The sequence below is a fragment of the Sus scrofa genome, chromosome 8 (assembly GCF_000003025.6).
Source record: "Sus scrofa isolate TJ Tabasco breed Duroc chromosome 8, Sscrofa11.1, whole genome shotgun sequence".
NCBI classification, from domain to species: Eukaryota; Metazoa; Chordata; class Mammalia; order Artiodactyla; family Suidae; genus Sus; species Sus scrofa.
In genome coordinates this window covers 131,966,297-132,027,145 of record NC_010450.4, presented here as the reverse complement: position 1 = coordinate 132,027,145, position 60,849 = coordinate 131,966,297, and the positions used below count along the sequence as shown (strand labels likewise).

Genomic DNA, 60,849 nt, shown 5'->3' with positions numbered 1-60,849 from the left:
ACCCATATAAAATTTTAAGTCGATCTCTTAAGTTCAAATGGATTGTAACAACCCTGTTACTCCCCCACCCATTTAATGTTATACATCATACTTTACATCATTTTGTTTTACATATACCTTAACCGATTACTGTGGATATAGATGATTTTACTACTTTTGTCTTTTAATCTTTCTACTACTTTCCTACTTTTGGAGACTTTATCCTTTTTACATTTAAAGAAATTACTGATAAATATGTATGTGTTGCCATTTTAATTGTTTTGGTGTAGGTTTGTGGGGTTTTTTTGTGATTGTTCCCTTTTTTCTCTTCCCTTGTGATTTAATGACTATCTTTAGTGTTATATATGGATTCCCTTCTCTCTTTTTTTGTGGGTTATCTAGTATAGATTTTTGGTTTGTGGCTATTACAGGTTTATATATAGAAGTCTCTATTTATATATGTGATTATTTTGCTTATCTCTTAAGCTCAATACATTTTAACATCCTTTCATTTTCATTCCCCACGACCATGTTTACTGTTTGTGACATTATATTTTATATCCTTTTGTTTTGTCTATCCCTTATTGGGGATATAGATGATTTTAAGTACTTTTGTCTTTAACCTTCTCACTAGCTTTATAAGTGTTTGATCAGTAGAAAGGCAGTAACCTTTACTGTATGTTTGTGTTTACCAAGGAGATTTTTCCCTTTGTAATTTTTATGTTTCTAATGTGCCCTTTTCTTTTCCACTTAAATACATCTCTTTAACATTTCTCATATAGCTGGTTTAGTGGTGCTGAACTCTCCTAGTTATTTCTTCTCTATAAAACTCTTTCCTTTAAATCTGAATGCTGGCCTTGCTGGGTAGAGTAGTGGTTGTAGATTTTTTTAATCACTTTGAATATATTGTGCCACTTCCTTCTGGCCCGCAGTGTCTACTAATAAAGTCAGGTGATAGTCTTATGGAAATTTCCTTGGATATAACCAGGTGCTTTTGCCTTGCTGCTGGGTTTTGTCTGTTGTTGTTGTTTTCACAACACTCACAGCATGCAGAAGTTCTGGGGCCAGGAATCAAACCCACACCACAGCAGTGACAATGCCAGGTCCTTAACCCACTGCACCACCAGAGAACTCTACCTTGCTGCTTTTAAGCTTCTCTATCTTTAATTTTTGCCATTTTAATTACAGTGTGTCTTAATGTGGACTTCTTTAGGTTGATATTATTTGGGAGTCTGTGATTGACGGGCCTGGATGTCTTTTTTTCCTCCCCCCACGTTAGAGAAGTTTTCAGTTATTATGTCTTCAAATATATTCTCTGCCCCTTTCTCTCCTCCCCTCCTGCAGCCCCTATAAAGTGAATACTATGCTTGGTGTTGTCCTGGAGGTCTCTTTTGTTTTCCTGCTCAGCTTGAGTGATTTCCACTGCTGTCTCCCGGTTCACTGAACCATTCTTCCATATCATCTAAACTACTGATTGCTTCTTATATATACTTTTTGTTTCTATTATTGTACTCTTCAGCTCTGTTTCAGTTCTCTTTATATTTTCTAACTCTTGGTTAAGCTTCTCCCTGTGTTCATCTGTTTTTCTCCCGAGTTTGTTGAGCATCGTTATGATCATGACATTAAACTCTATTTGGTAAATTGCTTATTGCCACTTAGTTCTCCTGGGATCTTGTCTTGTTCCTTGTTTGCAACATATTCCTCTGTCTCTTCATTTTGCCTAATTCTGTGTTTATTGCTATGTATTAGGTAGGTTGGTTATGTTTCCCAATCTTAGAGAAGTGCCCTTATGTAGGAGACATACTATGGAGCTGAGCAGCACACTGCCCTCTAGTCACCAGAACTACATGTGCAATGGGTTCCTCCTGTTGGCTACAGGGCCCTTTTATGGCAGAACTGAATACAGTGGGCATGCTGGTGTTGGGGGCTGGCTCTCACCTTCTTGCCTGCCAGGCCCCGCCTAGCGTGGTGGCTGCTGGCCCACTGGTGGGCAATGTTGAGTCTCATTGTGGTTGGCTTCATAGTCTAGGGGGTCCCAAAGCCAGTGTCAACCCACTGGTAGACTGGACCAGGTCCCAGGGCAGCTGGCTGCAGAGCCCAGTGAGTCCCTGGACTGGTGCCAACTCGCCAATGGGTGGCATATTATCTTATCCTTCCTTAAGAGAGGAAACTGAAGTCCAAAGGGACTGCCACTTGTTCAGGTTTGTCCAAGTATCAACACTGGGATTCAGTTCTAGGACTGCCCAACTTCAACCCAAAAGTCCTGAAGCATCCTAGCTCTTTACGTGGACTACAGCAAGTCGACCTGGCAAAGCCCATGTTCTCTCGAGTACACTCTGCCGCCTCAACTGTCCAACTGGCTCGTTTCTAGACACAGAGCTGGGCTCATTCTGCTTAATTTTACTTCTCTGGCCCCGCTTCTGAGCCACGTATAGGCTTCTGCTTTTATGAACACGTGATTATTTAGATCGGTTAGAATATCATTTATTCAGCTAGAGCTTTTGTTTAGTGACATTCTTTTTAAAGATAAGGTGCGGCCTGCTGGACAGCTTGATTATCTCTGGCTCTTCTCAGCAGCGTGTTCACAGACTCTCTGGAGACGCAGTCCTCTGATGTGGTCCCTTTGAAACCCTCACACTGATTTTCGTGGTTTCTGTCCTAAAGGATAGTTTGTGGTAGTCCTGTCTCCAGACCTGTCCTGACTGTGCTAAATACTGACCATGCAGTTACTGCTTTCAGAACAGACCACTGAAGTTACCGTGTTGTGATAGCTGCCTATGCCGAGGAACAATTTAGAAATTCTGGTTTGTGGATCCCTGGAAATTCACGGTGATGCTCACTGTGGAACAGAGGCACTCTGAACACACATGCAGCGCTACCATGTTCACTGTCGCAGAGAATTAACAATCTTGTCACGTGTTTCTATACGTCTCTTCCACATAAATACACTTGTGACAACTATGTCAGCTCAACCACAGAGTATCCTTAACTGTGAAAATACAATAATGACCACTGTCATTATATTGTATATATAACCAACGCTTCCTTACACATTTCAGAACCTACAAATAATAGAAAAAGCAAAACCAAACAGAGTCCAACACAAACACAGTATAGGAGGATGCGGAGCCTGATGACACGGACTGATCCCCGAGCCCGGATACCATGCTGTCCCCTCCGGCATCTATCATGGTCCTGCCTCCCAACTCTGTACAGATGGTTTATGGAGGAGGTAGGCCCAGAAATGCTGTAATAAACATTCATCTCCAAAAGAAAACACATTATAAAGGAAGTTCTGTGATAAAGGTAGCATTTTGTATCCGTAGAGAAAAGATGAAGGATTCAATATACGATGTTAGACGATTAATTAGATTCTTACCACACCCTAGAGAAAAATAACTTCAGAGTGGAATAAACATGTACCTAGTTAGTCCAGAAAAGTAACAGAAAAACAGATGGGGAATATTTTTAATAACGTATGAACAGAGGAGGATGGGGTTTAGCTACAGCCAGACAGTATCCACTGCAGCTAGTAAGTATGTTACAGACCCCGAGAGAGCTCCCTGAGAAAGGGCCAAATACGTTGTCGAAAAGAGATCCCTTTACACTTGACCATCTACACAAAAAGATAAACAGTCTAACATTTGACAGATATTAAGGTCAAAAACATTTCTAAAAAGACTAATACAGCAGAACATGTAAAAAATATAAAACTTCTCTACAGCAAAAGACATACAAAAACAGAAGACAAGAGTAGGTCATATATTGACAAAACATCAGGCAAAGGGTCACTGTCTGTACACTGTTAAAATGCATCAATCAAAAAAGGAAAAACAGGAGTTCCCGTCGTGGCGCAGTGGTTAACGAATCTGACTAGGAACCATGAGGTTGAGGGTTCGATCCCTGGCCTTGCTCAGTGGGTTAAGGATCCGGCGTTGCCAGGAGCTGTGGTATAGGTCGCAGACGCGGCTTGGATCCCGAGTTGCTGTGGCTCTGGCGTAGGCTGGTGGCTACAGCTCCGATTGGACCCCCTAGCCTGGGAACCTCCATATGCCGCGGGAACAGCCCTAGAAAAGGCAAAAAGACAAAAAAAAGGAAAAATGACAATACAGAAGCTGGCAAAGGACATAAAAAAGCAAACGGTCATGAAAAAATACTCATAATTTTAACAGTGCAGTTTTAAATGAGCTATCTTCACAAAGCAGAATGCTCCTTCTTAAGACGGGTGGGACTGGGAAACCAGACGCGGGCAAGCACCGCGAGGCATCGCTGCCAGAGGGCTCTGTGCCCAACATTCTAATGTGCAGTCAGCCTGGCGGTTCAAGTCTAGAAAGTGATCCGACAAAAAGATCTGCATGAAGACACCGGGGTTGGTGGCAGCGCTGTGATACCAACAAGTCGAAAGCTAGCTAGGGGTCCCTGAAGAAGGAACAGGTTTAAACCGCCGTCCTTCCAAGCACCGGAATCCTTCCATGAAGCCGCTGTTGCACGGAATGAGGTAGGTCAACAGGGACTGACTCGTAAAGATGCTCCGTCGCAGGTCACTAAGTGATTTACGAAACAGTATATGCGGAACCAGCTCAGTGTTTTTAAAGTGACGTAACAGAAGAACAGACACACGCCTGTCTCCAGGGCCAGGAAGCTCAAGTGTTCTTTAAATTCCCTCTAGGCTTACGTTACATCTACAATTCAAACTTTTTTTTCAAGCCGTTAAAAAGTTAACCATCATCTGAGAAAAGACCCTGTTTTTTTTGAGCTGTATGCTTCCTCCCCGATGCCCCAAAGGACTTGCCCCAAGTCCAGAAGTCAAGTGGTCCCGACTCTGTCCCTGCCCTGCAGGATGAGGTGACATCTGTGCAGAGTGGCAAGTCAGGTGAGACGAAAAGTCACAATCTGAGGACAACCTCGCACACCAGCGGGGACGGCTCCTCACTGTGGGAGGAAACAAGCGCACAGAGCAGCCAGACAATACACCGTGAACCCGAGAGGAACAACCTGAAAGAGGCAGCACACACCCTCAGAACGGGATCCTGCACCAACTCACACCCACACGAAACATAAATATGTTAACATTTGACACGCAAACATTCCCGTGAGCCCTGCCAGCGAGCTTTGCCCATGGGCTCTGCGCTGTCTTTACTGGCCGCTGAGGAAGACAGGGGCCCCTCGAGCCAGCAGGTCCCCACTTGGCACGTGTGGTGTGGCCAGCTGGCTCTAGAGCCTAGTGGAGATCCATGGGCCTGCTGGCCCGGGAGTCAGAGCAGCCTCTTCATTCACCTCTAAGAAAGCACCGGTCTCGGCGGGGCAAGTGGACCTCTTCTCGTGGCAGGTGTCTGCACAACCTGGGCTCCTGCTGCTGTGTTTGTTCTTCAGGCTCCTCTTGTACATTTTATACGCTGGGTGTTAAAACATACCAGTATGAAACATCACTTTGGCAAAGACTATTATTTGGGGGTTTGCGATGGAAATCCCTATTTTTATTTTTTAAACTTTAAACTTTTTTTTTTTTTTTTTGGTCTTTTTGCCATTTCTTGGGCCGCTCCCGCGGCATATGGAGGTTCCCAGGCCAGGGGTCAAATCCGAGCTGTAGCTGCCAGCCTACGCCAGAGCCACAGCAACGCGGGATCCGAGCCACGTCTGCAACCTACACCACAGCTCACGGCAACGCCGGATCGTTAACCCACTGAGCAAGGGCAGGGATCAAACCTGCAACCTCATGGTTCCTAGTGGGATTTGTTAACCACTGTGCCACGACGGGAACTCCCCTATTTTTATTTTAAATGATGTTTATTTCTTCCATGATGGCTGGTGCACAGTGCTCTGTCAATTTTCTGCTGTACAGCAAGGTGATCCAGTCACACACACACACATATATTGTTTTTCTCACATTATCCTCCATCCTGCTCCATCATAACTGACTAGATATAGCTGCCAGCGCTATACAGCAGGATCTCATTTGAAATCTATATATTTTAAATCTACCGTCTGTGGACCTACATGACACTGACTCCAAAATGATGTATTTTTGGCTGCCAGGATAAATAAGCATATAGTCTACAATTTTAACATCTGTGTGTGTATTATATATCATATTACATATCATAGTTTAAAAATATTTAACAGCCATTCAGCATAATTCTTCGTCCCAGAAGTACTGTGAAATAACACTTGGAAGACTTCAAGCAAGGCTCTTAAAAAATATATGTAACAGGAGTTCCCTGTGGCATCGCAGGTTAAGGACCCGGTGTTGTCACTGCTATGGCTCAGGTTGCTGCCGTGGTGTAGGTTCACCTCCTAGCCTGGGACCTTCCATATGCTGAAAAAATAAGTAACAAGGAATTATCAGCCACATGATATATCCATGAGGATGTGGGTTCCATCGCTGGCCTCGTTCACAGCGATGGAAGGATCCAGCATTGCCGCAGGTGTGGCGTAGGTCACAGATGCGGTTTGGATCCTGAGTTGCTGTTGCTGTGGCACAGGCAGGCAGCTGCAGCTCCAGTTCGACTCCTAGCCTGAGATCTTCCATATGCTGCAGGTGCAGCTGTAAAAAGTCAATACATAAAATGTCATTTTTGAGATGAATAATTGTTTACAGAAAGTTCTGATAGTGCGTTGTTTTTTGTGACGCATATTTGTCTATAATTATAAGCGCACTTTCACATGGTTTTTTATATTTTCCTGTAAAACTTCCACTGTGGCAAAGGATCTTGTCTGTGGACTTTATTTTCCCCAGAAATGTCGGGTTAAAAATGTATCATAAGGGCAGCACATATAAACTCAGACTGAACAAGTGGTAAGTTGGGTCAACAATTTTCAGTCAGGTCTACGCAGTGGAGGCTTCACCTACCGGCAACAATGAGAAATCCATCCAGCAGCTGGAAGAGTCCGTAGGCCAAAGGGAAGCTGAGCACCTGGACCAGCTGCTCGGCAGTGAAAGATAACTGAAGCATGGTGATGCACATCTGAATGTTCTGAGCCCCGGTTTCGAGGGAAATCGTCCTGCACCTTCCAACGGGAAACATGTGCGTCTCAGCATAAGCACTCTTCCTAAACCTTCTCTCCCCCACCCTGGTAAGAGGGAGCCATGAGCTGAAGCCTCTAAAAATGTGTGCTTGTTCCATAATCACTGACGGGCTACTCCATAGGCGGTCACTGGAGCGATACCTCCAAACAGGGCTCCACGAACACTTCCCCGGGCATCTGGCTGAAAAGACAAGCTCTGCACATAGAAACCATGCAAGACAAGGCACGAGCAGTGGCAGGGAGAGGCTGTAGAAAGTCAGAAAACCATAAGTGGTTGGCGAAGGCTTCACTGAGGAAGAGTGGAATTAAAGGACGAAAGAGGGGAAGAGGCATTAATGGGGGGAAATGATTGACATCAAAGTTCCAGGGACAGGTTTGAACTTGTACACCCATGAGGAGGGGAGGGTGGAGGAGACGAGCCTGGCAGGGGGGTGAGGGTCCTGCAACAGTATGAACCCAACACCGCAACGCAAACACGAAGCCCCACGTGAAAACAAAACGTCGACAAGGGTTTCTTCGGTGAAAGGGTTAGTAATACGTTTTTATACTTTCCTCTTTGCTGTATTTTATCTGTTTTATAAGTTCCAGAGAGAGGAAGGGAAACCTTACTTGAAAAAGAAAGGCAAGGAGGAGAAAGGGGAACACAGGCCCTCAGAGGAGGCTGGGTCAGGCAGCTTCCTCTTCTCTAATTTACAAAGGGCGTCCAGGTTTTCACAGATGTTGGCAGAGAGGAGGAAAGGGGGTCTGATGAACCGGCTTTTCTATGCAAACTGGATTGGGGTCACAAGAGTGGGAAACGTGGTTACGGGTACGGGGCAAGTTCCGGGATCTTCCTTTACTTCTAATTACCGGATGCTTGGACTCCTTCTCCAGCCCACCCTCCCCTCCCTCAGAGCCCGTCAATAGCCTGACACGATTAATTAAGCTGCACGGCTGGACCTCACGCCTGGACCATCCCCAAGGCAAATGCAGTATCTCAGTCCCGATCTTTCTCAAGCCATCAGGTGTGAAATAAACGTGATGGCTGACTACACTTTGCTACAGAAATACCTTCTTTTCAGATCCAATCATATTTCAACTCCTCAACAGTCTGTATTCCTAGTAACCGTGGGCCCTCTATCCACAGGCTCTGCATCCACAGGTTCAACCAACCTTGGATCAAAATTCTTTGGGGGGAGAGTTCCCTTAATGGCTCAATGGGCTACGAACCCAACTAGGATCCATGAGGATGTGGGTTCGATCCCTGGCCTTGCTCAGTGGGTTAAAGATGCAGTGTTGCCGTGAGCTGTGGTGTAGGTCGCAGCTGAGATCTGGAGTGGCTGTGGCTGTGGTGTAGGCCAGTGGCTACAGCTCTGATTCAACCCCTAGCTTGGGAACCTCCATATGCTGCAGGTACAGCCCTAAAAAGCAAAAAAAAAAAATTATTTGGGAAAAGAAAAATTCCACAGGATTCCAAACAGCAAAACATGAATTTGCCATGCAGGCAATTCTTCGCATAACATTTGCATTGTATTAGGTATTCTGAGTAATCCAGAGATGATTAAAGTATATGGGGCATGTGCACAGGTTACGGGCAAATACTGCGCCTTTGTACATACCAACCGTACCCTGGATGTTGGTATCTGCGGGGCACCCTGGAACCATTCCCTGCAGACAGCACTGTACTGACCTCATACAGCCAGGTCCAACTCTTGACTCTACCACATCCTGGCTCTATGAACCTGGTCAGGTTACCCAGCTCCTCTGAAGGGTGGGCTCATCTGCAGAACGAGGTACCAAGAGTACCTACCCCTCAGACTTGTAGTAAGAAGTAAACGAGGTACATACACTTGACAGAGCCTCACCAAGCGCCTGGCACCATCCCAAATGCTCCCCAAGTGGACAACAGTGTAAAGCCAATGGAAAATTTCCCAAACAACCCCTTTGGACTTCAACTGCAGAGTTTATTTTTCCTCAATAGTTCTTTTCTGATTTTAAAAGTAGCACATACTTGGGAGTTCCCATCGTGGCCAGCAGAAACGAATCCGACTAGGAACCATGAGGTTGTGGGTTCAATCCCTGGCCTCGCTCAGTGTGTTAAGGATCTGGCATTGCCGTGAGCTGTGGTGTAGACCGGCAGCTGTAGCTCTGATTCAACCCCGAGCCTGGGAACCTCCACATGCTGCAAGGGGGGCCCTAAAAAGCAAAAGCAAAAAAAAAAGCAAAAAACAAAAACCATAGTACATTCTCACTGAAAAATTTAGAAAACCCAAGGAAATAATAAACTAAAATTACTCTGAACCCACTACTTAAAATTAAACACTATTAGCCTGTGATAGGTTTTCCATTATCTTCCTAAGCATAAAATTATTTTATTTTCTTCTACAAAACGGGAATCAAAATACATATGGTTTTCTGTTGTTTTTCAACTAAATTTCAGGTAGTTTCCAAAAGCATTGAAACTGACGGATCACATTCCATCACGTACACACGGCAGTGAGTCAAACTTCTCCCTTTTGTTAGACATCTGACTTGTTCCTATTTTTCATGTTCATAAATAACACTGCAACTAAATTCCTTGCACATCCATATTTCTGTGCTTATCTGATACTGCTAGCTTCAGGACAGATATCTAGAAGTAAAATCTCGGAGTTAACAGTATTAATACTGATAAAGCTGCTGACGTAACTAAATCGCTCTCCACAAAGTTTGTGCCACTTACGTCCCTCCAGCAGGCACAGCACTATCAAGTGCTACATTTTTAACATTGTGCAATATTTATGTATGTATCACGCGCCCCACCTTGTAAGGATAACATTTAAGATAAAATCTTACCTTATTCCTCAAGTTTGTCCTCTCTTCTCCTGCCCTTTCTAATGAGCACTTTTTTTCTTAATGGTTTTGCACCTGCAGCCTATGGACGATCCCAAGCCGGGGACTGAATCTGAGCCACAGTTGCAACCTGCACCACAGCTGCGTAGAGCTTTTAACCACAGATCCTTTAACGCATTGCACTGGGCTGGCCTCTAAAGCAACCAGAGCCGACGCAGCTGGATTCTTAACCCGCTGTGCCACGGCAGCAATTCCCACAATTAACACTTTTTAAAAATGGGCACAAACAATCGGCAAGTGCTTAAGTGTTAGGCCTTGCTTGTGCCCTATGGCGCGAGCTCTCTATTTACTGAAACCGTCTCGCCCATCCTTTGCGACCCTCAGAATAAGGAGAGGTGTGTCCAGATCACAAGCAGTGCTCACACCCCGACCCTGAGTTCACAGATTACGACCTGCCACCCACTTGGCCTTGGTTTTCATTCACCTACAGAATTACCAGGATCTTTTCAGGCTCTTTATGGCGAGGTGTCCTGTCCCACCCACGTCGCAAGCCAAAACCCTGCTTCCGGACACGGCCGGGCAGCAAAGCCTACCGATGGCAGTAGGTTTAATTTGCCCTCCTTACAAAAGCTGGTGGATCGTTAACTGTACCTCTGCCAAGACTGGTGGGCAAGAAGAGCCAGCAGAAAGCCCGTGACGTGGCCGAGCAAAGGAAAGATGAAGCTGATGGTCAGAAGAACGCCGTCTGAACTCCAAGATCCTTTGGCCAGCACCGCACCAGCAACCGCGACCACCAAGAGAAGGACCCCGCCAACGATGGCCCCAGCCTCAGGCAAACGAACAAAAGAGATGCGTGTCAACACCAGGGTCTTGTCTTCTTTCTTCTTTTCTTCTTAGGGCCGCACTTGCGGCACATGGAGGTTCCCAGACTAGGGGTCCAACTGGAGCCACACAGCAACGCGGGATCCCAGCTGCGTCTGCGACCTACACCACAGCTCCCAGCAACACCGGATCCTTAACCCACTGAGCAAGGCCAGGCATCGAACCTGCAACCTCATGGTTCCCAGTCAGATTCATTTCTGCTGCGCCATGATGGGAACTCCCACATCATGGTCTTTTTGCAAAATCCATCACTGCTCTAAAAGCCTTGGAAACAAGGAGTTTTAGAACAAAGAGGGGACTGAGTGACCCCTGAATCCGATCTCGTTTTGGAGTGAAGAAAACTGAGACCCAAAGCGGTCCGGTGACTCGGCTGAGCGAGAATGGGAGGAAGCGCAACAAGGCCAAGTCTTCTCATTCTAAGAGAAGTGTCTTCCCTTTCAAGCCAAGGGGTTTGCAGGAAGGAGTGGGTAGTGGAGCCTTTCATGAATAGGACAAATCTGTGAAACAAGTGAAGAGCCTGATGATAAGCATCCAATGCTATAATACAAACCTCCACACCCCACACAGGGGACCCCTTCCCTGAGATCTGCCTGACCAGCCGCCACTCTCCTCCCAACACCCTTTATTCTTTTGACTGTGCCTGAGGCATGTCAAAATTCCCAGGTCAAGGACAGAACCCACGACCCATGCCACAGCAGTGACAAAGATGAATCCCTAAGCCGCTGAGCCACCAGGGAACTCCCCACCACCCTGTCAACCACCCGAACAACTTCTTCGCCAAATGAAGTTTACCTGTGCTTATGAGACAACCTGAGCCAAGATTCATACAATATGAGACGCAACAATAGATACTCCTATCCTCTCCCAAATGACGCGCTCTCTCACTTTTGTTATTTAAATGAAAAAGCAACATGGAGTTCCCGTCGTGGCGCAGTGGTTAACGAATCCGACTAGGAACCATGAGGTTGCGGGTTCGGTCCCTGCCCTTGCTCAGTGGGTTAACGATCCGGCGTTGCCGTGAGCTGTGGTGTAGGTTGCAGACGCAGCTCGGATCCCGCATTGCTGTGGCTCTGGTGTAGGCCGGTGGCTACAGCTCCGATTCGACCCCTAGAATCGAACCTCCATATGCCGTGGGAGCGGCCCAAGAAATAGCAACAACAACAACAACAAAAAGACAAAAAAAAAAAAAAAAAAGCAACAAAAATTCTTTCCAATGGTCTGCCTTTTAAACCAGATAGAAAAGAAGCAAGATGCAGATGATCTGGGGAAAATCGGGATTGTGGCAAGCCCCCATTCACACCATGCAGACAGCAAACGAAGCGCCCAGTTACAGCACCGACTTTGACTTAAGATGATCCAGGGCATGGGGGAAGACGGCCTGAGGGAACCAAACCAAAATACAAACAACCCGATGGGCCACAGATGCGTGCTGGGGGTCGTTTTCACTGCACGGGAGAGACTGGGTGTCTGCCTAACAGGAAGACGCTGGGCACACAAAGGCCTTGGACTGTACACATCCTCCTCCTCCTTTCTACCAAGAAGGGAACTTCAAAGGTGAAAATCTACCAAGAGCAACTTGTTCAGAACATGAATCAGATCTAAAATGAATAGAGCATGAAGACAGCCCAAAGTAATGATTAAATTATGACCTACTCTGAACGAAGGTGCTCTAGAACACTTGTGCAAATTATTAAATATTTTGTGCCGGTGGAGTTCTCCTGTGGCCCAGTGAGTTAAGGATCCAGCGTTGTCTCTGCAGTGGCTCGGGTGGTTGCTGTGGCAAGGGTTCGATCCCTGGCCTGGGAACTTCCACATGCCATGGGCCTGGACCAAAGAAACAGCGAATCTAAGACAGAGTACTTGAAAAGTGAGAGGTTCCCATGGTCGTGCTCTCTCCTCTCGTTTTACAGACAAAACTCTAACCGCCCGCCCGCGACACTGGAACCTTCCTCCCACGGAGAAACAGCCACAGCGCCGCGTGCAGCCCAAAGGCACAGCACGAACCCTTCCTGCCGCGCTCGGCGCCCCTCGGCCGGCGGCTTCTCAGCCCCTCTTCCCTGGCGCTTCGTGTCGCTGGCACTGAGGGTCCTGTCCCGCCGCGGGGAAGCCGCGGCCACTCGCAGAGGCAAACGGAGGGGCCCGGCCCGTCAGGGGCGCCAAACATCCGCCGCTTAAACCGAACCAAACCATAAACCCAAAGGAAAAGGAACCGCGATCGGTTCGCGGCAGGAACAATCAGCTCCAAATGTTTCTTCAGAGATGCAAAGAGGAACGGCAGCTTTTTAAAAAGTCTTCATGAAAGCAGGACACAATGAGGCGTCATTGCTAAAGCAACACACAACGGGGAAAGGGGCCAGGACCGGAGGAAGGGGACACCACCGCCGAGAAGGCCTCCAGGCAAGCGAGACGATTTTAAAAGCCATTTAACAAGGGCACTTGCTGGTTTCTGCAGCAGACAAAAGACAACCCTGGAAAGTGCAGGGGAGCTGGGGGCTCCAGGTCCCATCCCTCGCGGGCCAGGCGCCGTCCCCTGCGCTGGGGGGCGTCATCGCCACACTTCCTTGCACTCGGGCCGCAGCACCTGCTCTCGGGTACAAAGAGCCCAGGGGTGTTTCTGGAAGAGCCCTTCATCCCGCTGTCCCCTGAAGCCGCTGCACCCCCAAACCCCGGCTCCGCCACAGGTGCCCCTCTCAGCCCTCACCTGAGAGCACCTGCGTGCCCTCGGAACGATGGGCCCTCGCCGGCCACACGCGGGCCTGAGCTTTCCCGTCACTGAAGCTCCAGTTCCACACCCTGCGGGCTGTCACAAGCCTCCGTGCACGGGCGTGACACAGCAGGGCTCAGTACTGGAGGACACAGGGAGGTGGATCCAAACACGCAGGACAGGTAAGGAAAACGGCTGGCAGGGCTGTATCCGAGCGGCCCGCGTGCTCTGGGCAGCATCCTGCGTCTGCCAAGTGTCTGGGCCTGAAACGCGCTCGCTGCCCCAGGGACCAGCTTACCTTGAGAATAATTTTGGACTGTTTGGGCCACTTGTAATTCACACAGATGCCGAAGGCCACCGGAATGGCCAGGCACATGAGGGTGATTCCTGAGGAGAAGAAAGATCTGTCAGACGGGTCCCCGCGGACCCCGACGGCCCGCCTCGCCACCCTTGATGTCCATTCCAATTAGATAAAAGCTGTCATTAAAGCCGCTTTTTATTTCTGCCTGCACCTCCGAATTTTTGTTTCAGATCTTTGGAAGACGGTCTTTGGAGGGTACAGATACTGAATGCCACCATACAGGGTCTGTCATTGCTCTCAGAATCCCTCTGACAACAGCAGGGAATTTGAGAGACAAGTAAAAACAAGGATTAGAAACAGGAGGAGCCTTGGACGTCTGCGACATGCTTTGGTGGCTGTGTGGGGTCAGCACTCGACGACTCTAGCTCTAATTTCTCTATTTGAAGCCAGCGGGTGATTTGCTTATTACAAGACCAAAACAGCATGTGTGACAGAAGCCAAAGCAAGGGCTCGTCTCTGCTGATGAAGCCAGGTAACCCAAAGGCAGGTAGAAAAATGCCTTTTAATTCACACAAGTGAATAAAGACCCTGAGGGCAGGCTCGACAGAGCAGAGATCCGCACACGGGCATTTTCCAGTTCCGCTTCCCCAGTCTGGCTGTTTGCAATACGGCTCCGAAGTTATGAATTGTTTGTAACGTTTTGGGCTTTAATTCTTTACAAGAGTCTTTTAGAATACATTATCAAAACAGAAGATAGTAGGAGTTCCTTTGTGGCTCAGTGGGTTAAGGATCCAGCACTGTCACTGCAGCAGTTCTGATCATTGCTACAGTGAGGGTTCAATTCCTGGCCCTGGAACTTCCACATGCCACAGAATGAAAAAAAAGAGAGAAGGAAAGAAAAAACAGGTAAATGAGTGATCAGAAAAAGTTACCTGTAAAGTCATGATTTCTAAATTAAGATTTCCCTCAAATTTTACAAGTTCAGTGGGCTTAAGCTATTCCCAGGAGGAGGCTGTTCACGGTTTTGAACTGCGGGCCAGGGGTTGTGATCCCACTAAGAGATTACTTGCGACTCCAGATGGACACTTTAGACTTTAAGCATCGCAGTTCCTACCAATCCTCCAAAGACTCTGATCAAACCAGAACACGCACGTCATCTCGCCAGGTTTTTCTTACAATCCTAGTAAGTCCACGGAGCTCTCTAGAAAAAGGGCAGAGTTTAAGGAGATAATGAAAGCGAGACAGTGCGGTGTGACAAGTGACTATGCTTCAATGATTAGTTATCAGGATGATTAGTTTACCCGGCTCAGTGAAGAAGTCAAGGCTCACGGTGAGATAAAAGGTAGAGCTGGGGAGCTAAAGCCACTGTGACTCAGCTAACCTGCGGCTCACGTGAGTCTAACGTCTTCTACTGAATGATGTAAAGGTGGTTTGGTTTGCGGGTTGTTTTTTGGGGGAGGCGGGGGGCAGTGTGCAGTAGCTTGATGTAGGATCTTGGTTCCACCTAGGGATTGAACCCAGGCTGCAGCAGTGAAAGGGCTGAGTCCTAACGACTAGACCACCAGGGAACTCCTGAGGGTTGCTTGTTTTTTAATGAGTAGGTTTTCTGACCTCCTTTTTAAAAGTGAACTCTTGTAAGGGTTCAGAGCTTGGACTTTTCCATCAGATTCCTGAGTTAGAACTCCAGTTCTGCATTTACCAGCTGCATAACCTTGGTGGGTCAAGCCATTGAACTTCCCTAATCCTGAAAATACAGGAAATGAAACTGGTAAGAGTCCATACTGTAGGATTTGGCTGTCAGGATCACTGCACAACTATAAATGTAACTGAGTAATAAAAAATGCCATAATAATGGAAAAAACGAATCTATCCTGTAGGGTTTCTTGGAGACTTGGTGTAGAGGAGACCCATGGCAAACAACAGCCATCGCCGTTAACCTTACAATTACTGCGTTCACGTCACGAGCCCGATACAGACCCATGTTCTGGTACGGGATGGTGAGCCTCTGCTCAAGATTCCAGGACAAGGTGTAGAGGTAGAGGCAGAGCGGCATCATTCCCAGGGCGGCCACCGTGGAGCAGGTGGTGATACTGATGCTGAAAGCAAAAGCAAAGTGATGCATGAGAGGGAAAGGTGACATGAGGAATGGAGTCCGCACCAAAACAACTCCTCGGGCACGTCTCAGCGATTACCAAGGAGAAGTTGCCCGAAACTCCCACCTGTCTTACTAATCGGAAAATGATGGCTGCATTTGTGGCCCAGAAATTGGCTACCAGTTAACTCACATCTTACAAGCACTTATTGTCCTAAACAGTCTGCGTGTCATTGTATGTTTTAATTTTTTTCCACATACAGTTCTTTATTGAGATATAATTCATAGACCACAAATTTCATTCATTTTAAGTGTCTTTTGTACATGAACATATTATTCTATGCTATTCTACTTCCAGAATATTTTTTTTTCTTTTCTTTTTAGGGCTGCACCTGTAGCATATGGAGGTCCCCAGGCAAGAGGTCGAATCAGAGCTACAGCTGCCAGCCTACACCACAGCCGCAGCACTGCCGAATCCGAGCCACATCTGCGACTACACCACAGCCTGCCTCAACACTGGATCCTTAACCCACTGAGCAAAGCCAGGGACCGAGCCCAAATCCTCACAGATATGTGTCGGGTTCTTAACCTGCTGAGCCACAGTGGGAACTCCTTGCAGAATATTTTCATCACCCCGAAAAGAAACTCCACTCTTAGCAGGCCCTCCCCATTCCCTTCTTCCCCAGCGCCTGACAACCAGTAGCCTACTTTCCGTCTTCACAGGATTTTGTCCTTATCTCAGCAATACAACGAGTGACAGCCTCAAACAGTAAAATCGGGGGAAATAAGGTAAATGGAAATGACACAGCTGTCTTTCAGGCCAACAAAATGTTTCATCGTAAAGTTGCTGGCTGACAAAACTGCCCCGACTGTTTACAGACCTGATAAATGCTGCCCGACCATGGAGGTGAGGCACACAGACCCTCATACGACCCGACCCCAGGGGTCAAGCGAGGGTTCGTTCCCTTCGACACCAGGCGCCGAGCATCTGGACACATGCTAACACACATCGTTTGAGTCCTCAGAGCAGACGGCCTCGCGTGCAGCGTGTGCCCATCTGTGTCCGCGGCACAAGTGGCCGAGAGACTGAGGCTCACCAGCTCCCAGCCCACTGAGCAGAGGAAGGAGCCCCTGCGTGGGGCTAAGATCCGCTGTAGAGAGAGCAAGTGTCCTCCAGCACTTTCTCAGGCCCCAAAGTCACCCATCAGTCTTTTATTTGTGTGTGTGTGTCTTTTTGCTATTTCTTGGGCCGCTCCCGCGGAATATGGAGGTTCCCAGGCTAGGGGGTCAAATCAGAGCTGCAGCTTCCGGCCTACACCACGGCCACAGCAACGCGGGATCCGAGCGGCGTCTGCGACCTGCACCACAGCTCACGGCAACGCCGTATCCTTAACCCACTGAGCAAGACCAGGGATCGAACCCGCAACCTCATGGTTCCTAGTCGGATTCATTAACCACTGCGCCACGACGGGAACTCCCCCCATCATTCTTCCTCATGGTGTGAATCACCATTTCCATCAAAGTGCCCTGCCTCTAAAACAACCTGTGATTACCCTGACATCGCCTATCAGCAGAACGTGTGCACCCTCGGCAAAGCAGGAACCATTATACTTCAACGATATTAAAAACGCTCCTGGGAGTTCCTGTTGTGGGGCAGTGGAAATGAATCCAACTACTATCCATGAGGATGTGGGTTTGATCCCTGGCCTCACTGACTGGGTTAAGGATCCCGCACCACCTCGAGCTGTGGCAGAGGTTGCAGACGCAGCTCTGATCCAGTGCTGCTGTGGCTGTGGGGTAGGCCGGCAGCTGCAGTTTTGATTTGATCCCTTGCCTGGGAACATCCATACTGCAGGTGCAGCCTAAAAAGAAAAAAAAAAAAAGTAAAACTTTGGAGTTCCCTGGTGGTTCAGTGGGTTAAGAATCCAGCGTTGTCACTGCTGTGGCTCAGGTTTAATCCCTGGCCCAGGAACTTCCATATGCACGGACACGGGGGGGGGGGGGGGGGGAAGGAGAGCGTCTAAAAAAAGTTCTTTTTTCCTAACCAAATACCAGATTTTTCTTGTTTCTTAAATAGTTTCTTGTTTGTTTATTTTGGGCCATACCCATGGCATTTGGAAGTTCCTGGACCAAGCCACAGCTGTGACCTATGCCACAGCTGCAGCAACCATGGATCCTTAACCCACTGCACTAGCCTAGGATCAAACCCACACCTCAGCAGTGGTCCGAGCCACTGCAGAGAACACCAAATCCTTAAGCTGCTGTGCCACAGCAGGAACTCTATAGATTGTCTTAACCAATGTTTTCATAGTGTTTTGTACACGACAGAGCCGATTATTTCCACATAGGTTTTTCTTCTCCAACTTTTCCGAGAGGTTCTTGCATATATCTTATTCCATATGAGATTTAAAATTATTTTATCCTATTAAGAATGCTTGCTTTGGCCAAAGTCTTCCTCACTAGGGAACAGATAAAGGAAGAAAAGCAGTTTGCCACACACACAGCTCTCAGACCCCTGCATCCACCAGGACTGTGTCTGGGACACCTTTCCAAACGCCTAGTCTGTGGCAGTGCTACCTTCCTGGCTCTTCATACCACCACATCCTGAAAAGAATTCCCTATTGCATCATTTTAATCTTGAACTTCTGAAGAACTAGCGTGGCTTTGGCTCAAAGAGCAGAACAGTACAATTCCCGGCTCTGCGAGGCAAAGTGTGAGATTATAGCAGATTCTGTATCCTCCACTACAAAGGAAGTAGCCATTCTTTCTATTTTTTTTTCTCTTTTGAGGGCCACACCCTCGGCATGTGGAGGTCCCCAGGCTAGGGGTTGAATCAGAGCTGTAGCTGCTGGCCTACACCGCAGCCACAGCAACACGGGATCCGAGCCTCATCCACAGCTCACAGCCATGCCAGATCCTTAACCCAGGGAGCAAGGCCAGGGATCAAACCCGCGTCCTCATGGAAACTACTCAGGTTCGTTGACCACCGAGCCACGATAGGAACTCCTCCTTCCATGCTTTGTACAACTGTTCAAGCCCATGATGTTCGCAGGGATGGCAAGGATGGTGACAGATGACCCTGGCGCCCTGCCAACAGCTATAAACGCCAACGAAGCTGGAAGAGCCCACAGCGAACCCATGTGAGTGCAGCGGAAAGCCACACCTGTGCGGCATAGCCACGAAATTCCAGCGTGGCATAAAGACAGGATGTGGCCAGCTGGGTCTCTTGCCGGTTCACATACGGGGAAATTGGTGCCAGAATCTGACTTCAATAGAACAAGATTCCACTTGCACAAAGAAGAATGGCATCGCCATCCCCGAGTTACTGAGAATAACAAGTCAGATTCTGCAAGTCTGGACAAACAGGTAAATCCTGAAACTCCTTTAAAACATGGAAATTAGACACATACGCATTAGAGTGTAGTATCGGGAAGTACACCATTTTGCAGTTGGAGTTTAAATTATTCGAGTGTTGTTTTAGTTTGAAACCAATAAACTCAGGAGCTCTGACACTTGAAACTATGAAAGTATACTCTTGCTTCCCCACTGGGAAAAAAGTTTTTTTTTTCCTTTTTTGGCCACCCTGAGGTCCATAGCGTTCCTGGGCCAGGGATCAGATCCAAGCCACACTTGCAATCTACACCGCAGCTGCAGCACCGCTGGATCCTTAACCCACTGTGCCAGGCCGGGGATCGAACTGGCGCTGCCACAGAGACAAGGTGGATCATTAACCCTCCTCGCCACAACAGGAACGCCAAGAAAAAGAAATGTTTTAATTATCTAGCTAGCCAGATGGACACGGAGCATGCTGTATGAGCAGATCAACAGACTCGGCCCTAGAGAAGAGGCCAAGGCGGGTTTTCCATCCGCAGATGGAAATGCCACTCCGTCTGCTTCTCAAGAGCAATAACCAGCATTTATTGAGCACCACCTGCTAAGGATCAAACCTCATCACACACATTTTCTCTTTTCGTGTAGACAACAACCCTCGTGTGGGTATTAATTCCACTTTCTAGAAAAGGAAACTCAGGCACACAGTGTTATAGAAACTCACACTAAGCCATATGGAGTCAATCTAAGTTCTGTCTCTCCAGACGAGCTTCGGTTCCCCGCCAGGCCCCCTGGACAGACCTCAAGACTCTGAAGGCCTATGTCCAGGGTCTCTGCCGAAGGACCAGGAGTTTCTTTACAGCTCAAAAGTCCAAACTGGCCACTGAACCCCCAGGCTCCACACCACCACCAAGAGTCAGAATTCTTCCTTTGCTCAGGGAAAAATAAAGCCTGTATATCAAAAGTTATCAAGCTAAAAACAGTGGTGGGAGCTACCCTGGGTTATACCAATAAACCACATTTCAAGAGAAGTCTTTGTAACACACAGGGACAAGGAGAAACATTCTTTCAGGGAGTTCCTGTTGTAGCTCAGCAGAAACAAATCTGACTAGGAGTCACGAGAATGTGGGTTCGATCCCTGGCCTCGCTCAGTGGGTTAAAGATCAGGCGTTGCTGTGGCTGTGGTGCAGGCCAGCAGTTGAAACTCCGATTGGACTCCTAGCCTGGGAACTTCCATATGCCACAGGGGCCGCCCTAAAAAGCAAAAGAAAAATTCCTTCAGTCCTCCGTCATTCACGCACATCTATCGAGCACCTGCCACCATCAGGCTGACACTGAGCACTTAAGATGAACACGCCCTGGGGAAGCAGCCCGGCCACTGCAGTGGCCGCCGACAGTTTTTGTGCTGGGGGACAAAGAGGAGAGGCATCTCTGTTGCTCAGGAAAAACACTAAAAACTGAGGTGGGAGGGGGGATACTTTGATTTTATAATTTGCTTTTCTTTGTTTATTGTCACAAAATACTTAAAAGAACATCAGGGGAGGAAAAAAAAGAAAAAAGAACTTCAGATCCACTTCTGGTTTATGCCCCAAAGAATTGAAAGCAGGGACTCCAACAGACACCTGCACCCCCATATTCCCAGCGGCCTGATTCACAGCAGCCAAAAGGTGGAGACAACCCCAGGGTCCACTGCCGGATGAAGGAATAAACAAAATGCTCATGTACACACGACTGATTATTACTGAGCCATAAAAAGAAACGAATTCTGACACCCGCTACAACACAGATACACCTGGAGACACGATGCTGAGTGAAATGAGCCAGACACAAAAGGACAACTGTTGTGTGGTTTCACTAACATGAGGTACCTGGAGTAGCTGGATTCACAGGAACGGAAGGTAGAAGAGAGGCTGCTGCCGGGGCCTGGAGGGAAGGAGGGTTCACTGTTGGAGGACACAGATTCCCTCTGGGAAGATGAAGACGCTCTGGAGATGCGGGCGGTGCTGCGGCCACGCCGGTGTGAGTGAACTCAGCGCCGCGGGACGGAACACCTACCAGTGCTAGAGGCTACGGATGCATATTCCACCACGGCAGGAAAAGGAATTCAGAGAGTCTAACCCACTGATTTTACAAATGAGACCCAGAGAGAGGAAGACTGCTCAAAGGCACACGGCTCCTTTCGCAGAAACGAAAACACAGAGCCCTGACTGACACAGGGCTCTTTGGCCTGCCCCATATAACAATCATGACGCATAGAGCATTTTGTGCCAGCTAGGACTCGAGGCACTTTTTTTTGGGTGGGGGGTGTAGGCCTGCACCCACGGCATATGGAGGTTCCCAGGCCAGGGGTCGAATTGGAGCTGCAGCTGCAAACCCGCCATCTCATGGTTACTAGTCGGATTCGTTTTCGCTGTGCCACATCAGGAACTCCTCTAAGCACTTTATTAACCCATTCAATCCTTGCAACAACCTCTGAGATAGCTTCTGTTTCTGCTCATTTTAGAAGTGAGGACACTAACGCATAGAGAATTGAGATACTCTGATGAAATGACAGGGTTAGTAAGTGAGGGATGGACTTAGCAGCCCAGATGCGTGCACTAGACGACAGCACCGTCCTGCCAGGTCTCGGGGTTCACGTCCACCGCCCGAAGCAAGACTCCTGCTCATCCTTAGCACAGTAGGTTGCAAAAGGTGCCAGTTCTTTACCCCACTCTTTTCTTTGCTCTCTGCACCGTGACTTGGCAGCTCATTCCATCAAGAGGCAGCAGCTGCTTCTCCAGGTCTTGCTTCTGAGCTGGCCGTGCCATGTGCACTGGCCAGAGGGATGCCGTGGAAGGGATGATGAACGGGCTTCAAGCTCAGGCCTCAAGGGACCTTGGTGAGCTGCTTCTTTTTCAGAACCCAGCTGCAGTCACGTGGTTACGTCTAGGCACCCCTGCCCGAGAAGGAGGGACCACATGGACAAGAGCCTAGGTGTCCCAGCTGAGGCCACCCAAGACCCGTCTGCATCCAGCCGGTCCCCAGACATGTGCAAGGGCCCTGCCCGTATCAGCGGAGCTCACGCCTAGGGCAGGATAATTTCCAGGCTCTTCATACATACAGGCCGATGGCTTTCCAGAACCGTTATAACTGAGGATGACTGGAGAAAATGGACAAGGCCACTTGTCACTGCAGACTCTGAGGACAACGGGCCAAAGAAAGTTGGAAAAGTGGGGGGTGTATTTAAAGAACGGTTGGTCCATTTTGACTACAGACCAGTCGTGCTTAAAGGGTTAACAGGAAGTAAACCTACAGAGGTTGGTTAGACCTGGTTTAGGTTCTACCCATTTTATTAGCAGGGGTTCAGAAGCCTTTATTTGTATAACATGTTCATTTTCTCCCCACAATACCATAAAGGAAGTACCGTGACCTCCAGTTACAGAAAAGAGGTCCCAAGTCAGAATACAAAGACGGGCAGCCAGACCTCAGAGCCTGCCTTATCCGCTTACTACAAAAACATGATGAGGAGTTCCCTGGTGGCTCAGTGGGTTAAGGATCTGGCATTGTCACCGCTGTGGCACAGGTTCGATGCCTGGCCCAGAAACATCCACATGCCATGGGTATGGCCAGAAAAAAAAAAAGCAAAACAAAACCATGACGGAAAGACTGAAGGTAGAGAAAACATTGTGACGAATTGTGGCCGAGAAAGAAATTGTGGGGGTGGTTCCTGCTGTGATCCCTGGCCCACAGCAGCGGATTAAGCATCCAGCATTGCCGCAGCTGTGGTGTAGCTGGACTGGGAACTTCCATATGCTGCCAGTGTGGCTGAAAAAGAAAATGTGGGGACTGACCTGAGGCGACAGGAAGCCACAGCTATGGGCGACATCAAGAGGGTGAGCTGTGGCAGGAGCCACAGACTGAGAGAAAGACGTGAGGACGAAGGGCGTCATGGGGCTGCTGCGATGAGGAGCCCAGGTGACTGCAGGGACAACTGGTCTCTGCATCCGAGACTCCGAATGCACAAACCAGCCCAAAGACTTGTGGTTGCCAAGGGGGCAAGGGGAGAGAGAGGGATGGACTGCGAGCCTGGGCTCAACAGACGAAAATTACTAGAATGGATAGACAATAAATTCCTACTGCAGAGCACAGGGAACTCTGCCCAGTCTCCTGGGACAGAACATGATGGAGAATATTTTAAAAAAGAATGGATATGTATGTATGACTGGGTCACTTGGCTGTACAGCAGAAATTGGCACAACACTGTAAGTCAACTATACTCTTTTTTCTTTCTTTTTTTTGCTTCTTAGGGCCACACCGACGGCATATGGCCCAGGCTGGGGTCAAATCAGAGCTACAGCTGCTGGCTTACACCACAGCCACAGCAACACAGGATCCAAGCCATGTCTGCAACCTACACCACAGCTCACAGCATCACCGGATCCTTAACCCACTGAGCAAGGCCAGGAATCAAACCCGCATCCTCGTGGATATTAGTGGGATTTGTTTCCGCAGCGCCACAACAGCAACTCCATAAATCCACTATACTATAAGAAAATCTGTTTTAAAAAACTAGTTCAGGAGTTCCCCATCATGGCTCAGAGGAAACGAATCTGACTAGGAACCATGAGCTTGCGGGTTTGATACCTGGCCACGCTCAGTGGCTTAAGGATCTGGCATTGCTGTGAGCTGTGGTGTCGGTCACAGACACGGCTCAGATCTGATGTTGCTGTGGCTGTGGCACAGGCTGGCAGTTACAGCTCCAACTTGACCCCTAGTCTGAGAACATCCATATGCTGCGGGTGTGGCCCTAAAAAAAAAAAATACTGTATTTCCTATTTGCAAATTTTACTGAGAATTAAGTTTTATTACTCTTATGTCTGTAAGCTTTTGAAAATCTAATATGTAATTCCCATTTTAAATTTTCATTTTTTAGAATTTAAAAATTTTTGCTTGCTTTTGCTTTTGCTTTTTGTTTGTGAAGCTCATAATCAAAATTTTATAAGAAAAAAGGGAACCTGACCAAGGAGGTGAAAAACTTATATGCTGAGAACTATAAAATACTAATCAAGGAAATTAAAGAGGATTCAAAGAAATGTAAAGATATTCCATGCTCCTTGGTTGGAAAAATTAATATTGTAAAAATGGCCATACTGCCCAAAGCAATCTACAGATTCAACGCAATCCCTATCAAATTACCCATGACATTTTTCACAGAACTAGAACAAACAACCCCAAAATTTATATGGAACCATGAAAGACCCAGAATTGCCAAAGCAATCCAGAGGAACAAAAACCAAGCAGGAGGCATAACTCTCCCAGACTTCAGGCAATATTACAAAGCCACAGTCATCAAGACAGTGTGGGACTGGTACCAAAACAGACAGACAGACCAATGGAACAGAATAGAGAACCCAGAAATAAACCCTGACACCTATGGTCAATTCATCTTTGAAAAGGAAGCAAAAACATAAAATGATAAAAAGACAGTCTTTTCAGCAGGTGGTGCTGGGAAACCTGGACAGCCACATGCAAATCAATGAAACCGGAACACAGCCTCACACCATGCACAGAAATAAACTCAAAACAGCTGAAAGACTTGAACCTAAGACAAGACACCATCAAACTCTTGGAAGAGAACATGGGCAAAACATTCTCTGACATCAATCTTATAAATGTTTTCTTAGGTCTGTCTCTCAAGACAACAGAAATAAAAGCAAAAATAAACCAATAGCGGGAGTTCCCTGAGCCATGAAGGGTTGGGAAGCTAACGAACCCAACTAGGATCCATGAGGATGCGGGTTCTCCCTGGCCTCGCTCAGTGGGTTAAGGATCTGGCGTTACCATGAGCTGTGGTATAGATCGCAGATGCGGCTTGGATCACAAGTTGCTGTGGCTGTGGTGTAGGCCAGCAGCTACGGCTCCTATTTAACCCCTAGCCTTGGAATCTCCATATGCCGTGGGTGCAGCCCTAGAAAGCAAAAATAAAAATAAACCAATGGAACCTAATCAAACTGAAAAGCTTTTGCATGGCAAAGGAAACCATTAAAAAAAAAAAAAAAAAAAAAAGACAAGCTACAGAATGGGAGAAAATAATATCAAATGATGCAACTGACAAGGGCTTAATCTGTAAAAGATACAATCAATTTATACAACTCAACAGCAAAAAATATCAACAACCCAAAACCAACAGCAAAAATGGGCAAAAGACCTGACTAGACATTTCTCCAAAGAAGATACACAGATAGCCAACAAGCACAGGAAAAATGCTCAACATTACAAATTATTAGAGAAATGCAAATCAAAACCACTATGAGGTACCACCTCACACCTGTCAGAATGGCCATCATTGACAAGTCAACAAATAACAAATGCTGGAGAGAGTGTGGAGAAAAGGGAACACTCCTGCACTGTTGGTGGGAATGTAAGTTGGTACAAGCGCTATGGAGAACAATATGGCAGTACCTCAGGAAACTAAATATAGAACTACCATATGACTCAGCAATCCCACTCTTGCGCATATATCCAGATAAAACTTTCATTGAAAAATATACATGCACCCACATGCACCCAGATATATTCCAGCACTATTCACAATAGCCAAGACATGGAAACAACCTAAATGTCCATCAACAGATGAATGGATTAAGAAAATATGGTATAGTTGCAACAGAAGAAAGGGTGGGGGAAAAAACTGTAATTGCAATGTATACATGTAAGGATAACCTGACCCCCTTGCTGTACAGTGGGAAAATAAAAAAAAAAGAAAAAAAATATGGTATATATACACAATGGAATACTACTCAGCCATAAAAAAGAACAAAATAATGCCATTTGCAGCAACATGGATGGAACTAGAGACTCTCATACTAAGTGAAGTAAGTAGAAAGACAAATACCTTACATCTCTTTTATCTAGAATCTAATATACGGCACAAATGAACCTTTCCATAGAAAAGAAACTCATGGACTTGGAGAAAAGACTTGTGGTTGCCAAGGGGGAGGGAGAGGGAGTGGGATGGACTAGGAGTCTGGGGTTAGTAGATGCAAACTATTGTATTTGGAATGGATAAGCAATGAGATCCTGCTGTATAGCCCATTACAGCCCTGCTGTAATGTGAGAAAAAGAATATTATATATATTATACATATATTATTATATGTGTAGGACTGGGTCACTTTGCTGTACAGTAGAAATGGATAGAGGAGTTCCCGTCGTGGCGCAGTGGTTAATGAATCCGACTAGGAACCGTGAGGTTGCGGGTTCGGTCCCTGCCCTTGCTCAGTGGGTTAACGATCCGGCGTTGCCGTGAGCTGTGGTGTAGGTCGCAGACGCGGCTCGGATCCCGCGTTGCTGTGGCTCTGGCGTAGGCCGGCGGCTACAGCTCTGATTCGACCCCTAGCCTGGGAACCTCCATATGCCGCAGAAGAGGCCCAAAGAAATAGCAAAAAAAAAAAAAAAAGAAAAAAAGAAAAGAAATGGATAGAACCCGGTAAATGAACTATCATGGAAAAAATAAAAATCATAAAATAAAAAAAGGGAAAAGTAGCTAATATTTATTGCATACCTACTCTGTGTCTGGCATCCTGCATATATATTTCCTCCTTAAAATACAGTGTTGTGGAGAATGGGTAATTTTAACCCTGTTTTACAAATGAAGAGATAAGGCTTGTAGGTGAAATAATCTGACCAAAGTTAAAAGCTAATTAAAAGGAAGTAAAATGGGCTTTATCTTTTATAGGCTTCCTATTAATTCGTGTTTCTACTGTAGAGTTGGTTAATAAGAGATGAAGGTAACGAATGTTCTCCTTCCCGAAGCAGAAGTGTTGGAGAAGAACGTTTAAAGATTTATGCTCCCACTCAGAACAGAAGATAGAGCTTTGTTATTTAATAATTGGCACACCGAAGAAAGTGCCTCAATGTCAGACTGACGAGAAACAGATGTGACTTTGACGCTGCACTCTGCCACACTCATTTGCAGCATTTGGCAACCCACTTAACCAACTGAGTCACCCTTTTCTCAGCTGTAAAATTCAGACTAATAAAAGGTCATTTACAAGGTTATTATGAAAGCCAAGAAAGAAGGGAAAAAGAACACATGAAAGCATCAACCCCGTGCCTGTCGGGGGACTTAATAAATAGGTTTCCTTTCTCTTTCCCAAAACTTTCCGGTCCTGGAATTTATCACTGTTATAGGGACTTCGTGTAAAGAATATTTGTCATTTCCCAATTATTACGTTAATGGTCAACTTTATTGAATGTAAATTAGCAATGCACATTAGCGGGGTTTTTTGAATTAGCAATGCAGGTGATTCATTTCAAATCTTTGATAAGTGGGTAACTAAAACCACAGCCAGATGAAAATTAATTACGGGTCTGCTTGGCATGAGCCCATTAAAATGTATAGGTGAAATGAGTTCCATATGCTAAACATCCAGCACATGCAGGAAACTGGAAACCCACCAGCAGCGGACTCACCCATGTCAACTCCCAGCACAGTCACCACCTCTGATTCATTCATTCATTGTACAATAAATCTCAACGAAATGACACACATCGAACAAAGCCTTCAATTCATAAGGACTTCTTTCCCTGGGCAAAAGGTGAAACAGTTTGTTCCTAAGTAAGCAAAGATTCTAGAAAGACCCCAGCTTTTAGCCCTTTCATTTTCCCAATTGTGACTCCTCTATTCTTTCCTCTAATGCTCTTTTTCCGGCATGGAAACAAGTATTCCAAAATATATGAGATCAGTTTATTCTTGTTAAAATGTAAACGAATGGTGAAGCCGAATGTCTCCCAGGGATATTTATCTCCCCTGTAATTGGGAATAAGGACACCGGCTTACATGAAAGGAGGGAGATGCTAGTGCTGAACCTAAGAATCTGAAAAGCAACAAGAAGAAATCATTTTAGTCTTGAAAGTCTTTATGTTGTTCCCAAGTCCACTTGACAGGCCACTTAAAACAGTATGTCAGAGCTCCCTGGTGGCTCAGTGGGTTAAGGATTTGGTGTTCTCGCTGCTTTGGCGTGGGTTCAATTCCTGGCCGGAGAACTTCCTCATGCCATAGACAGCACCCCCCAAAAAAAAGGATATGTCTACCACATAACACCTGTTGCTCCTTTATCCAGTCCCCCAAAATACTTTTTTTTTTTTGCTTTTAGTAGCCTGAAGCCTTTATTTTTTAAAAAATATAGTTGATTTACAATGTTGTGCCGATCTGCTATACAGCAAAGTGACCCGGTCATACGTACACACAGACATTCTTTTTCCCCTATTATCGTCCATCGTGGTCGATCCCAAGAGCCTGGACGTGCTTCCCCGTGCTGTACAGCAGGACCTCGTTGCTTCTCCATATTCCAACATAAAAGTTCGCATCTACCAACCCCAAGCTCCCCGTCCATCCCACTCCTCGCCCTCCCCCTTGGCCACCACAAGCAGTCCCCCAACATACGCATTTCATCAAGTAGACGCCCAGGCATCACTTGCCGATTAGAGCTATGAGGGCCTCGCTCTGGTTATGGTTACGCCGCCGCCGCCGCCGCCACTGCAGTAGCTACCAGCCACTACTTCACTTCCTGCGATTCTGAACCTACGTCCGGGGCGACTGTGAAACCAGGACGGTCATGATGGTTAAAGCCACCCGTGTGGCCGCTGGGCGAGGAGCCTTACTCTCACTACTGCCTGTGAACCCACCCTCTGCTCAGAGAGGTAGCTGCCAGTGCCACAGGGACCAATCACGGCAAAGTAAATTTAAGCTCCGAAAGGAAAGTCCTTCCAGGACCAAACAAGTCTCTGCAAAAAGTTTCCCACTGGACCCTGTACCTAGACTGGCAGAGCTTTTAACATCGACGTGTCAGTCACCGCCCCCCACCTCCCACCCGGAGTGCTACCAGGCGAAGACAGGTCCCCTGGGGCAACGTACCTGAGGTCCATATCTCCATCCACCCAGAAGGTGAAAATGTTGGAGACGGTTCCCCCTGGGCAGCACCCCATGATGAGGAGAGCAACTGCATGGACCGGCTTCAGAGAGAAGCTCTTGACCAGGAGATAGGCTAGAAGAGGCATGAGCCCAAACTGGCAGAGCAGTCCCACGGCGATGCCCCAGGGTCTCCTGATGTGCAGCCATAGCTTCCGGATCTCCACCGAGCAGCCCAAGGAGAACATGAGCAGGCCCAGCATCACGGCAGACACCACTGTGAAAACAAGTTCCAGGTTCCCATATGCCTCCAGACCCACCGGCAACTCCTCCTCCGAACGGTTGGCAAGGCAGGCTGAGCTGCCGGAACAATTTGCTCTCATCTCCTTATCTCCTCTTAAGGCAGCATCCCAAATGCACGTCTGCCGTGATGGCTGGGCGGGTCTATCCCACTGCGTTTTGTAATAAAGCAACCAAGTCACACGTGGAGAATCATTCCAATAGCTATTGGCCGGCCACGGGATTCATCCTAATAGGATCGATTTATTCATGAGTGGCATTATAAAAGTAATTATCATGGGCATGAAACAGAATAAGCTGTGGTAACTAAGGCTTTCCACTTCTGTTCTTACTCACCACTGAATACTGAAGTGCAATGAGACAGGCAGACTTATTATCAAGCGGAGCGGCTGGTACGTTGTCAGCAAATTCCATTGTGTTCCAGGAAAGTCGGGTAGATGCCAAGACATGATTTCTCCAAACTCAGTGGGGATTTCAAAGAGCCAGGATGCAATGTTTGGCAGAGAGAAAAGCTGCCTGGGAAAAACAAAGACAGCTAAACCAAAGCCACGCCTCCCAGCATCAGCAAAACACTTTTGTTAAGATATGAAAACAAAAGGCCAATTAAGGAAAACATCAGGAGGGACTAAAGATAATTTCAAGAGAGCTTCAGAATTAGCCTCACTCTTTCTATTTCTACTAGAATTTGTGTCTGAAGCCGATAATTAAACATCTGTAGAATAACATGGTATTAAGCACCTGACTTGTCTTGTCAAACATGTGGAAACTCATTTCCGAGCCCCAAATGATTCAAGGGAGCTGTCACTTTCTTTCAGAGAATAGGGATGGCTTTGAGATGTCACACCCCTGGGCCTCCCGGGGAGGGTTGGGAACTGAAATACGGTCAAGAGCCTGCCTGGAAGGCTGGAGACAGAGTCGGAGGTGGCCCCTGACGGCAACGGCCTGAGGCCCCTCTGTGCGCCTCAGCCACACAGATACCTATTTTGTTGGCAAAACCAGACAAGGCCAAGATGGTCCTGTGAAACGAAAGCTCCAAAAAAGCAGATGCCACACCCTTTCCCACAGAGAGCAGCAAGTGCATGTGCGGGACAGAGGTGGAAGACAAGGCTCATTTCATAAATGCCTCTGCTGGCTTCAGAGGGATACTAGCTGCACACTGTTTCTCTGGGTTAGCAAAGCATGTTCTGTGACAAAGTGCTCTGAGCATGTTTGCTGTATAAAGGCCAAGTTGAATACAGCGTCAAATGAAATCTAACTTTGCGGAATGTATAAACTGCCCTCGGCCAGCTCCCTCCAAAAGCAGCTCTGAAGGTAGAGCCTTGCTGGAGGCCATCAGAGCATCAGGAGGACCTGCTGCCACCAACTCTTGTTTTACAGCTGAGAACAAGCCGACGTTTACACCAAGCGTGGGGAGCCTGTCAGGAGACAACCCGGAACCATGTGGACCGGGCTTCCCCAGAGCCAAGCAGAGACGTGGACCTCAGGAGGGGATTAGGCCTCTGGAAAGCGCTGGAGGCGGCCTCGGGGGTGGGGCTGAGCTGAGCAGGATGAAGGAGGCTGAGCACCTCCTGAGTGACAGCGGCGCGCACGGGACTTTACACACACGTGGTTGCCAGCAGCGAGGCAGACCTTTTTTTGTAACCTTATACTTAGTAAGGAAGTATCAGATTCTTTTTTTTTTTTTTAATTCTGATAGGTTTATTTTATTCACTTAAGCTCACAGGCAGAATTTCATTGAGGAAATAGCAGCAGAGCACAAATAATCATTTGAACTTCTTTTCTAGAAAACATCATGAAAACAAAGCAGGAAAGAGCTGAAGTGACAGAGTAAGTCTCTCATGGTCCCTGCTCTGAGGAGGGGTGGGCATGCCTTTGCTCACGGCTGACTTCCATCCATAAAGCCCTTTAAGGAAGTAACAGATTATTTCTAGCGGAGCATCAAAAAGTCCCAGGTAGACCTTCTTTGTTCCTGAAAGAATCACTTGAAGGGCCCTTCTTACTTGGGCAAATTTAAGTTTAGCAGGTCATTCCTGAAGGAGGAAGAAGTGATAGGAACTCTGGTGATTTGTTTGATACTCAGCTCTGATAGTGGGACGTGGGGCTAAATTTGCATAGCGGACTTAGGGGTCTTCCAAGGGGAAGGTGACCTTGGCCGTCTGCCTTTGGAGAGTCAGTGTTCTCAGAATTTCTCAGATAAATTAGGACGACCCCCAACTGAGGTCCACTGGTAGGCAGAGACACTGAAGTCTAATTACACAGCATGAAAAGCAGGGGTGTCTGGACTGGTGCCGAGTTCCTCTGGATGCAGTTGTCTTGGCACAGCCGTCACGGGGTGATGAGGACACGACGACTGAGTATGTGGGTAACCAGATGAGAAGGAACCTTGAGGAGTTCCCGTTGTGGCTCAGCGGTAACGAATCTGACTAGTATCCATGAGGACACGGGTTCAATCCCTGGCCTCACTCAGCGGGTTAAGGATCCGAGCTGTGAGCTGTGGTGTAGATCGCAGACATTGCTGAGAGCGGGCCTTGCACTGGTTATGGTGTAGGCCGGCAGCTCCAATTCAACCCCTAAACTGGAAACTTTCATATGCCATGGGTGCAGCCATAAATATAGAAGAAAGAAAAAGTAACCTCGAGAAGCCAAGCATGGGCAACCACCACACTGTGCAAAAATCTGGCGGCAAAAGACAAAGACCCACCGGCCTGGGTCGAACCAAAAGTTCCAGCAAAATAACAGCAGCTGAAACCAGGAGACTGAAACTAGTGGATGGGCCAGCTTTTCCAAGTTTCTCTCCGACTGAGGTTGAGAAGGAGGCTCTTTGGGAAAGTAAGGCCCTGGAGTTCTTAGTCAATCTGTAAAGGAGATTTTAAATAGGGAATCCTAAACTTATTACATGGATGGATTCAACTAATTAACTAGAAAACTCTGAAAGGCAAAGTTGTACCCCAAGCTAGCGAGGTGGATCATGAGATCCCATTTAATCTTCACATCCAGACTAAGAGAAAAGTACTATAATTCCCCACTTTACAGATAAAGAAACAAAGGCCAAGAGGGGCCTATGTAATCTGTCCAAGGTTACTAAGCGACTGAATTATAAAATGCAAACCCCAGTCTACTTCTCACTGGGGCCTCAGTGCCCCGGAGCAAACTGAAGTGGGAACAATGAAAGCAGTTGAAAGCATGACCCAGCGGAAAAGACCGGTAACCCTGAGACACAGCTCAGGAATCTGCCACTACTTGGCATATACAGATGGAGAAATAAACCAGCGAATCCCGAATATCTACATGTGTCTCATTGGCTCACAAGCTTACAGTGCACCTGAGCACCTGCAACATGTTCCTAAGTTTTGAGATCGAGTTCTACGAATCACAGGAAATATTCCGTGGATTTCTACTCTCTGCAGACAGAATTCGAGGCTAAAATATTCTTCAGGAAAACCAACTGAAGAGCCTGGCTACTTCAAGCTGGACATGTAAAGGCAGAAGGGAAAGCAACAAAAGGAAAGGTATTAAACATCGATAAAGAATTGTTTGCCAAACTCTGAAAATCAGCACAACAGGAACCTTCTAGAAGCTTGAAGAACTCAAAAAAATCCTACAGGTTCCAAGAGAGTTTAGGCAAACTCATGAATGTAAGATGCAAAACAAAGGGAAATTATTTATTTCATCCAAAATTAAAGGAATGTGGTGATAAGGAAATCAGACTCTTCCATGACACAAGATAAAAAGCTTAACTCCATGTTTTTAAAAAATCAAAATGGAAAACTAAAAATACGATCACCTCATGTCATGTGTGTGAGCCCTTTAGGGGCAAGGAGGCACCAGGTGCCACACGAGGAGGAGGCTGAGGCCGAAGCTGGAGGGAGGCCCGGCCCCTCTGCGCCTGGGTCTGGCAGAGCTGGTGTGAGGCGAGGGACAACCCTCCTAGCCTCCCGGATTATCAAGAGTTTGGGCCAAACCTCAGAGCACACACAGAGAAAGGTGCCACACAAAAAGCACAGACTATGGGAGTTCCCTTCATGGCTTAGCGGTTAACAAACCCAGCTAGGATCCATGAGGATGCAGGTTCGATCCCTGGCCTTGCTCAGTGGGTTAAGGATCCGGCATTGCCATGAGCTATGGTGTAGATCGAAGATGCAGCTCGGATCCCTCGTTGCTGTGGCTGGGGTGAAGACTGGCAGCTGTAGCTCTGATTGGACCCCTCGCCTGAGAACCTCCATATGCCATGGGTGCAGCCCTAAAAAACAAAAACCAAAAAAAAACAAAAAAACAAAAAAAAAAGAAAAAAGCACAGACTATGGATGTGCTTAAAAATAGATTAATAAGGAATTCAGTGATTTGGCCAGTGACCCTCGAGAGCAGAGCTCTGCAGGTTCAGCTGCAGATGACATGTTTCATTGGCAAGCCACAACTACAGCACCAAGCGACAGCCCATATCGAGGCGGTGTATTCTTTTTGAGAGTTCACTTTCCTGCCGATGACCCCCTCAAACCACCTAAGCCTGCATATGCCACCTGAACTTATCATCCAAATATTAACAGTAATGGCAGCACATGCCGCTACATTCTGAGATTGCAGTGTCTCCGGCTTTAACGATTTCTGAAGTTCTTTTATCCATTTGTTCACTATGTGATCCAAACCCAGATAACCCCCTAGTGCCAGAGACCGCACAGATTATAAAACAGAGATAAGTACAACAGGATATCTCAGGAACGGACTCAGAAGTATGCCTTGTGATGCCACCTTAGAATAACCTGCATCATAGCTAGAATAAACTTTAAAGGGAATTCCTGTTGTGGCGCAGCAGAAATGAATCCAACTAGGAACCATGAGGTTGTGGGTTCCATCCCTGGCCTCGCTCAGTGGGTTAAGGATCCAGTGTTGCCGTGAGCTGTGGTGTAGTTCGCAGACACGGCTCGGATCTCAAGCTGCTGTGGCTGTGGTGTAGCCCAACAACTACAGCTCCTGTTCAACCTCTATAGCCTGGGAACCTCCATATGCTGCAGGTGTGGCCCCAAAAACCAAAAAAATAAAAAACAAACTTTAAATTACTATTTCTTTTTTGATTTTCTTAACTGGCTGCTCCCCTATTAGACCCCTACTTTGCTTTTGTTTTTTTTTAGGGCCGCACCCTCGACAAATGGAGGTTCCCAAGCTAGGGGTTGAACAGGAGCTGCAGCCGTTGGCCTACACCAGAGCCACAGCAACACAAGATCCGAGCTGCATCTGTAACTTACACCACAGCTCATGGCAACACCAGTTCCTTAACCCACTGAGTGAGGCCAGGGATTGAACCTGCGTCTTCATGGATGCTAGTCAGATTCGTTTCCACTGAGGCACGACGGGAACTCCTGTTTGTTTGTTTACCTCCCCAATTCATTCACATCTCAGAAGACTTACGTTCTTCCAGCTTTGGACAACTGCTTTTGGAAACTATAAAAAAGTTACATGACAACAACTGCCCAAGATTCAGAATTTTTTTTTTAAATAGAGGATGTGGCAGTTCCCATTGTGGCTCAGCAAGGTTAAGAACCCGACATAGTGTCTGTGAGGACGCAGGTTTGATTCCCGGCCTCACTCAGTGGGTTAAGGATCCAGGGTTGCTGCAAGTTGTGGCTCAGGTTGCATATGCGGCTCAGGTCTGCTGTTGCTCTCGTTGTGGCATAGGCCAGGGACTTCCATCTGCCCCAAGTGCAGCCACAAAAAAAGAAAAGAAAAGAAATACAGAGCATGTATATTATGTTCCCATGTCTTCACTTTAACTTGGTTACAAGACTCAAACCATCCCTCCCAGCTCTAACAGGCTAAAGGATCCTCTAAGAGGGAGAGAGATGGATGGATGCTCGGTGGTCACATCAAAGGAAGCAGCGTTATTCCAGCAGCATCCATTCTTGTTTACGCTTCTCACTGTTAGAGATCGGAGGTCACATGATATACTCTATGCTCATAACTGATGTGGCTGGAAAACTCTTAGTGAATTTGTAGCATCAGCATAACAGAAAATGTGACGTGTTTCATGCAAGTCAGTAAAGGGATGCCCTGTTCCTATTCTAGAGAGAAGGGAAACTGGAAGTCCAACACCCTTTGCCCCCCAAAACAGGCTCTCAAACATTTTGTAATTTTCTTTTTTTTTTCCCTTTCTTTTCTTTTTAGACCACAGCATATGGAAGTTCCCAGGCTAGGGGTTGTAATTTTCATTTAAAATGTCAGAAGGCTTGCATCTATTAGTTAATCTATTTACCAATTCACTGTTTAATATAGCACTGAATAAATGGATGCAGGTTGTCAACGGCTAAGGGATCAACCAACAGCTCTGCCAGTAACTGGTTTATTTTTCTTCAATCAAGTTGTATAAACCCATGGGAAAAAGAAATACTAGCACCTCACAGAAAAAAAAAAAAAAGAATCCAATACTTGAACAGAAAATTCTACAGAAAGTTAACAAGCATAGTAATCAACATCACTTGATTTTTTAAGCACATTAAGATAACGTGTTTCCCATAAATAAGAACAAAATTAATTTTTATTATTATTATTTCTTTGTCTTTTTAGGGCCACACCCATGGCATATGGAGGTTCCCATGCTAGGGGTCTAATCAGAGCTGCAGCCGCTGGCTTACACCACAGCCACAGCAAAGCCAGATCCAAGCCACATCTGCGACCTACACCACAGCTCACGGCAACGCCAGATCCTTAACCCACTGAGCGAGGCCAGGGATCAAACCCTCAGCTTCACGGTTCCTAGTCGGATTCGTTAACCACTGAGCCACGACGGGAACTCCAGAACAAAATAATTTTAAGGTGACTACCCTTTGTTAGTAAACAAGAGCAGAGTGACAGAGATATTCTCATACGCTACAGGTAAGGAGTGAAAATTCATACCACCTTTCTGGGAAAAGTGGCAATATGCACTGATAGCCTTCTCACTGTAAATCTAAGAAGCTGTCTTAATGAATAAGGTACAATACCAAAAAAGTATTTATTATTATTATTACAAATATTCCTGCGTGTAATAGCATTGTTACTTATAAGTACATCCATATTTAAAATGGCACTATTATTTATAAAAGTAGAAATAATAAAGTTATCATTACTTATAAAAGTAGAAAATGAGAAAGCACTTAATGCCCAAAGCGAGCCTAATTTAATTATAGTACAGTGGGATATTATGGAGTTGTAAACATCTTAACAGTGAGAAATGTTTATATTAGAAGGTTAAGCAAAAGAAATCAAGACCAGATGGCACACACAGAATACTCGCAGCCACGTTAAAATAGTCAGCACAGGCAGAGACCACATGGAAAGACTCCAAAATCTTCACGATGGAGTTCCCGTCGTGGCGCAGTGGTTAACGAATCCGACTAGGAACCATGAGGTTGCGGGTTCGGTCCCTGCCCTTGCTCAGTGGGTTAACGATCCGGCGTTGCCGTGAGCTGTGGTGTAGGTTGCAGATGCGGCTCGGATCCCGCGTTGCTGTGGCTCTGGCGTAGGCCAGTGGCTGCAGCTCCGATTGGACCCCTAGCCTGGGAACCTCCATATGCCATGGGAGCGGCCCAAGAAATAGCAACAACAAAAGACCAAAAAAAAAAAAAAAACAAAACAAAAACAAAAACAAAATCTTCACGGTGATTTTGCTTCTGTATATAGCCCTACGGATGATTTTGTTTGTTTGTTTTACATTTTTTGTACTATCTAACATCTTTGAAATGGCTATAAATTACTATTTTTTCACGATCAAGAAAAAAGGAACGGAAGAAAAAGCAATAAGGAGAGAGTAGGTTGTGGTTATTTCAGGCAGCTCCCTAAAAGTCTGCAACAACTTGATGACTCCAGAAGCCAGAATGTTGAGATGACTCAACCACTGTCTTTGTTCATAGTTTTTATAAGGAAGCCTGACAAATACCAAAACTTCCAGGTAAGAGATACCTGCAGAAAATGGGATGCACGGACGTGGGAACCACCCATGAGCCGAGTCAGGACCTGGAGAGGCGTGGGGATGGGCTCACAAGGGATTAGCCTGAAACTGCACCTGCTCCACCTTCAGGATGAAATAACTGAGGCAGCTCATCAACAAAACCAACTGGAAAGACCCGTTTACCCTGCGCTGGTGCCCTGCTATATATAAGAGCCCTTCCGGTCCTTTTCCCAGGACCTTTTCTAGCCTCAGCTCGGCAGATCAGATGAAATCAAGACTATAACCATCCATTCTCATTGGCTGTTTAAATGCTAGAATTACGAAAAGCAGCAGCAGATACAAGAGCAGCTCCTCGTCCTTCCGCTATTTGCCTAAAAGTAGGACATAAATTTGTAAAGGTGTCTCCTCTCCCCTCTCTACTGGGAAGGAGAGAAGTTAATCACCGGAGCCAGCTCTAGACCCTTCCCAGCCCAGAGGAACCTGCATAAGAAACCTTAGCCACCACTGGTTTTCCCACACATTTCCCCTCCTACCACTAGGCTTTTATTAGTAAAATGGACTCATCTATCTGATCTACTAGAGCCGTGAAACTCCGTGATGAAAGACCACCACTAAGAAACAATCCTGGAGTGCCTGTCGTGGCGCGGTGCAAACGAATCCAACTAGGAACCATGAGGTGGCGGGTTCCATCCCTGGCCTCGCTCAGTGGGTTACGGATCCGGCGTTGCCGTGAGCTGTGGTGTAGGTCGCAGACACGGCTCGGATCCCGCGTTGCTGTGGCTGCGGTGTAGCCCGGCAGCAGTGGCTCCAATGAGACCCCTAGCCCGGGAATCTCCTTACGCTGCGGGTGGGGCCCTAAAAAGCCAAAAGAAAAAAGAAAAAGAAAAGAAAAAAGAAGCAATCCTCCCCTTCACTTGAAGGAAATGAAAGCAGCTCCTTCCTCTACGTATGCAAAGTAATTTGGGTACTTTCAATGCCTGACAGTCGCTCTTGTGGGAACACCCCAGCTCTGATGCAGCAGAGCTCCTAGGGGAGGCGGTGGTGCAGGCAACCCAGCCCAGGAAATGTTTGGTCATTTGTTCAGTTCAGGTTTTTCTTTTCTCACCTGCTCTACTGCATGTGAGAACGAGAGACTAAGCTCCAACAGGAAATATCCGTGTGGCAAGCAATCTTTAAAGCAATGAGAGAGGGCGTTTGTTTCTGGCACTTGGAAGAAGCTGCTTTGATGAGAGTTGATGTGATGTAGGGGGAAAAAATGGGACCTAGGACTGCAGTGCCTGGAGGAGATTACACCTGCATTCCAGTGCTGTCGGTCTCAAAGTGAAAAGCACATCTTTAGAGTGGAGGTAGGTGATGTGAAGGGAGGTATGAAACTGAAAAGAACACCTGAATAGAGGGTAGGAGCCTCGCAGTAGAAAATTCCCAAATAGAGACTCCTGGATACACTGGCAAACTTCTCCTTCCATAGGGATCCATTAAGAGTAATAGATTATGCCCGTCATTATAAATGAAGTAAGCCCAGGTCACCAGATTCTTTTCAGAGGTTAGAGCTACTCTGAGGGACAATGAAAACATCTCTAAGCCTCCCTGTCAATGCCTCTTTTGTCTTGTTTCCTACCTTTTGACTCTCAAAGGAAGCAAAAGAAAACTGTAAGTGGATTTCACCTTGGGCTCCACAATGGTGGCCAGTGAAGTCTAAATAGATTCAGAGGAATGCCTCTGCTATCTGCCCCCAAATTCCAAGGACGGAATGGCAGCTCTGACCTAAGACGACAGATAGGGGGTCCCCTCCCGCCCTCTCTCTGTCACACCGCAACAACGATGTTAGTTAGCGTCAACGGCATGTCATTTAGCCACTGGATGCACGATCCAGGCTAAAGACAAGGACTGCGCATTACCCTAAATTCAGACTGGGAGCTGACAGCTGGATGCGATTTTGAGGGATAAGGGAGTGGATTTACGTATAGAAAGAAGGGTGTGAGTGAATGGGAGTAGCCCAAGAGGTACTGGAGACATCTACTCACTGCTGCCCAGCATTCATTCTCCTCCCACAAGGTAAAAACAGTCTGCATTTCTTTGGGGAAATACCCCACCCCATGCAGTTCGACCCGAACTTCTGTTTCAGCAATGTATCCTGAGTAGCTTAACCCAATCAGTTACATCGGGGTCTCGGCCTTGGAACTACTGAGATTTGAGGCTCTATGTCGTAGGGGCTGTCCTGGGTACTGCAGGGGTTTTTTTTTGTTGTTGTTTTGTTTTTTTGGTCTTTTTAGGGCGGCACCCACAGCATATGGAAGTTCCCAGGCTAGGGGTCGAATCGGAGCTGCAGCTGCTGGTCTACACCACAGCCACAGCAACACGGGATCTGAGCCTCGTCTGCAACCTGCACCACAGCTCATGGCAACGCCTGATCCTTAACCCACTGAGCGGGGCCAGGGATCGAACCTGTGCCCTCATGGACAGCAGTCAGGTTTGTTACCACTGAGCCACAATGGGAAGTCTGGTACTGTAGAACACTGAGCAGCATCCGTGGTCTCTACCCACTAGACGCCTCTATGATACCTTGACAGTTAAGAAACCGAAAATGTTTCTAGGCATTGCCCCCCAAGGGGAAAGGAGAGGAGAAAATATTACCCTCATGGAGAACCACTGATCTCAGCTCACCCATTTACCAATAAGGGTTCTTGATTGTTAAAAAATTAATAACAGGTATACCTTATTTAGTACTTATTTATACACCAGGACTTGCTCAATAGTCCTCAGCTCCATGAGACAGGGTTCTAGTTAGGGTAAAGAGGAGATTTATATAACAAAAGAGATCCCAAAATGCAATTGCTTAGAGAACAAAGACATTTCTCTCAGATTCGATAGTCTTTTTTTTTTTTTTTTTGCAATTTCTTTTCTTTTTGGGGCGACACCCAAGGTCTATGGAGGTTCCCAGGCTAGGTGTCGAATCGGAGCTGCAGCTGCTGGTCTACACCACAGCCACAGCAACACCAGATATGAGCCACACCTGCGACCTACACCACAGCTCAGCGCAACACCAGATCCTTAACCCACTGAGCAAGGCCAGGGATCGAACCTGCGTCCTCATGGATACAAGTCAGACTCGTTTGCACTGAGCCCCAATGGGAATGCCATACTCAATAGTCTTGAGGTGAGTACCCAGGTGGGTAGAATTCCACGCAGTCCTTCAAGGACCCAGGCCACTCGCGTTTTGTCGTCTACATGGTCCATATTATCACTGTCCACATGGTCAAAACCGGATGACCACCCCTCAGGATTCCACCCCCCAAGAGAGGGAGAAGGTCACGGAGGAGGTATATACAAAATGCCTGTCAGGGCTCGGATCTGAAAGCAGTTACATCACTGCCACATGGTCCCTTGGCCAGGACTCAGCCGCATCGCCACACTTAATTTCAAGTCAAGCAGCAAAGGTGGCCTAGCTGCAGTCACGTGCTCAGCTACAACACTGCTGTGGACCACGTGTCTGTCCCCCCGGAGTCATGCTGAAGCCCCATCCCCACAGTGGTATTATTTGGAGGCAGGGCCTTTGGGAGGTGGAGCCTCATGAGTGGAATTGCTGTCCTTCCTATGAGACCAGAGGAAAAGTGATCTTTTTCTCTGTCACACGTGAGGACAGAACAAGAGGCCACCATGAGCCAACCGGTGGGTGCCAAGACACTGACCGTGCTGGCACCCTGATCTTGGACTTCCAACCTCCAGAACTGTGAGAAATAAATGCTTGTTGTTTAAGCCACCCGTCTATCGTATATGGTTATAGTGGCCTGAACTGATTTTTAAAAAGTACCAAAGCTATGAAAGAAAGGAAAAATAATTTTGGTAGAAACTAGCAGTTTCTACATATTGCCATGTTACAAATGAGGAAAGCAAGATATGGAGCTAAAGGAATGTAGCCAGTATGGCTGGTAAGCAGGACTGGAACACAAGCAGGTAATTCCAGAGCCCATAATTCTTTTTTTTCTTTTTACGACTGCACCTGTGGCATAGGGAAGTTCCCGACCTAGAGGCTGAATTAGAGCTGCAGCTTCAGGCTGACAACACAGCCACAGCAACAAGGGATTCAAGCTGCATCTGCAACCTACACTGCAGCTTGCAGCAACACTGGACCCTTAACCCACTGTTTGAGGCCAGGGATCGAATCCGCATCCTCATGGAGACTATGCTGGGTTCTTAACCTGATGAGCCACAATGGAAACTCGCAGAGCCCACAATCTTAAACCCTTTGTCACTCCTTTCCAAATGTTTGAAACAACCTAAAGAAAAGCATTTTACTGGAGTTCCCATCATGGCGCAGTGGTTAACGAATCCGACTAGGAAACATGAGATTGTGGGTTCGATCCCTGGCCTTGCTCAGTGGGTTAGGGATCCGGCATTGCTGTGAGCTGTGGTGTAAGTCACAGATGTGGCTCAGATCCTGAGTTGATGTGGCTGTGGTGTAGTCCGGCGGCTACAGCTCCAATTTGACCCCTAGCCTGGGAACCTCCATATGCCAAGGGAGCGGCCCTAGAGAAGGCAAAAAGACAAAAAAAGAAAAGCATTTCACGTAGCAACTTAGCACATACACATGCATATCTGTACATGTTTGTATGTGTGTAGGTTTCATGAAATAATCCCTACCCTTACCAACAGTCAATTAACTCCAGTATTTCTATCCCACACGTCTTCATTTTTTACATGTTGGTCATACCTGCTAAACTGACTGGACAACCCTCTAATGTATTGTGATCTACAGCATGAACAGGACACCACACTCAATTCTAGGAGGAGAAATGGAATTTCTTGGAAGGCTACTGGGAGCTCAGAGTACGAACTACATGAATAAGAAGGCTGGAGAATAAGAAAACAGGTAAGCCCAGGGACTTCAGGAAACCACCAATCCCACCTAAAATCTTATCATGGAAAGGGTCTCTTAAGATGCACCTGACACCACCGTTGTTACTTCAGCCATGGCACCACCGCTGAAATGAATGCCAAACCAGCTTGGCTTGTGTGTCTCTCTCACTGCAGATTGTGTCTGGGAGGAAGGAGCTTGCTGGCATATTCTGTGCCCAGGCTTAGGGATCAGGTGGAATGAGCATCTTCATTCATCTTTTGCTCCAGTGTGAAATAGTCTAGTTTTCTACATGCGCCACGGCACGTTCAGAAGTGCTAGCCCATGGCAGCCCCTGGCACACAGAAGACACTCAGTGAACGCTGGTTCCTGCTACTTACAGGTGGAACGTGAAGCTCCCTCAGGATTTCTTATCTACCAGGGTCAAAGGAGGTGGGCTAGCCAGAGCGCCTCTAATTCGCCCTCCGAAAAGTCACAAAGGATTTTAAAACGGCCTCAATAGGTTCTTCATACAGAAGACCGTCCAGAACAGGAACTGTCCCAGCACATGGCACACAAGTCAGAGGGTCTGGCGTGAGAGCCCGAGGAGGGAAGGAAAGTGATGGCTTTCGATCTTTCCTCCCAACCTTCCCCTTGACTCATGATCCTTTTCACTCGTCTGTCTCAAGAAGATCTCACCTGTCTTGAGTGTCATCACACACAAAGGTGGTGAGAGGGAACACTCTCTACTCTGGGTGTCTCCTTCCATGTAAGCAGGGTTCCCACAGCATCGTACCCGCGGCCTCTTTCCGCCCCTTAGTCCCACCGTCCCAAGGGAAGGGGAGCTAATGGATAAGCTTAGAAGGAGCGAGCGGGCACAGGTGGCCCGAGCCTTCCTTCTTTTCCATCTTGGGAGCTAACATCCTAGAGAACTCCTGGGTTCCTTTCTCAGCAGAGAGTACACCTACCTGAAATCACCATGCTGCCCAGAAGACCTGCTTTGGCCCAGGGCTGCCAGCAATGAGACAGGAAAATCTATCCCAATCCAAATTTCTGTAGAGCCCCACACGAGCCACGGTCTCTGATCTCAGCTTTCTCAATAAGCCAAACAGGCAGCCAGGCCACACTGGGCCCAGCAGGTGGCTTAACAACAAAGACTTCTGGGAATGGCTCAACTTTGAATTCACACCGATCTAGAATTGCATTTCAGTTTCACTCCTTTAAAAGGGGTACCACCTTGGGGAAGTCACAAATCCTTCATCCAGCCGCCCAACCATTCCTTCAGAACTAAAATACGGATTTGAAAACGGGCCAGGTTAAACATACACCTATTATCCCACCCAGCCATTCCTCTCCTTGAAGTATCCACCCAAGAGAAATGAAAATATATGCCCACACAAAGCTCACAGCAGCTGTATTTGTAAGCACCCAGAACTAGAAACAACTCACAGGCCTGTCAATGAGTTCATGGATGAACAAAGTGGTATATTCACACGGCACAACACCACTCGACAATTACAAGGAACATTTACACAACAACATGTTTGAATCTCAAAATAATTAGGCTGAGCAAAAGCAGCTATATCAAAAAAAAGAGTTTCAGGTGATGTAGGCCGCAGAGGCCATGGGAAAGGATGTTAGGGGAGGGACATGGGGACATGACCTTTTTGGCAATGACACGGTTGTCACTTTCCAAAACATCACTATGGCAGCTAAGGATAGACTACAGAAGGCAGGCACGAACGGAAGCAACGAGGTCGCGAAGTGGCTTTCTCCATATTCCAAACGAGAAAGAGTGGAGGCTCAGACAAGAGTGACAGAGGCAGGGAAGCAAGCAGGCATCTGGAACACATTCTGAAGGCAGAGCCGACAGGAGTTGCGATGGGTTGGACTGGGAGGGAAGACGAGAGACGGGGCACAGAGGAATCACGATGCCGGCTACGTTTCTAGACCACACAGCGGGATGCAACTGGTATCATTTAGTGGAACAGAAAAGAAGTGACTGTCCTTAAGACCCTGAGGAGAAGAGCTTGGAGAAACTGAGGGAAAGCAAGACCCTAAGGCACATGGACACGGTGGAGCCAAAGGAGAAGACTGTTTGCCTCCTCTGGGCTTTTGCTTCCCGGTCACCTACTGGCCATACGTTCTGCCTCATCAAGGCAGTGACCCAGTCCTGTCCCTAGACTTTCTTCTCCTGCCTTTCATCCTTGCAGGGCTGTGGTGAGGACTGCAGGAGATGCATAGAGGACCTAGAAGAATTTTTGAATCCAAGTTCTCATTACATGACGTTTTTTCTCTGTCCTTTTGTCCCACTATTACTTAGAGGGAGATGGAAATATTACGTATGTTTGGTGAAGATGGAGAAAAGATAAGAAACAAAATGCTATCATCAACACTGGGAAATCAATACATTGTGCCTAAAAAGGAAAAACCAAGAAGTATCAAAACAAAAGTGTTATTTAAAGATATGGAGATGAATAACAAAATAGGTGAAAGAGGTAAAAAGAATTCTTTCTAAAAAAAAATAAAATCTAACACTGTAAAAAAAAAAAAAGAATTCTTTCTGTAGAAGTGGAAATGAGTTGTGGGGGTACACAGAACTCTTGTTTTTAAAAACAAATCTTTATTTTACCCTTTAAAATACATTTGTGGCGTCCCTGTCGTGGCTCAGTGGTTAACAAATCCGACTAGGAACCATGAGGTTGCGGGTTCGGTCCCTGCCCTTGCTCAGTGGGTTAAGGATCTGGCGTTGCCATGAGCTGTGGTGTAGGTCACAGGCGCGGCTCAGATCCTGCGTTGCTGTGGCTCTGGTGTAGACCGGTGGCTACAGCTCCGATTCCACCCCTAGCCTGGGAACCTCCATGTGCCGCAGAAGCGGCCCAAGAAATCACAAAAGAATAAATAAATAAATAAATAAATACATCTGTAACTGAAAATTTTTTTTAAAAGAGAAATGAACTGAGTTCCATTGAAATTAATAGGTTTTCTCAAGGATATATTAAAAAAAAAAATAGGGGAAGGGGGAGGGACTAGCACTCAGACCTACTGCCTAAAACCTAGAGTTTTCTACCACTGTCTGATGTGTCTGATTTTTTTTTTTTTTTTTTTTTTGTCTTTTGTCTTTTTGTTGTTGTTGCTGTTGTTGTTGCTATTTCTTGGGCCGCTCCCACGGCATATGGAGGTTCCCAGGCTAGGGGTCCAATCGGAGCTGTAGCCACCGGCCTACACCAGAGCCACAGCAACGCGGGATCCGAGCTGCGTCTGCAACCTACACCACAGCTCACGGCAACGCCGGATCGTCAACCCACTGAGCAAGGACAGGGACTGAACCCGCAACCTCATGGTTCCTAGTCGGATTCGTTAACCACTGCGCCACGACGGGAACTCCCACGTGTCTGATTTTTAAGAAATTAAAACTTACTAGTAGCAACAATGCCAGATATATTGTGTGGTAGATTTTTGGACTTTAAATTAGAAGATGTTTCTAGGAAAAAAACTAGTTAAATACGAGAAAGAACACCTGGAGAGGATAGATGTGGAAAAAAGAGGCAGAACTGGGTAACACTGTGAAAGCCCCAACTCCCAAATTTTCAGCCGAGAAACTTTGGGCATGGCTCTTTTTTCTGGCTTTACATGATTTTTATTTTTTCCATGATAGTTGGTTTATTTGGGCGTGGTTCTGACTGGCAGACAAGGATCTTACACAAAGCACGTCTGAATTGGGTACCCAGTGTTCTTTTCAGGGGCTCCTCCAGGGGCTGGTTTCGACCTCGCCTGACTCAGAACACGGACGGGAACAGCAGTCTCTACCAGGTTGGGGGCCGCAGAGAATAATCCCAAGCACCACAGCTTGTTACAGCCCTGCACTAGCACAGACAACAGCACGAGCAAAAGATGACAGGCTCCAGGGAAGCAGCGGGCAAACCTCTCTAACTGGGAAAGGACACACGCAAACCCAGAGCAGACACATCTCCAGAAACGTGTGAGAGATCCACTCCAGTCTAGTCAGGCTGATTGCTCAAGTTCTTCCCCAGTAAAAAGTCAATCCCAAAAGACCGGCTTTTCAAATGCCCAAGTCTCACCAATGATCAAACAGCCTAAAAAAACAAACAAACATGGCCCATTCAAAGGAACAAGATAAGTCTCCAGAAACTGACCCTAAAATAAAAAAAGCAGATCTATGAATTACCTAACAAAGAATTCAAAATAACCATCTTAGGACACAGATAACAAAGTTAGAAAAGTGATACGTGAACAAAATGAGAATATCAACAAAGAAAAACTATACAAAAGAAAAAAAAATTCTGGAGCTGAAGAATAACTGAGCTGAAAAGCTCACTAGAGAGGTTCAACAGCAGAGTTGATCAAGCCTAAGAGAGAGTCAGTGAATCTGAAAACAGATCATTTGAACTTTTGAGTCAGAAGAGTAAAAAGAAAAAAGAATGAAGAAAAGGTGATAGAGTCTAAGTCTGTGTGGTACCAGCAAGGAGACCAAATGGATATACATCATGGGAGTCTCAGAAGAAGAAAGGTGCAGAAGGCCTATCTGAAGAAATAATGACTGGAGTTCCCTTGTGGCACAGTGGGTTAAGGACCTGGCATTGTCGTTGCAGCAGCTCGGGTCGCTGCTATAGTGCAGGTTCAATCCCTGGCCGGGAACTTCCGCATACCTTGGGCGCGGCAAAAAAAATTTGAAAAAAAAAAAGAAGAAATAATGACCAAAAATTTCCCAATTTGAGGAAGAAAATGGATCGTCAACTTCCAGAAGCTCAACAAACTCCATCTAGGATAAACCAAAGAGATTTCACACTGAAATACATCATAATAAAACCGTTAAAAGTCTCAAAGAGAGAGTCTTGAAAGCAGTGAGAGAAAGGCAACTCCTCATGTCAAAAGGAGCTCCTACTAGGTTATCAGCAGATTTCCCCGCAAAAACCTTGCAGGCCTGCGGAGGAGTGGCGGAGGGATAATATATTCAGAGGACATGAAGAAAAAACACTGCCAACTAGGAATCCGCTATCTGGCAACATGACCTTCAAAAATTAAGGAGAAATTAAGATTTTCTCAGATAGACCAACCCGAGAGAGTCAGCCACTAGACCTGCCCCACACGAAAGCCTGAAAGGAGTCCTTCAAGCTGAAACAAAATGACACTAGACAGCAACACGAAAGCACCTGAAAGTGTAAGTGTAAGTGTAAAATAAATATATAAACCAGCAGAAGATACCGTGATACTGTAGTGGTGGTGCTTTCAACACCAGTATAGAACTTAGAAGACAAAGCATAAAAAGTTAACTATAAATCCACATCAATGGGTACACAATTTAAAAATACATTGTCTGGAGTTCCTCAGGTGGCTCAGCAAGTTAAGAATCTGACAATGTGTCCCTGAGGATGTGGGTTCAATCCCCGGCCTCGCTCAGTGGGTTAAGGATCTGGCATTGCCACAAGCTGTGGTGCAGGCCGCAGATGTGGCTCAGATCCAGTGTTGCTGTGGCCGTGTCATAGGCTGGCAGCTGCAGCTCCAATTTGATCCCAGCCAGGGAACGTCCATATGCCACAGGTGCGGCCCTAAAAAAAAGCAAAAAAAAAAAAAAAAAGGATTGAACCTACATCCTCATGGATCCTAGTCAGGTTCATTAACTGCTGAGCCATGAAGGAAACTCCACTCGTTCATTTTTATTTTTGTTTTAAACTGAGACCATATTCAATCACATAATGGCTGAAAGTAGGGGCAGCAAAGCGACTCATCACATAAAAAGGAGCTCCTACTAAATTGCCGGCAAATGTCTCAGCAAAAATCTTAACAGGCTTGAGGGGGATGGAACAGTATATTCAAAGTGTGGGAAGGAAAAACTACTCTACCCCAAAAAAGAAGGCCACACTATGAAATATTTTCTACTACGAACCTCTGACCATGCGGGATTTTCAATCAATAATCAATAAATGTATATTAAGGGGCTACATAAGTTAGCTATCAAGGTCAGGCACTAAATTACTATGGTCAGGCACTACAGTACTAACGTAAGTAAAAAACTTATTCTTATGTTATTTCAGGAGAGATAAGCACACATAAATTACATTTATTTTTGTGATGTAATTTTACTTCAATATGTGCAAGTTATTTTTTTTTCTTTTTACGGTCACACCTGCGGCATATGGAAGTTCCCAGGCTAGGGGTCCAATCAGCACTGGAGCTGTCGGTGTACACCACAGCCACGGCAACGCTGGAGCCTTAACCCACTAAGCGAAGCCAGGATCGAACCCGCCACCTCATGGATACCAATCAGGTTCTTAACCTGCTGAGCCACAACAGGAACCCCCAACACGAGCAATTTAAACCAGGCTCAGAAATATCTGCCTAAAAACATTATTAGAAGAATCTTAAAGCTGCAAACAACCATTTTTTTCCCAAAAGAATGATGGGAAACTAAAGTTTTTTCAAATCCCACCTTTTCCCAAGGAATATTTAAATGTTTAATTCTGGAAAGCTCTTTGATCACATATGTATTTCATTCATTTCTCACAGCAGCTCTGAAGAAGGATGGAAACACAGAACTCAAATGCCCAATTAATGTCACTAACTCAGGGTGTGGAGACTCTGAGGTGGGTGGAAGATGCTTAAGGTTCCCTGGTGGCTCCTGAGAGCAGACATAAAAGCAATAGGTCTGTGCCTGAGTTTCATAGCGGCATTTTTCACACACAAACTTTCCACGCTTCTTTTAAAAGGACATAAGCGACAAGCTGATTATCAGAGATTATTGTTTATAAACAGAAATGACCAGGATACACCATAGGTACAGTGGTCAGATTTTTCTTTCTCCCCCCCCGCCCCCACTTTTTAGGGCCTACGCCACCGTCACGGCAACTCAGGGCCGGAGCTGCATCCGCAACCTACACCACAGCTCACAGCAACACTGGATCCTTAACCCACTGAGTGAGGCCAGGGATTGACCCTGCGTCCTCACGGATACTAGTTGGGTTCATTACCACTGAGCCACAGCGGGAACTCCCAGTAGCCAGATGTGTAACTAAAACAATCGGGTCATACGGTCTGGCAAGTTCACAGACGTTGCCAAGAATCAAATAAACATTTCTGAAAATGCAAGACTTCTGGTCTCCACAAAGGTCAGCGGGTCAGCGCAATATCACATACAATCCTGAGGTACCCCGCCACAACGGAGGTGACGCTCACAGCGACAGCTAGCACTGGAGTGCTTCTCAGCGCGTGCCACGCGGCTTTCATCCAGTCCTCGTCACGACGCCGTGCAGCAGGTACCGGGACTCTGCCCATCTTACATGTAAGAAACCCGAAGCTCGGACCATCAACTAACCTGCCCCAGGTCACACTACTGGGACTTGAAGAAAGCACACGGGGTTACAGCATGCACACTCTCAAGTACAACACCTTGCACAATAAGGCTAAAATACGGGACCATGACGTGCTACTGGATCATCTAACGAACGCTAAATTGTGCTTCAATATAACGTTCACATCCAGGTGTGCTTTGCTGGATTCAAATTCTAGGAAAACTGGTTCATGCAAGTCCAATTCTTTCCAGCTCATCAATTCCCCCTTCTGCAACCACTCTGTACAACTAAAGAGTTTCGCTCACAAACGAGATCTCCGTTCCTATCATTTTCCCACGTGCATGTGTGTCCCCCCCCCCCCCCACCGCTCCAGCAGGCCTCCCAGAGAGACAACGCGAAACAAGGCAAAAGGAAAAAGACGGTTTCTTAGGAGAACGAAAACAAAGGCAGTTCTACTCACCACTTTAAAGTACCCCATGAGGCTAGTAAATGATGTTTCACTGGCACTAGAGACTTACAAATGAAACCTACCATTTTCTTAAAATGTTTCACAGTTGATCCTTTTAAAAAATTTCCCCCTCTCTCCCTGTTGGTACCTCCTTGGGGGTCTCAAAGATGAACATTCAGAATATTCGTAGGAGTTCCCGCCATGGCTCAGCAGAAACGAATCCAACGGAGATCCATGAGGATGCAGGTTCGATCCCTGGCCTCGCTCAGTGGGTTAAGGATCTGGCATTGCCATGAGATGTGCAGTAGGTCGAAGACATGGCTAGGCCCTGGCATTGTGGCTGTGGTGTAGGCCGGTGGCTACAGTTCCAATTCAACCCCTCGCCTGGGAACTTCCATATGCTATGGGTGCCGCCCTACAAAGCCAAAAAAAATTTTAATTAAAAAAAATATTCTTCAAAATAATGTCTTTTGGCAGGGGAGGGGAAAAAGTCTTCGTACAATTTCGCAAAAATCAAAATGAATGGCACAAATGACTCAATACCAGCTACACTGTCATCTACGTACCGTGCTGTCCCTTCTGCTATGAAGGTACCAGTACATGGCGGGGATCCAGAAGGTCTGTCCGAGCTGTCCGCTACCCCACGGGAGCTGGCGCACCTGCCGGGGGTCGAGCGATGTCTGCACCCAACTTCACACAGTGCAAGGTCGGGGCCCTTGGTGCTCTTTGGAAGCGGAAGGCACAGAGCGCAGACTCAGCTACGAGACGCCCAGCACTTGGGCGGAAGCGGTCTTCTCAAGCCACCCGGCCTTGCCCTCAGGGAAAACTGAACCTCCTCGGCTGTGTTTTCCTGATGGTTCAGGTTATTCAAACGCCTCATTTCATACTCCCTTTCAAGTCGGATGGCTGAAAAATAAAACACGTGAAGCAAGGCAACCGACATTTTCCACTAGGCATGATTTAGTCAAAACTGAATATCCATCACCCAGAAAAATGCACATTCTTGGATACCAAACGCGAAGACAGGCCTACCTAGATAGGGAGCACGGGTGCAAATGAGCTGATTGAAACATTTCTCTAATAACCAAAATAACACACAAAACTGGCAATTAAAGTAGTTCGTATAGAACTTACATTCTGCTGAAGGGAGCACACCGTCCTCACTGGTTTGACATTTTTTGAGGCGTATCAAACTACCAAATGCAATTTCTTCCAAGAAAGGCAACTTGATGCTGGTTAGTTTCGTGTGCCAGGTCTCTGTAAGCAGTGCAAGTTCCCAGGGGTCCTGGCTGGGGCAAAAATTCATGAATTCATTCAATAGATACTCATTGACATCTACTGCAGGACATGGAAAAGGCATCTGAATTCTTAGTTCCGTTTCCCACTAGACATTTTGGTTTATAGGCGAGTATTCAGGATTTTCCAAAGTTGCAAATCTAGCCAGGAGAAGGAGCCTTATATTAACCAATGTAGAGCTATATTGAAAAATGACCACTAATTGCAATGACAGGAACGTTTGCTCAAAAAACAGCCTCCATGGAGTCAATCCAATCTTTCCATGTCTTTAAAGAGGATGTGGTTAAGAACTGTAAGCTCTGGAGTTCCTGCTGGCACAGTGGGTTAAGAATCCAATTTCAGTGGCTAGAGTTCGATTCCTGGCCTGCTGCAGTGGTTTAAGGAGCCGACATGGCCCCAGCTGCAGCTTGGATTCAATCCCTGGCCCAGAACCTCCATACACCAAGGGTGCAGCCGTATTTAAAAAAAAAAAAAAAAAAAAAAAAAAAAAAAAAAAAAAACACGAAAGAAAGAAGAAAACAAACAACAGCAACAAAAAACTGCAAGCTCTAAGTCTTTCTTGGCTGATTAAAAGTATGTTCACATTTGGAGGTCTCATCATGGCTCACTGGAAATGAATCTGACTAGCATGCATGAGGACACAGGTTCCATCCCTGGCCTCGCTCACTGGGTTAAGGATCCTGTGAGCTGTGGTGTAGGTCGCAGATACAGCGTGGATTCCCTCATTGCTGTGGCTGTGATGTAGGCTGGCATCTACAGCTCTGATTCCACCCCTAGCCTGGGAACCTCCATATGCTTCGGGTGTGGCCCTAAAAAGCAAAATAGATAAATAAATAAAAGCAGCACTAGTGTCAAGAGAAGTCTTAGAAAACTGGAGAAGGGAATGAAATCCCAAAAGACAATATTTAAAAGTAATCACAGAGTTCTCGCTGTAGCCCAACACGATCAGCAGCATCTTGGGAGTGCTGGGATGCAGGTTTGATCCCCGGCCTGGCACAGTGGGGTAAGGATCTGGCATTGCCACAGCTGTGGCTCAGGTCTGGACTGCGGTTTGGATCTGATCCCTGTCCTGGGAACTCCATATGCCATGGAGCAGCCAAAATAAAATTTAAAAAAAAAAGTATCACAATGAACTTTCAATGGATTGTTCTGTGTATCCTAATTTGGAAATGTATTTGCTACATTTCTCATCTGTAGTCAACATGCATTCATATGCACGAGGAAAGATGAAAGACCTGCTTCGGTACCGGTAGGGGAAGTGAGGACATTCTACCCATGCCATCTGTTTTCCTCCTCAGTGTCCTTGTTTTTTGGTGGCTTATTTTATTTTATTTTGGCCTCCCAGAGGCATATGGAGTTCCTAGGATCAGAGCCGAGCCGCAGATTCAACCTATGTTGCCGTGACCTACACCATAGCTGTGGCAATACTGGATCCCTAACCCACTCTGCAGGACAAAGGATCGAACCTGCACCCCAGTGCTGCAGAGATGCTCCGGCCCCTTTGCACCACAGCAGACACTCTGACTTCCCTGCTACTTTATATTAACTTTAAAGAGTGACTTGAAATCTACAGTTATTATAAATGCCCTTGAGCTAATGCACAAAGGCATGGTCATGAGGACTCAGTGAAGCATCGTTTGTCACAACAGAACCCCCCCAAAATAGCTTTACTATCTATCAAGAAGAGCCTGGTTAAACAAACTGTAGTACACACATATAACGAAAGAATGAGGTTTATCCTTATACATTGACTTGGAAAGATTGGCAATAAGTAATATTTACCTAGCACCTACTACATGCTAGACACTGTCTTAATCAGTTTACACATATAAACACATGTAATTGCCATAGTAACCCTCTGAAGTAGACAGATGCTACTGTTATGTTCATTCTCTGGATTAGGAAACAAGGCTAGAGAACTTGCTCAAGGTTACAAGGCTTGAGTTTGAAATTTGAACCCAGAAAGGCAGACTCTAGAATCTATGCTCTTAACTATGAGGCTGCACAAGACACAGTAGGGGAGAGAGCAAAGCTCAATACAATCCCAAGTGTAAAAACGTGTGTACACACATATGTGTGTGTGTATCTCCTGAGCAAGGGTTAGTTCAAGGGTTAGAAATGCTAGAAAAATATAAGCACTTGACCTGGGTGGGGATGGGAATGGGATTATGAGAAATAACATTTCATTTTTCCTGTCAAATGCTTCTGTGCTGTTTGAATGTTTTTAGTATATGTTTTTAAATTAAAATTTTCCAAAAACACTTAACCAAAAAAAGCCCAAAGCGAGGAGCTGCCTCAGCAAATGAACTCCAAAGAGTTCTCTTCCTCTCAATTTAGCTGCTCTTACAAAAAGAATATCAAATATTTTCTTGTGAGAATGATAGAGTTGACACTGGTTGTATGGATATTATTTATAAGATTCCGTACAGCCAAAACCACAGGATCAGCGACTTTTTTTTTTTTTTTTTTTTTTTTTTTGTCTTTTTAGGGCTGCACCCGCAGCACATGGAGATACACAGACTGGGGGGCGAATCAGAGCTAGAGCTACCAGCCTATGCCACAGCCACAGCAACACCAGATCCGAGCTGAGTCTGCCACCTACACCACAGTTCACGCCGGATCCTCAATCCCCTGAGCAAGGATGTGTCCTCATGGATGCTAGTCAGATTCATTTCCGCTGAGCCACAACAGGAACTCTAGAATCAGTGCTTTAAATCATGCTTTAGACACAAGAATAACTTCATCATAAAAATTATGTTTATAATAATGACTACAGCAGTATTTGCTTATAGTTCAAGGTCTAAACACAGACTGAACTGATAAATCTAAATAGAACGCAGGAGTTCCCATCATGGCTCAGTGGTTAACGAATCCGACTAGGAACCATGAGGTTGCGGGTTCAATCCCTGGCCTTGCTCAGTGGGTTAAGGATCCGGCGTTGCCGTGAGCTATGGTATAGGTCACAGACGAGGCTCAGATCCCACATTGCTGTGGCTGTGATGTAGGCCGGCAGCTACAGCTCTGATTCAACCCCTCGCCTGGGAACCTCCATATGCTACAGAAGTGGCTCTAGAAAAGGCAAAAAGACAGGAAAAAAAAAAAAATTACATAGAATGCAATGGTGAGTTTTCTCTGCCTTTCCCCTGCTCTTGCTTTTGCAACCTGTGGGTTATCTCCATTTATTTCTTAGAAAATTGTCAGAGTAAAATTCAGAGTTCTCATTGTGGCTCAGCAGTGACAAATCTGACTAGTACCCATGAGGATGTGGCCGCACTCAGTGGGTTAAGTATCTGGCATTGTCATGAGCTGTGGTTAGGCCGCAGATGCAGCTTGGATCTGGAGTTGCGGTGGCTGTGGTGTAGGCCAGCAGCTCTGATTCAACCCCTAGCCTGAGAACTTCCATATGCCGCAGATGCAGTCCTCAAGAGCAAAAAAACAAACAAACAAAAAAGTAAAATTCAATTGACTTACAGCAGAAAATGTGTCATAGATTGTGGCAGAGAGATTAAAAAAATAAGTCCAGGAGTTCCTGCTGTGGCTCAGCAGGTTAAGGACTCGACATTCTATGAGGATGCAGGTCCCCTCCTTGGCCTGGCTCAGTGGGTTAAGAATCTGGTGTTGCTTCGGCATAGGCCCCAGCTGCAGCTCCAATTCAACCCCTGGCCTGGGAACTTCCATATGCCACAGGCGTAGCAAGCAAGCAAACAAGAAGAAAGATGTCCAAAAATTAAAAACAAGGCAGCACTATTTCGTTCTTTTTAATGGCTGAGTTGTAGTCCATTGTGTATATGTACCACATCTTCTTAATCCAGTTATCTGTCCTTGGCCATTTAGGTTGTTTCCGTGTCTTGGCTATCGTGAATAGTGCTGCAGCAACACAGGGGTGATGCACCTTTTTCAAGAAAGCTCTGTCTGGATATACGCCCAGGAGTGGAAATGCTGGACCATATGATAGTTCTTTGCTGTTGTGCAGCAACAGGGATGGAACTAGAGAGCCTCATACTATGTGCAGTCAGTCAGAATGAGAAAGACAAATACCATATGATATCACTTATACCTGGAATCTAATATGCGGCCTTTCCACAGAAAAGAAGCAAACTCATGGACATGGAGAACAGACCTGCGGTTGCCAAGAGGGAGGGGGAGGGAGGGAGAGGGACTGGGCGTTTGGGGTTAGGAGAGCCAAACTATTGCATTTAAAAAGGATAAGCAATGAGATTCTGCTGTATAGCCCAGGGAACTGTATCTGATCACTTGTGATGGAACATGATGGAGGAGAATGTGAAAAAAAAAGAACGTATAAATATGTATGAGTGGGTCCCTTTGCTGTACAGCAGAAACTGACAGAACATTGTAAATCAAATATAATAAAAATTTTTTTTTAAAAAGGCAGCACAACGACACCACAGAGGGGAACTCCCATGTGGTAGCAACCCATGTTTATTATGGGTTCACTATTATGTCAGGCAAGATGCAAGTACTTTTTTTTTTTGGCCGTACCCGTGGCACGTGGAAGGTCCTGGGCCAGAGAAGAAACCCACACCACAGTTGCAACCTGCACCACGGCTGCAGCGATGCCAGATCCTTAACTTGCTGAGCCACACTGGAACTTTCAACATGCAATACCTTACATACATTATTTCGTTTGTATTCTTCACCATATAGGTAGATGTTGATGCGTCCGTTTCAGAGGTGTGGAGGCCAAGGCACAGAAGTTAAGTAATTTAAGGCCACATGGGGAGCCAGGGATAGGGCCAGGCTTTGAGCCCCGTTCTTCTTGATCCATGCATCACCCACTAAAGTGTACAGGATGCAAAACTGACTTGTACCAGCTACTTCAGTGTTCTGTTAAGATATATCTGACACCAAGGTATTTTTAGGTAGACTTACACTATCTAAGGTATTTTAAGGTAGCTGTCAGTAGTAGAAAATGCTGCTTTGGAGTAAGAGGACTCAGACTTCGAGCCCTAGTTACTCCCTTACTACATGACTGTGGGACTTTGATCATACCACGCCTCCAAACCTCAGTTTCCTCATCTGAAAGTGTTGTTTTGTTGTAAAGATCAAGCAAAATATATATATTTATATAAATCCTTGTAAAAGCATTTTCCTTTAAAACAAAAACAAACAAAACTATCCACACACCTGAAAATGCCATACAGCACATTATCTCATGGAGAACGTACAGGTGCCCAGTACTTTTATTTTAACAAGGACACTCTCCCCATCCCAGTCAATGCTTAACAGTGATAAAAATACTTACACTTCATAACAATTGCACCGCAAAATGGTTTCCATTGTGTTCTTTCTTGGCAAGCCATAAGCCATGGTGAATTTTTACAGTCCAGTTTCCTTACACAGGTGCCTGGTGTAATGACTCAGATTTTCGGTTGACTTTGCTTGAAATGATTGCCATGCACCTAATTAATGTTAAAATATTCATTTGGATACTTTTACTAGTCAAATAATCAAAATATTCAGAAAAAAATTCTGAACGTCCCTAATTAATGTTTATGAACTGAACTCCTACTGCAGCACCGTCTTTCGTGTTCCATGATGCCATTTTACCGTTTCTCGCCATGTAAGGAGAAAACGTCAGGTGAACAGCATCGGCATTCCGGCCCGGATTTTGTCATTGCCTACACTTGCCTAACTGGCTCAAACACCTCATCACCAAATCGTGTCTGGCGATGTGGCAACAAACAGGTCTGGGGGCACAGGAACTTTCCGTCTTCCGCTGGAGCCCTTTAAAGAATGCAAACCTTTCCACGTTTTCCCTTTTTCAAACTTCTGAACTTAAAAAGTGGCCCACTTTAAGCACCACACCCACTATGCACAAAGATTCCGGGAGCAACTGGCTCTGGAGATCAAGATGGAGATGGGGGGCAGGGAGCGAGAGGGGGGAGGAGAGGGGGCGAGAAGGGGGAGAGGGGAGGGGGAGGGGGCGAGAGGGGGGAGGGGAAGGGAAAGGGGGAGGGGAAGGGAAAGGGGAGGGGAGAAGAAGGGAGGGGGAGGGGGGAAGAAGGGAGGGGGAGGGGGAAAAGGGGAACCCTCCCAGCGCGCCGTCCCGCCAGAGCCCCGCTCCTCCTCCCATCGGCCCCACACGCGGGGCGAAGACGCCCGTTCCGCGCAGGCTTTGCGAGACGGGTGCGGGAGAGGACGCCGGCGCCCCATTACCGGCGCTCGGGGGTCGGGGAGGGACGCGGTCCCCCGCGGGTCGAGGGCCGCGCGCGCGCGCGCCCATCTAGGGGCGCATGTCCGCGCACGCGCCGCGAGCCCCCGCCTCCTTCCCGCTCGCGCGCGCGCGCGGAGCTGCGGGCGCCCCTGCGTCACGCCCCGGCCTCAATAAAGGCCTTTGTGGGGCCGGCCCCGCCCGCGAGGGCCCCGGGGTGCGGAGCCGGGGACGCGCGCCCGCGGGGCCCCACAGCCGAGGGTCGGCTTGTGGTTTGACGGAGCAAACCCGCCGCGAGGCCTTTCCCTGAAAACGCTTCCGAACCCCAGGGGGGTTGTGTGAAGCGACTCGGGGACGGGGTTTGGGGCGCCACTTACAGACACGCGCGGGCTCCGCCGTGGGGCGTCTCCGCGCGCCGCGGGGCGGGAGGGGACGCGGTGCCTGTGCCCGCGCGCCCGGGTGCGTCAAGGCCCTTTTAAACGCCAGGCCTCGGAACACGTGGTACGTGTTAAGCACATCATAGGATCAGAAAGCGTGGCCTGCTGCGCTCGCTTCTGAAGTCGTTGTGCGGTGGGGATTCAGGATGAGTCAATATTTTCATGCGTCAGATGGTCACCAGGTAACGTCAAATGAAAATAGTCCTCTTCCATCTTGCGTGAGGGTTTTGGAGCCACGACGGGTTTGGCATTCTAGTTCTGCCGCTTGCTAACTTGCAGGTCTTGCCTACGTAAGTTCTCTAAGCCTCAATTCCTCACCTAGAAAACAAGTATCATATCCTGTATATTACAGGATTGTTGTGAGGAGCGAAGATTGGGGCTCTAAGGTCTCTGCGGCAGAGGAAGAGCCTAGTCACAGCATCATTGAACAGGGAGGGATCACTTATTATTCCAAAATTACTTATTATTCCACCTGTAGAGAGGAGGAATGGACTAAGCTTTTAAGTTCATAAGCTTTTAGTTCATTTTAAGGTCCTTGACGACCGCACAGGGTCAAACAGCTTGTGAGCTGCAGGGCCAACTTTTGAATCTAAACACAGTACCCCTTCCACCCTGACAAGCTCCCTCTGATATTGGCTCCCAACTAATTAGAACAGGCTCCCAGAGTTAAGCCACCTGCAGCCAGTACGTTTGTGCTTCCCAGAAATTACAAGGTTGCTCTTTCACTGGGTTCCAGTACCGATGGAAAAGGAGCAGCCGGAAGTGAAAGGGGGTGTTCGTATTTTAACACATTGGTGGATTAACACATTCATGGATTTTGAGATCTCCATAGTAGATTTTGACTTGAATTTTTAAAGTAAATTAGTATCCTGGTGGGGGAGGGGAGATGCGTCTACTACATGCCCATAAGTGTTGTCAGTATTGTCCTGTGGAACCCACTCATGCCCGTGTGTATGTGCGGTTTCAAAATAAAATATAGTTCTCAGAGGGGACCTAAACGTTTGCAAGCCACTGTCTAGGATCATTTCATTTTAGTGACAAGGAAGCCAAGACTAAGCTGTTAGCTGAGGTCACACACGATGGGACAGAGATGGGCCACCTTGGAGTTGAAGTGGCTGTGGTTTCCTGGCCTGTTTTCTTTCTATAGGCAGAGAAATTAAGGCACAGGGAGGGGATGTGGTGGGTCCAGGGTCCCTCTGAGAGAAAGGAGTCTGTGAGTTCTCCACATGGGAACTTATTTTCTATGCGTCTCCCTTTGAACAAATATGGTGGAAGGCAGAGCATAACGTCTGAAACGAGGTCATAAAAAGCATTGTGGCTTCCTCCTGAGGTCTCTCTTGGATCACGAACCCTGGAAGAGGTCAGCTGCCATGTTGGGAGGACACTCAAGCCAGCTTATGGAGAAAATCCCACGCAGAGGAATCGAGGCCTCTAACGGGTGGAGCTGAGGCCTCTTGCTACCAACCGTGTGCGTGCCATCAAGGCACATCCCCCAAGGTTCAAGCTTTCAGATAACTGCAGCCCCACTGATGTCTTCACTGAAACTTCATGGGAGACCCTGAGCCAGAACCACCTCAGCCACCTAAGGATTTCTGGTGTTCAGAAAATATGAGATGATAAATGTTCATCGTTTTAAGCCACCAACCTTAGGGATATTTGTTACAGAGCAATGGATAACTAATATACCATTATACCATTAGTGTCTTTTTTTTTTTTTTTTTTTTTTTTGTCTTTGCAGGGCTGCACCTGCAGCATATGGAGGTTCCCAGGCTAGGGGTCAAATCAGAGCTGCAGCTGCAGCTGCAGGCCTACACCACAGCCATAGCAACTCCGGATCCAAGCTATGTCTGTGAACTACAAACACCATAGCTGACGCAACGCCAGATCCTTAACCCACTGAGCAACGCCAGGGATCAAACCTTCGTCCTCATGGATGCGAGTCAGATTCGTTTCCACTGCACTACAACGTGAACTCCCCATTCGAATCTTATTGTAGGAGGAATTTTGTTTTCCTTCTTTTTTTGGGGGGGAGGGTGAGGGGCACGCACCTGAGGCATGTGGAAGTTCCCAGGCCAGGGATTGAACCGGAGCCGCAGCAGCGATCCCAGCTGCTGCAGTGACAATGCCAGATCCTTAAACTTGCTGAGCCACAAGAGAATTCCAAGAGGGAATATTTTACATGGAAGAAAATAGCCGTGTGTTTATCACTGAGATTAATGGCTTGTTTAAAACAAGCAGTAAAACATGCTTTGCTGACCTTTACTGGGCAGCTGCTTCTGCTAGGACCAGTATAGATCCTTAAAAACCATCGGCACAGAAAACACGCTTTGACACTGGAACAACACGGGTTTGACTTTTGTAGGTCCACTTAAATGTGGGTTTTTAATAACCGGGCGACAAGATCTGAAGATGGTTCAAGTCCATGGTTACAGAGGAACCATGGATACGAAAGGCTGACTGTAACTTATACTCAGATTTTTGACTGTGGGAGTAGGGGGGGTCAGTGACCAGACCCCCCCCCATTGTTCAATGGTATACGGTAAGCACCACTCCTCCACTTATTATGAACTAAATAACAGAAAATCGTATGGAATATGCAAAGATATCCAATATAGATCTGGTTCCCACCCCCGTAATTACTATTTTAGTTTTTTTTGAAATATCAAATTGTTTCTAAACATAACTCTCCCTTGCTCTAGCCTCCTTCCTCCCTCTCTCTCCTCTCCCTTCCTCCCCCCTTCCTCCCTCCCCTGCTTTCCTCTCTCTGTCTCCATCTCTATCAACAGCCCCCCTCTGTTCTTCTACTGCCCCGCGTATACCATCTTCACTGATCTCCACTAGTTCAGAGAGTTGCCCCTTGGCATTTAAATTGATTAAGAGCATTGCTGCCACCTAGTGAGAAAACTGAGGTACCGGGAGGACTGCAAAGGAGACATTATCACAAGGCGGAAGCAATGCCAGGGTAATGACATTTGCTGTGCTTTGGTACTTCACGTACAATGTCTCATTTAATTATCACAACAATTGGTGGTACTATTAATTTAGTGATATGATTTTCAGGTTATTAGAGAAGGAAAAACAGCCACCTCCAGCAGGTCACAAGATTTGACCCAAGACT

General features: G+C 46.7%; 2 protein-coding genes and 1 pseudogene across 4 annotated transcripts; 1 reads left to right on the top strand and 2 right to left on the bottom strand.

Annotated features, from left to right (window-relative positions):
* SLC10A6 (solute carrier family 10 member 6) lies at positions 3,407–29,787 on the bottom strand. Of its 2 annotated transcripts, XM_021101792.1 has the most exons (7): positions 29,653–29,787; positions 29,023–29,545; positions 15,681–15,799; positions 13,701–13,789; positions 10,468–10,643; positions 6,830–6,987; positions 4,675–5,375 (listed from the first exon to the last, which is right to left on the bottom strand). In XM_021101792.1, exons 2-7 carry the CDS (start codon positions 29,397–29,399, stop codon positions 5,194–5,196), a joined length of 1,101 nt encoding a protein of 366 aa, XP_020957451.1. In that variant the 5' UTR covers positions 29,400–29,545; positions 29,653–29,787; the 3' UTR covers positions 4,675–5,193. The 2 variants fall into 2 exon arrangements, with proteins under 2 accessions (XP_005667079.2, XP_020957451.1); XM_005667022.3 differs by lacking the exon at positions 29,653–29,787 and having other exon boundaries at positions 3,407–5,375; positions 29,023–29,399.
* On the bottom strand, positions 3,407–57,775 carry C8H4orf36 (chromosome 8 C4orf36 homolog). 2 transcript variants are annotated; one of them, XM_013979046.2, is made up of 10 exons: positions 57,672–57,775; positions 56,386–56,542; positions 50,961–51,115; positions 50,393–50,732; positions 29,653–29,832; positions 29,023–29,293; positions 13,701–15,799; positions 10,468–10,643; positions 6,830–6,987; positions 3,407–5,375 (listed from the first exon to the last, which is right to left on the bottom strand). In XM_013979046.2, exons 2-4 carry the CDS (start codon positions 56,448–56,450, stop codon positions 50,581–50,583), a joined length of 372 nt encoding a protein of 123 aa, XP_013834500.2. In that variant the 5' UTR covers positions 56,451–56,542; positions 57,672–57,775; the 3' UTR covers positions 3,407–5,375; positions 6,830–6,987; positions 10,468–10,643; positions 13,701–15,799; positions 29,023–29,293; positions 29,653–29,832; positions 50,393–50,580. The 2 variants fall into 2 exon arrangements, with proteins under 2 accessions (XP_013834500.2, XP_013834501.2); XM_013979047.2 differs by lacking the exon at positions 57,672–57,775 and adding an exon at positions 57,300–57,405.
* On the top strand, positions 33,563–34,199 carry LOC100628099 (annotated as a pseudogene).

Bases quoted from the DNA above. Each gene is read 5' to 3' on its own strand.
- SLC10A6 (XM_021101792.1), bottom strand. From the start codon at position 29,399: ATGAGAGCAAATTGTTCCGGCAGCTCAGCCTGCCTTGCCAACCGTTCG. The intron at 15,800-29,022 runs GTACGTTGCCCC...TTTTGCTTTCAG, and splicing joins GATGGAGATATGGACCTCAG to CATCAGTATCACCACCTGCT. The intron at 5,376-6,829 runs GTAGGTGAAGCC...TTTAACACCCAG, and splicing joins TGGATTTCTCATTGTTGCCG to CGTATAAAATGTACAAGAGG.
- C8H4orf36 (XM_013979046.2), bottom strand. From the start codon at position 56,450: ATGGCTTATGGCTTGCCAAGAAAGAACACAATGGAAACCATTTTGCGG. The intron at 51,116-56,385 runs GTAAGTATTTTT...TTTTTGCCCCAG, and splicing joins CGGTGCAATTGTTATGAAGT to CCAGGACCCCTGGGAACTTG. The intron at 50,733-50,960 runs GTAAGTTCTATA...TTTATTTTTCAG, and splicing joins TGTGCTCCCTTCAGCAGAAT to CCATCCGACTTGAAAGGGAG.